At 36.3% G+C, this 72,089-nt stretch overlaps 1 non-coding gene across 1 annotated transcript; it reads left to right on the top strand.

Moving 5' to 3' along the window:
- The first annotated feature begins 51,615 nt into the window (after window positions 1-51,615).
- On the top strand, window positions 51,616-51,677 carry LOC117071711. Its single transcript, XR_004432461.1, has one exon. It is a non-coding gene; the product is annotated as a U7 small nuclear RNA (small nuclear RNA).
- The last annotated feature ends 20,412 nt before the right edge of the window (window positions 51,678-72,089 follow it).

Below are 72,089 nucleotides of genomic sequence, written 5' to 3'. Positions count from 1 at the left end.
TATTGCCTTTTTCTCTTTTCTTTTTAAACTTAAGTTCTTCCCTTTCTATATTCATACTTTCTTTCTTTTCTTCTTCCTACCTTCTCTTTCTTCTGATTTTTGTAATTGTAACATAATTCCATAATTGCTGAAAGGCTAGAATAATTAAATAAGTATTTATAGTCTCATTTCTCAGAGACAATAACAGATAATATTCTAATATAGTTACTTTCAAAATGTTCTTTTTATTGTAAATGTTTGTTGAGTACAGAAATACAAAGAAATAAATTAGTTAAGATCACAGTATATACAGATTTCATAACTTATTTTTACTTTATATGTATTTTAGATTATGTACTTAAAATTAGTTTTCAAAGTTTACTTTTTTCTTAGTTCTAAAAATAATGATATTGATTTACTGATGTTCCAAGTTGTGATAATAAGTTTTTTGCCTTGTTTTGAGTCAAACTAAAGTTTATAAAATATATTACTTACATGAATATACACATCAGTGCTGCACATTTTTTCATAAATGTGAATTTAACTCACTTGTGACAGTGATAATCTTGAGCTACTACTAAATTAAATATAAAATTTAAAATACTTCAGGTGGAGGATGTATACTGTACAGGCATACCTTGGAAATATTGCAGGTTCATTTCCAGACCACTGCAACAAAGCAAATATTACAATAAAGCAAGTCACACAATTTTTTGTTTTCCAGTGCATATAGACATTGTGTTTATACTGTAGTCTGTTAAGTGATCAGTAGCATTATGTCTAAAAAACAGTGTATGTACCTTAATTATAAAATACTGTATTGCTAAAAAATGCTAACAATCATGTGAGCCTTTAGTGGGTTGTAATCTTTTTACTGACAGCGGGTCTTGCCTCCATGTTAAAGGCTGGTGACTGATAAGGGTGGTGGTTGCCGAAGATTGGAGTGGCTGTGACAATTACTTAAAATAAGACAACAATAAAGTTTGCCGCATTTATTGACTCTTCTTTTCATGAAAGGTTTCTCCATAGCATGCAAAGCTGTTTGTTATTTGGCATTTTACTCACAGTAGAACTTCTCTCAAATTTAGAGTCAGTCCTCTCTAACCCTGTCACTGCTTTATCAATGAAGTTTATGTGATATTATAAATGCTTTGTTGTCATTTCACCAATGTTCACAGCATTGTCACCAGGAGTAGATTGTCCTCAAGAAATTACTTTCTTTGTTCATCCATAACAAACAACTCTTCATTCATTTAAGTTTTATCATGAGATAACATCAATTCAGTCACATCTTTAGGCTTCACTTCTAATTCTTGTTCTCTTGCGATTTCTATCACATCTGCAGTTACTTCCTCTATTGAAGTCTTGAGCTCTTCAAAGTCATCCATGAAGGTTAGGATCAACTTTTTCTAAAATCCTGTTAAGGTTGATATTCTGACCTCCCATGAATCATGATTATTCTTTCTTAAAATTGACAAGTTATAATTGTACATATTCATGGGGTAAATAGTGATATTTTAAAACATATATAGTGATCAGATTTGGGTAATTAACACATTCATAATGTAAGGCATTTATTATTTCTTTGTGTTGGGAACAAATAATCTTAATAGCAGCTAGAATGATGAAAGATCCAGGAGGTTTTCAATTGACTTTGCCCAGATCTATCAGAGGAATCAATATCTATGGTAGTTACGGCCTTACAAAATGTATTTTTTAAATAATAAGATATGAAAGTCAAATTTATTCTTTGATGCATGGGTCACAGGAGAGATGTTGTGTTAGCAAGCATGAATACATTAATCTCCTCATTCATTTCATCAGAGCTGTTGAGTGACTTGGTACATTGTCAATAAGCAGCACTATTTTAAAATAAACTTTTTTTCTAAGCAGTGGGTCTTGAAACTAGGCTTGAAATATTCAGTAAACCATGCTGTAAACAGGAGTGCTGTCATCTAGGCCTTGTGTTTTCCTTTATATTGTACAGGTACAGTAGATTTAGTATAATTCTTAAGGACTTAGAATTTTTTAAATGGTAAATGAGCATTGGCTTCCACTAAATGTCACCGACTACAGTTAGTCCCTAATGAGAATATCAGCCTGTCCTTTGATGCTTTGAAGATAGACATTGAATTCTCTCTAGCTATGAAAATTCTGGATGGCACTTTCTTTCAATATAAGGTTGTTTTGTCTACTTTGAAAATGTGTTGTGGAGTGTAGCTACCTTTCCGCAATTGTCTTAGTTAGATCTTGTGGATAACTCGCTGCAGCTTCCACATCAGAACTTGATGCTTCACCTTGCACTTTTATGTTATAAAAATGTCTTAGACAGGGCACAGTGGCTAACACCTGTAGTCCCAGCATTTTGGGAGGCAAAGGTGGGCAGATCACTTGAGGTCAGTAGTTCAACACCAGCCTGGCCAACATAGTGAAACCATCTCTACTAAAAATACAAAAACTAGCTGGACATGGTAGTGCTTTCCTATAGTCACAGCTACTTGGGAAGCTGAGGCAAGAGAATCACTTGAACCTCGGAGGTGGAGGTTGTAGTGAGTCGAGATCATGCCACTGCACTCTAGCATGGGTAACAGAGCAAGACTCAGTCTGAAGGCAAAAAAAAAAAAAAAAAAAAGACTTATTTTCTCAACCTCATGAACCAAACTGCTGGCTTCCAAGTTTTCTTTTGCAGCTTCATCATTTCTCTTCATTTTCATAGACTTGAAGAGAGTTAGGGCCTTGCTCTAAATTAGGCTTTGGCTTAAGGGAATGTTGTGGCTGGTTTGATCTTCTATCCAGATCACTTAAAACATTTTTCACATCAACAATAAGGCTTTTTTTGCTTTATCATTCATGTGTTCATTGAAGTGGCACTTTTAATTTCCTTCAAGAACTTTTTCCTTTGTCCTCACAACTTGGCTAACTGTTTGGCACAAGAGTCCTAGCTTTCAGTCTATTTGGGCTTTTGACATACTTTCCTCACTAAGTTTAATTATTTCTAGCTTTTGATTTAACATCAGAGATGGGGTGACTCTTCCTTTCACTTGAACACTTGGAAACCATTGTAGGGTTATTAATTGGCTTAATTTCAATGGCATCTTAGGGAATAGAGAGGCCCAAGGAAGAGAGAGATAGGAGTGTGGCCAGTAGGTGGAGCAATCAGAGCACACACAGCATTTACTGATTAAGTTCACCATCTTATATAGGTGCAGTTCTTGGTGCCCCAAAGTAATTATATTATTAACACCAAAGGTCCCTGATCACAGATCTCCGTAATATATATAATATTGATTAAAAGCTTAAAATATTGTAAGAACTACCAAAATGTGACAGAGAGACACAAAATTAGCACATTCTGTTGGAATAATGCTGCTGATAACTTTCTTGATGCAGGATTGCCACAAACTTTCAATTTGTGAAAAACAAAATATCGCCAAAGCACAATACAGCAAAGTGTGATACAAGGAGATATGCTTGTATTTACTGAGACTAGTTTTTTTCTAATTACTTTTTCTCTTCTTCTATACAGTAACCATATATATTACATATAATATATTATATACATATTACATATATTATATAATATATAGTACATATGTTATATATCTATTACATATATTATATATATACAGCATATATATTCTGAAACACAGACCTGATGTAATACACTTCTCTATATGCCTCATGTTCTTTGTAAATTAGAGCATTCATATATTATATTGTCTAATAAATGGTTTCGCTGTTTAAATGTTCCGTGGTGGTTCCTTCTTGCCTGTTGGATGTTTCTCAGAGAGAGAGTACAATGCCCTTTAACTTTCAGTAGTATGAAACTACTTAAGATTCTCTAAACATGCAATGTATTTTCATATTGCTACAGATTCCTCAAAATCAAAGTGTTTCATCACAAAAATCTTTGACCTTGTGCTCTTCCCAAACTTTCCTTTTCCAGTGCACGTACACATAGACGCACTCATATGCAAGATTGTTTTTCTATTTAGTGAAATGTGCTAAATCATTCATTGGAGTTCAAACTCTGTATTATCTTCTCAGGGATAGCTATCCTGCCCAATTACCCCAGGCAAGAGGGGCAGTTTTTCTTTAGAGATATGTTTATATGATATTAGTCACCACAAGGTTTAGGCACTTCATAATTTGTGCTTTTGGGGGGTAAGAACTTTGCCTCACTTACTGCGCATCAGACTTTGCAACAGGACAGAGGATTTTTACTGGATGAGTAAATAAGTTAATGTGATCAATGTATGTATTTAAGACACAGAACAAAAGCCTTTCACCTCCAGATGGAGAAAATGATTTAAAAAAACCCACACTAGATTGAGTTAAAGAGAAATAAAGGACAATTATTTGAACAATGTGAATGTGATTTAATATATGCATTTGGGTTTATAAGAGAGCTATAATATAGTGACTGTCTTGTATAAGGGGCAGAAACAAGGCAATGGTGAATGTGCTAGTTTTCAAGAGGTTAATGAGAAATCGTGACCTACAGTTAAGTGGTCATAGTTCAACTACTACTTGAATGTATCTAAGCCCCCAATTCTCCAGGCTCTAGCGAATTGCATTTTCAACCAGAAACAATGCTCATTAGCGACAAAAGAGCTTATGAAAATACCAGAATTTTTACCCAAATAAAAATTCAATTTAAAAAGTAAGGCACTCAATTTAAAAAATACATGTATCCTCAGTACTTGTATTTTTCCATTTTCAAAATGCTTGTGGTCACTTTTTAGGGGAAAAGCAAGAACATTTAGGCAGAAATGTATAAAACTGGAAAGAAGAAAAATGGTCACAAGGTTAAAAAGTTAGAAAAAAGCTGAAGGGAAACCAACACAGCTGCCTAGAAGCATGGAGAAAAGCCTTTTGGGAATCTATAATAAATGAACATAGGTGATTAAATTTAATTCAGTAGTTGATGGTTCCTAGGGGCCAAGCCTGCCTCTCAGTACATAAAATATATAACACTATGTTGGCTTAAACATCCGCTGCCAGGCTATAAGAAACACACGTAATTCCACCTCTAACCATCTTTCACATGAGAAGTAATTTATTAAAGTCCTTGCCCTTTCCTTTGCTATACAGCTTGGGTTGCCTGTTTCTCCTCTATCATAATGATATCATTTTCCCCTAGAAATGGTGGTTTTGTCAGAGAGATTTCCATGGGCAAAGAATGAGGCAGAATGCTTTATCATTCTTTTATTACTGTGGCCTTCTGCATATTCGTTAAAATTACATAAAAACAAGAACTATCATTATTTCACTCAGTCAACAGTTTTTGAGTCCCTACTATGTGCCAGGCCATAAGGACATAGAAATGGAGAATTGAATAAGGCGATAACTGGACCCTGGGCGAGTTTATGTTTTAGAGGGAAGAGTGATATGAAAAAAGAAGAAAAAAATAGTATAACTATAATGAAAGGAGAAATTCTGTCTTTGTGTGCTGGATTCTGAGTGATCAACCACAAAAATATCTAGATAATTTTTTGGCTGGTTTCATGTTGTAGCTGTTTGTCTGTTTGTTTTTCTTCAGAAAAGTGGAGATAAATGGGTGAGGATTTTACACTGCCTAGATAATTAGAAAACCTAAATCCAAAGGACATAACCTAGCTAAGGTTATTGCAAGACAAAGATGCTTCTGGAACAACTGATTTGCATGTTATGAGGAGGACTGTGCTTCCTCATGACATGGCATATAGAATCACAATGGATTTCTTAGATTTTAAACAGTTATTATCAATAGTAGGGCACAACTAGCTAGACCCTGGTGAATGGCTGACTGATTGATAACTGCCCCAAACCTATCCATATACCTCAACCTTGGATCACCTCTTTATTTTAAAGAACTGGGTTTAGAATTTCCAAAATGAATTGTCGGTCTATAAGTAACGTTTTTAACATAGTCAAGAAAACTGCAATACATAATTGCAAATATCTGGATATAAAACAAGTTTAGTTTATCTGAATGTATCAAAAGGGCTACATGTTTAGAATTATACAGTTTATATTCCCTTCCCCTTTGCCTTGTGGCCATTTATTGGAGAGATTGCTTAAATTTTCTTTGAATCTTATGTATTTTGGCAATATTATAGGCTCACCTCAAAAGAGCAGTTTGTGTCTCTGAGTACACACGTTGTTAGCAGTGTCTACAGCACCTGCATTTATATATTAAATAGAAAATATTATTTTTTTTTTTTTTTTTTTTTTGAGACAGAGTCTCGCTCTGTCGCCCAGGCTGGAGTGCAGTGGCCAGATCTCAGCTCACTGCAAGCTCCGCCTCCCGGGTTCACGCCATTCTCCTGCCTCAGCCTCCCGAGTAGCTGGGACTACAGGCGCCCGCCATGTCGCCCGGCTAGTTTTTTGTATTTTTAGTAGAGACGGGGTTTCACCGTGTTAGCCAGGATGGTCTCGATCTCCTGACCTCGTGATCCGCCCGTCTCGGCCTCCCAAAGTGCAAAGTGCTGGGATTACAGGCTTGAGCCACCGCGCCCGGCCAGAAAATATTATTTTTAAGATGCACTTTAACAGTGTAAATTCCCATAGATTTAAGATTTTTAAAAAGCAATTATTATCAAACTCTTAAAATCTCTTAAAACCTGGGGATGTTAATTTTAAGCATTGCTATCACAGCTTATTTAATTTCTCACCCAACTGTCTTTACAGAGCAATAGATCACATTTTTATATTTGTACGTGGAATTGTCATATCAGTATAAGATTTTAGCTCAATACTATCTCGTATTCCTGTTACTTAGCTTAGTGCTGTGTTTCATAAAATCTCTTCCCTTTATAAAAGGATAAAAGGTAAAACATAAATGTCCTTCAAACATGATTCAATATTTTATCCGAAAATCTTTCCTGTCAACTCTTTCTATCCTTGACACTGCAATTAATTCCATTGTCCATTTTTGGATTTGCAAATATAGTGATACACTTTTATTATTAAAAAGATCCTCAAGAGGCTCAACGCTGAATGATGAATGGCAGATCTTACTGCTGTGCAAGCTGCCCAATGCAAAACAGAGTTGAGACTATGGAAAATAAGGTTCATGTGTCTGTTGGCTGTATGAATGTCTTCTTTTGAGAAATGTCTGTTCATATCCTTTGCCCACTTTTTGATGGGGTTGTTTGTTTTTTCTTGTAAATTTGTTTGAGTTCTTTGTAGATTCTGGATATTAGCCCTTTGTCAGATGAGTAGATTGCAAACATTTTCTCCCATTCTGTAAGTTGCCTGTTCACTCTGATGGTAGTTTCTTTTGCTGTGCAGAAGCTCTTTAGTTTAATGAGATCCCATTTGTCAATTTTGGCTTCTGCTGCCATTGCTTTTGGTGTTTTAGACATGAAGTCCTTGCCCATGCCTAGGTCCTGAATGGTACTACCTAGGTTTTCTTCTAGGGTTTTTATGGTATTAGGTCTAACATTTAAGTCTCTAATCCATCTTGAATTAATTTTCGTATAAGGAGTAAGGAAAGGATCCAGTTTCAGCTTTCTACTTATGGCTAGCCAATTTTCCCAGCACCATTTATTAAATAGGGAGTCCTTTCCCCATTTCTTGTTTCTCTCAGGTTTGTCAAAGATCAGATGGCTGTAGATGTGTGGTATTATTTCTGAGGACTCTGTTCTGTTCCATTGGTCTATATCTCTGTTTTGGTACCAGTACCATGCTGTTTTGGTTACTGTAGCCTTGTAGTATAGTTTGAAGTCAGGTAGCGTGATGCCTCCAGCTTTGTTCTTATGACTTAGGATTGTCTTGGCAATGCGGGCTCTTTTTTGGTTCCATATGAACTTTAAAGCCGTTTTTTCCAATTCTGTGAAGAAACTCATTGGTAGCTTGATGGGGATGGCATTGAATCTATAAATAACCTTGGGCAGTATGGCCATTTTCACGATATTGATTCTTCCTATCCATGAGCATGTGGCCATCAGAGAAATGCAAATCAAAACCACGATGAGATACCATCTCACACCAGTTACAATGGCAATCATTAAAAAGTCAGGAAACAACAGGTCCTGGAGAGGATGTGGAGAAATAGGAACACTTTTACACTGTTGGTGGGATGTTAAACTAGTTCAACCATTATGGAAAACAGTATGGCAATTCCTCAAGGATCTAGAACTAGATGTACCATATGACCCAGCCATCCCACTACTGGGTATATACCCAAAGGATTATAAATCATGCTGCTATAAAGACACATGCACACATATGTTTATTGCGGCACTATTCACAATAGCAAAGACTTGGAATCAACCCAAATGTCCATCTGTGACAGACTGGATTAAGAAAATGTGGCACATATACACCATGGAATATTATGCAGCCATCAAAAAGGATGAGTTTGCGTCCTTTGTGGGGACATGGATGCAGCTGGAAACCATCATTCTTAGCAAACTGTCACAAGAAGAGAAAACCAAACACCGCATGTTCTCACTCATAGGTGGGAACTGAACAATGAGATCACTTGGACTCGGGAAGGGGAACATCACACATCGGGGCCTATCATGGGGAGGGGGGAGGGGGGAGGGATTGCATTGGGAGTTATACCTGATATAAATGATGAATTGATGGGTGCTGATGAGTTGATGGGTACAGCATACCAACATGGCACAAGCATACATATGTAACAAACCTGCACGTTATGCACATGTACCCTAGAATTTAAAGTATAATAATAATAAAAAAAAAGACCTACCAACCTTAAAAAAAAAAAAAAAGAAAAGAAAATGAGGTTGAAGAGAAGAGACTTTGAATTGTCCCATTTTAGAAAAGGAACAATTTCTCAACCTTTATCTTTATGAACGATTGATAATTTTGTTAAAAAGTCTCTGAGTATTAGCTAGTGATATCTGGACTTGTGCACAGGTAATCACCGAGCTGTCTGGAGGTGGTCTGGAACACACGTGGGGTACCCACCTGTGATTATGGCATCCAGCTACCTAAATTGACACATTAACATAGGTCTCTTTCTTTGATATAAAATGAATAAAATAAATAAATAAATTTAAAATAAATAAAATAAAATGCTTAATTGACTATAAATATTCTTTGTTGTTCATAACTATTTTTGCATTTATTCTATGAAAAAAATAAGAGGTGTATTACCATAATTAGAAGAATTTAAGAAAAATGATTTATTTTAGTTCCTAACTCTCTTAGTTCAAAGGTAAAACAATTCAATGTGAGTGTCTATAAGCCATCTTAACAGGAATCTCCTTACAGCCACAATCTTGAGTATGGAAGAAATCAGATGTTTCTATTACTTTTTATCCCCCCTTAAATTAAATTAAATGTAGAATGCTTTGTTGTTAGATCACCAGTTGTATTAGTCTGTTCTCACACTGCTACAAAGCTACTACCCCAAACTTGGTAATTTATGAAGAATAAAGGAGGTTTAATTGACTCACAATTCCACATGGCTAGGGAGGCCTCAGGAGACTTACAATCATGGTGGAAGGGGAAGCAGGCATATCTTTTATGGCAGCAGGTTAGATAGAAGTGATAGCAGGTGAGAGAGAAGAGAAGTGACTACCATGTATCAAATCATCAGATTTCATGAGAATTCACTCATTATCATGAGAACAGCATGGGGGAAACCACTCACATAATCCAATCACTTCCCTCCCTTGACACATGGGGATTGCAATTCCAGATGAGAGTTGTGTAGGAACACAGAGCCAAATCATATCACCAGGATTTCGCAACCTCAATCTTTATGAATTATTGATATATTGTTGACATATCTCAACACTACTGACATGTGGCCAGTATTTTTTGTGTGTAGTGGTGGCTTTCTTGTGCACTGTATGATATTTCACAGCATGCTTGGTCTCTACAACTCAACGCCTGTAACAACACCCCACCCCCATTTGCCACAACAAAAAATGTTTTCAGAGAATGCCAAATGTCTGCTGGCAACAAAAGCATTTTGAATTGAGGAAAACTGTGCTAGGCTGATAGAAATGTCAGGTCTCTATCATGATCTTATTTCCCTTGCATCTCCTGTAGTGTTATGGAAAGGCCACCAAAATGTACAAGAGTAAGCCATTTGGAAAGATATCCATAGTCTTGGGTGGTTATCTCTAAGACATTGGCATGACCCCCCAAAAGTTAAATGACTCCTTTTAGGCTATGCTGGGGACACAGTAAGCCCTGCCAAAGCTGGAATACCCCATGCCTAGGGCCATTCTCCCCAGTCTTACTCCACAACTATTACCCTCTGATCACTGCACCTTCCCAGGACTCTGCCACAAAGCAGACAAGGAACCTATTAGTTGAGTAAACTGCTAACCTCCTCATTCACAAAAATCTCTTTCTTCTCATCCATCTCTCAAAGACCTGACCTTCTTCTCCTACCTCTTCCTAAACACTTTGCTTGCCTAATCTTGGCAATAAATACAGACTTAGGAATTAGGGATAAGGGCAACTGAAAGCAAACATCTTCATTTTACATAGTGCTGATGATCTTGGAGCAATTAATTACGAGGGACATGATCATTGTTTTAGAGTGGAAATGAGGAAAAAATACAAAGAACATAATATGTATAACTGGTAACTTTGAAGGAGGAGCAGATACCTGTGATTCCAGAGGCCATATGTGGTCCTGAGGAAACTGTTGATATCATATTTCTGAATGTTCCATCTCTGTCCTTAGAGACAAGCAAGCTACCTCCCTCCTGCCCAACAATGAATTTTAAGAAAGACAAGCTTCCTGTAACATCTCGGTGAGCAATATGAAGAGAGTAGACTCCTGAGCCCAGTTAGAAATTGCCATTTAAAAAAAATGTGAAGTAGGTATTGAAAATCCTGATGCGAATAAAGTGAGAAAGCAAGGTGTTTGGGTACGCTTTTTGGAGATTTCAACACCCAGTTGTTTCTCATACAATTTAGTTAATTCTCTGGGACTCAGTTTCCTCCAATATACTAATAAAATGTCCTACTTTATAAGGTGGTTTGGCACTTAAATAAGCACAGAAAGTTTAGCATGGTGTTTTCCCTAAAGTCAGCACTCCATAAATTACGTCATTACTCTATTGTTTCCCTGATAAAAAGGATTAAATCCTCTTAAAATACATCAAGCCATCAGATAGGACTAGAGAAAAGGAAGAGACGAGTAAACCCAGAGTGATGTGGAATAATGATCTTAGTGAGAATTTTGAATCTATTCAGGCCTCTGCCCAAACCTTTGCCTGACCTATTAAGTCAAAGCCTGGCTTATGTCTGTGTCTAATCCACTACTCCTGACCGCTCAAGGCCTAATCTATCAGAAGCAAAATGCACCTGATAACACAGCATCTAGTTTAGCTTCAATGTGAGCTGACCTCAGATAATCCCAATACCTGCTTTCTAATACCTACTTCTACCTGATCCCAGCCCAAGCTTATGTTGACACCGGCTATTCCCTGAGCCTTTGGGCCAGTAGCCAAGAAGCCAGGGACAGCTAATGCTTAGCACCTGGTTATAGATGCCTTGGAAGAAAGAAAGCTTTTAAGGAAGCTTTTTTAAGAAAGAAAGCTTCATTTTTCTCAGATTTTTCAAATCTTATCTCACCAATGAATCCTTTTTGCATTTTCCATCAATATTCCTAGGAACTGTGGTTCTAAGGAATATAGTTAGAAATATGCCGTCCTATGGTACCCTTTCATTTTGATTAAAATTGCTCTGTTCTCTAGTCACTCTTGTGAATCTTAACTTTGCAAAGTCTATAGGTTACTTTTTTATTTGTCTTTTGCCAACCTGTGCTAATTATGACTTGATTTCACTACATGTCTTAAGTCTGTTTTCTGTTTATAATAGCATACCTGTAACTGGTAATTTATAAATGAAAGTAATTTATTTCTCATAGTTATGGAGGCTCAGAAGTCCAAGGTCTAGTGATCGCATTTGGTGAGGGACTTCTTGACGGTGGGGACTCTTTGCAGAGTCCCAAGGCAACACAGGGCATCACACAGCAAGGAGGCTTAGCTTATTAGCTCAGGCCTGTCTTCCTCCTCTTAGAAGGCCACCAGTTCCACTCCATGAAAACGCATTAATTCATTAACTCATTAGACGATTCATTCATTAATCCATTAATACAATAATCCCTAGGACCAGAGCCCTCATGATCCAGTCACCTTTCTTATTTTGTTATTATTATTTTTATTTTTTTGAGACAGAGTGCCGTTCTATCGCCCGGGGTGGAGTGCAGTGGCACAATCTTGGCTCACTGCAAGCTCCGCCTCCCAAGTTCACGCCATTCTCCCACCTCAGCCTCCCGAGTAGCTGGGCCTACAGGCGCCCGCCACCACACCCATTTAATTTTTTGTATTTTTAGTAGAGACGGAGTTTCACCGCGTCAGCCAGGATGATCTTGATCTCCTGACCTTGTGATCCACCCTCCTCAGCCTCCCAAAGCGCTGAGCCACTGCACGCAGCCAATCCAGTCACCTTTTAAAGGCCCCCACCTTACAGTACTGCCAAACTGGGGACTGAGTTTCACATGAGATTTGAAGGGGGCAAACATTCAAACCATAGCACCACATACTCATTAAGTTGTCTGCATTGGTTCCATGGATTACAGTAATATTCAGTCTCATCATTGTTTTTCCAGATGAGCACCCTAACTCAGAACAAGTGTTGGTTTACCTGCCGCACACTTACACCATCTCTCTTTAGCTAATTTTTTTTGCCTATTCGTATCTCACTTGTATCTAACTCTGAGATGAAGGAGAGTTGGAGGCAATTAGTGCTTCACTACTTAATCACTTTGGCTTTAGTAATGGTTAACCAGGAAAGGTTCACATTAAAACACAGTTAAATACTAAGTGCTTTTCTGAGATGAATGAGCTACTTGTGCCTCAAGAGAAGAAAAAGTAAATACTGTTGGTTTTGTGAAAGAATTTTCAGCAGTTTCAGAATTTCTTATTTATGAATCAGATAGAAATAGCTAAAATGTACTCATTTATTAGATATTTCAGGATGCAATATTTTTCTCTCTCCTAATCTAAGTTCATTTGGTTTAGATGGGATAGCTACTTGGGCATGTAACACAGACGTCCAAACAGAACATTATACCCTCCCAACTTCAAAGTTACACTATTGTGTACTGGAGGTTTTTTTTTTTTGGTTTGTTTTGTTTTTGAGACATAGTCTTGCTCTGTCACCCAGGCTTGAGTACAGTGGTGTGACCTCAGCTAGCTGCAACCTCCACCTCCCAGGTTCAAGTAATCTCCTGTCTCAGCCTCCTAAGTAGCTGGGATTATAGGCACCCACCATCATGCCCTGCTATTTGTGTGTGTGTGTATGTGTGTTTTTAGTAGAGATGGGGTTTCACCATATTGGCCAGGCTTTTAAACCCATGACCTCAAGTGAGCTGCCTGTCTTGGCCTCCCAAATTGCTAGGGTTATTGGCATGAGTCACCACACCCAGCCTGGAATGGTTAAATACGGTGTGAGCTGATATGGTTATCTGTGTCCCCACCCAAATCTTAGCTTGAATCTCCATGTGTTGTTGGGGGGACCTCGTGGGAGGTAATTGAATCATGGGGCAGGTCTTTCCAATGTTGTTCCCTGATAGTGAACAAGTCTTATGAGATCAGATGATTTTATAAGGAGTCTCCCTGCACAAGCTCTCTCTTTGCCTACTGCCATCCATGTCAAATGTGACTTGCTCTTCCTTGCTTTCCACCATGATTGTGAGGCCTTCCCAGCCACATGGACTGTAAGTCTATTAAACCTCTCTTTATTTTGTAAATCTCCCAGTTTCAGGTCTATCTTTATCAGCAGTGTGAAACAGACTAATATAGTAAATTGGTACCAGTAGAGTGAGGCGCTACTGTAAAGATACCTGCAAATGTGGAAGCGACTTTGGAACTGGGTAACAGGCAGAGGTAGGAACAGTTTGAAGGACTGAGAAGTTTGGAGGACTTAGGGAACTGGAACTCCCTAGAGACTTGTTGAATGGCTTTGACCAAAATGATCATTATATGTACAGTGAAATCCAGGCTGAGATGTTCTCAGATGGAAATGAAGAACTTGTTGGGAACTGGAGCAAAGGTGATTCTTATTATGTTTTAACACAGAGACTGGTAGCATTTTGCCCCTTTACTAGGGATTTGTGGAACTTTGAACTTGAGAGAGATAATTCAGGATATATGGAGGAAGAAATCACTAAGCAGCAAAGCATTCAAGAGGTGACTTGGGTGCTGTTAAAGGCATTCAGTTTTATAAGGGAAGCAGTGCATAAAAGTTCAGAAAATTTGCAGCCTGACAGTGTGATAGAAAAGAAAATCCCATTTTCTGAGGAGAAATTCAAGCAGGCTGTAGAAATTTGCATAAGTAATGATGTTAATTTCCAAGAGAACAGGAAAAATGTCTCCGGGGCATGTTAGAGGTCTTCATGGCAGCCCCTCCCATCACAAGCCCAGAGGCCCAGGAGGAAGCAATGGTTTTGTAGGCTGGACCTAGCGTCCCTGTGCTGTGTGCAGCCTAGGAACTTGATGTCTTGTCTCCCAGCAACTTCACCTGTGACTAAAGGGGCCAAATCACAGCTTGGGTTCTTGCTTCAGAGGGTGCAAGCACCAAGTCTTGGAAGCTTCCACATGGTATCGAGCTTGCAGGTGCATGGAAGTCAAGAATTGAAATCCTCTGCCTGGATTTCAAAGGATGTATGGATATGCCTGGATGCAGAGGCAGAAGTTTGCTGCGGTGGCAGGGCCCTCATGGAGAACCTCTGCTAGGGCAGTGCAGAAGGGAAATGTGAGGTCAGAGTCCCCACACAGAGTCCCTACTTGGGTACCACTTAGTGGAGCTGTGAGAAGAGGGTCACTATCCTCCAGACCCCGGAATGGTAGATCCACCCATAGCTTGCACTGTCTGCCTGGAAAGCCACAGACACTCAACACCAGCCCATGAAAGCAGCTGGGAGGGAGGCTGTACCCCGAACAGCCACAGGGCTGGAGCTGCCCAAGACCCTGGGAACTCACCTCTTACATCAGCATGACCTGGGTATGATACATGGAGTCAAAGGAGATCATTTTGGTGCTTTAAGATTTGACTGTCCTGCTGGATTTAGGACTTACAAGGGGCCAGTAGTACCTTTATTTTGGCCAATTTCTCCCATTTGGAATGATTGTATTTTCCCAATGCCTGGATCCCCATTGTATCCACTAAGTAAATAACTTGCTTTTGATTTTACAGATTCATTAATGGAAGGGATTTGCCTTGTCTCACATGAGATGTTGGACTGTGGACTTTTGGGTGAATGCTGAAATGAGTTAAGACTTTGGGGGACTGTTGGGAAGGCATAATTGGTTTTGAAATGTGAGAACATAAAATTTGTGAGGCCAGGGTGGAATCATATAGTTTGACTGTGTCCCCACCCCTGAATCTCATCTTGAATTCCCGAATGTTGTGGGAGGGACCTGTTGGGAGGTAATAGAATCATGGGGGCAGGTCTTTCACATGCTGTTCTCATGAGAGTGAGTAAGTCTCACAAGATCTGATGGTTTTATAAGGGAAAATTTCTCTGCACAATCTCTCTGTTTGCCTGCTGCCATCCATGTGACTTGCTCCCATCCATGTGACTTGCTCCTCCTTGCCTTCCACCATGATTGTGAGGCCTCTCCATCCACATGGACTGTAAGTCCATTAAACCTCTTTCTTCTGTAAATTGCCCAGCCTCAGGTATGTCTTTAGCAGCATCATGAAAATGAACTAATACAGAAGCTATACCAATGAGTGCCAGCCCAACCCTGGGATTTTGCTAGAAACTGTTTCAAAATAAATGTTCTCTCTTGTTGGAGTTGCTCAAATGAGAGACATATGTAAAGACAGTGCTTGAATTGACACCATGAGAGAGCCTGCACCAACACAAAGACAATCTTGGGCAAAGGGTATAGCCAGATCGAGTTTCAAAGATGTTGTTTGAACCTCTGTATCATGCCATACCTCACAAGAGCTACCTTCCTTTGGCCTTCAACTAATTGCTTTTGTCACTCATGAATAAAAGTGCCTAGCTGTACAACTGCTAATGTGTACATTTAGAATAAGCCACTTGAAATACAAAGTACAGGATAATGAGGCAAAACATTTTAAAACAGGAAAACTAGCAATACTTACATGTAAAGTAACTTCAAAATAGTCCTTTTAGAGTTCTAACCTTTTATATCAGAGTTCTTGGATTATGTTACCCATCATCATACACATGCCATTAGCAAATGTGTATGTTTTGATAAGCAAGGACTCTTGCATATCTTTGAGACCCTCCTTTAGGCATCAAAATGATTGTGCTGGATATTATAGCCAGAGGATAACTTTTTTGAATGGTCAATAGAATGCTATGAATTAAGCGATGGGAGTTAGCCAATTAAATTTGTAATTTTGGATACATTTTAGAGAGGACAATATTCATATAATGAGCAGTGGCATTTCAAAAATGAAAACACTAAAATTGGACATTTGTAAGCATTTTGTTCAAATTTAGGTTGATATATCCTATTTATCATTGTATTATTTTATTATCACTTAACTTGTTAAATTATTGTATTTCTTTAGAAAAATGATAAATTATCATCAAACTTGCTGTAAAACCCTCTTTGCTACCTATCACATGAATCTACAGTTACTAAAAATATTCTGCTTTGGAGAAAGTTAATTTACTATACTTCATATTGTTGTCTTTTGAAGGAAAATACTTATTGTCCCTCAAATGTGCAAAACAATCTCCTTCAATTGTGAGCCAAATATGGGACCCAAACTTCCCTGTACTCTTTGTATGCATGAGCCAACAGTACTATAAATATGTGTTAAGTCTGTTTTCCATGGGAATTTCTTATTATAAAGATGTGGACCAAATAGCAGATCTAGATGGATAACTCATAAAATGCCAGAGAAGTGTTTAGGTTGGAGACAGGAAGTTATATGATAATTGTGGGAGGAAGTTATAATTTAAAAGATGTATTGCTTATACTACACCAATAATTTAAAGATAGTCTTAAAGAAGCAGAACGTAAATTAGATAGAATATCATAGAACTATACAAAGCTAGGCAGAGCTGCAGGTAATAGCAAAGAGATAGCCTACACCCACACATCTACAAGTGAGTAAAAATCACAATTCATTCTGTTTCCTATTTTAACTTCCTTTATTCCTGCTCATTTTGCACAATGATAAAAAGTGAAATACAAATGATATTCCAATTCCTGAGTGCAATTGTGTTAAAAAGAAATCTGAAAAATATTAAAAGGAAAATACCTAACTCTTGAGAAACTACATCAAGGCATGAGTTCCATTGTCAGTGTCATCCTCACTATCACCATCGTTATCATCATTGCTGTCATCATCATAATCAATCATCATCAGTCATCTTGCTCAATGAATATGTATTTGGCTACATGACAAATGTCAGATGCTTAAGGTTGCTAAATGGGAATAAAAATGCAGCAAGGTAAAGGGATTACAGAAGCATTTTTTTCTTGAATTAATTTTAGCTAATATTAATCTAAAATAATATATGCTAATGGACATCATTGCCTTAGGCTTTGTCAGACATTAAAAAGGCATAATTTACAGACTTTTCTTTGTCATTGTCTTTTGTAAGAGTCACACCCCTAAACATAACAACTTCACAACTGTTATATGCAAGATGTTTCTCCCTCTCTACTAGTCAGATATACACATAGAACTAAACAACACTGGAATTTATTTTAGGTGGACAGGCATCAAGTTGAGAGCAGTGCTGGAAAGACTTGATGGAACACACATTTTCATTTACTATTTGTATGAGTATAAATGTCTACCTTTTCTGAATAGTAATCTGAAATTATTTATCAATGTTACAATGGACATACTCATTGATCTAGCAATTCCACTTATAGAAAAAGATAAAAGCATAATGGTGCATGCAAGAAATTTATTGCATAATTTTTTGTGACTGAAAAGCAAAAGAAATAAAAAACAATCTCCATGTTACTAAATCCAATGAATATCATTATGTGCTCATCACATTGATTCCTCAGTGGTGTTTGACACTGTTGTCATCAGAATGATCACTCTAATTGTGTGTTATCCCACCATCCTCTTTGGCTACTCTTTCTGTCTCCTTTGTTGGTAATCTTTATCCAGTTTAGAGGCTCTGGAGGCAGACTATCTGCTCTTCCACTTTCTAGACACATGGCCTTCTGAGGCATAATTTCTACATTGCCAAAAGTGTACAGAAGTGCCTGTCTTTATAAATATAAGTTATATTGTCAGTATTTTAAATATTAAGGTGTCCAAACTTTCTAAGAAAACTTTAGGCCTTTTTCTCTTTGTATACTTTACCTCCTATAAAATCTCATAATATTTATGGATTCAGCTTTTGTATACTTGAACTATTTCTATCTCTTGGCTTCACCTGTCTGTAAAAGTTTAAACTCATTGACATAATTTGGCTGGCACGTGTCCCCACCCAAATCTCATCTTGAATTCCCACAAGTTATAGAAGGGACTCGAAGGGAGGTAATTTAGTCATGGAGGTAGATCTTTCCTGTGCTGTTTCCATGATAGTGAATAAGTCTCAGGAGACTTGATAGTTTTATAAGGAGGAGTTTCCCTGCACAAGCTCTCTCTTTGCCTGCTGCTATCCATGTAAAATGTAACTTGCTCCTCTTTGCCTTCCACCATGATTGTGAGGCCTCCCCAGCCACAGGTATGTCTTTATCAGCAGAATGAAAAGAGACTAATGTACTCACGTATCCAGCCTCCTACTTAATGTTTCCACTTGCTAGTTGGTATGATACTTCAAGGGCTACCTATCCAATCTGAACAAAATCTACTCTCTGCCCTGAGCCAGCCCTTCCCATATATGATTCTCTTCTAGGTTGATCTATCACAGTGCATAGGATCACCATTTGGGTGATACTTGAATTCACAACATGCAATAGTGAAAAAGGGGCTAAGCACTTGGATTAGATTTGAAATCCATACATGGAATTGATGGCATCCTCAGAGAGAGTAAATTGAAGATAATTCAAGGTGAAACTATTTACAATGAATTGGTCATAGACTGGGATAATGCAATTCCCAGACCTAGTATATCACCCCTAGGCCTAAAGAGGGTAATAGAAAAGACCATGTGCCAGATCCAGAAGAAGGGAAGGGGAGAGGGCCACCAATAGGCATTATGACGTTTGGTTAAGTGATGCAGTCAGTTCACAATGACTCATGGGGAGAAAACTGAGTAAAATGCAAGCAAGAATAGTGAATATGAAGGAAAAATGTAATGAATGTAATGAAAATATAGCGAATATAATAGAAAAAAAGAATGCTCTGGCCTCACTCTCTTCCCTCCCTCCAGTCCCTTACCAGTGCTTCTCATTGGTTAAATTCAAATCACAACAATAGGACAGGAGAATTCACTTCTGTAGTCTCTACAGAACAACCTCCAGGGGAGGAAGGGAGAGAGAGGGTAGAAATTGATATAGAAAATGTACATTTTTTAGCACAATCCTCATTGTCGCTATTACCCAGCACACTTCCTAAAACATCTTCAGTTGAATGAGTAAAAAAAGTAGCACATTCTTTATGGACATTGATTTTCTTTTTTAAAATCTTCGTTACTGCATCTTTTACTCTTTGTTCAAGATACTGTCTTCTTTGTCCTAGATTATTTCAAATGCTTCCTAACAGATCTTTCTGCTGTTTCTGCATGTGCTCGAGAACTCTTTCTTTCTTCACTCTATTTCTGTCTTTCTCTGTCTCTCTCTCTCTCCGTTTCCCCAGAGTGACATTTTCAAAATGCAAATCAAATGTTGATACTGTTTTGTCTAATATTTTCCATTACCTTTGGTTTTCTATTACTGCAGGCAATTACCAAAAACTTTATGACTTAAAATGACACCAATTTATTATCTTAGAGTTTTGTAGGTCAGTAGTCCAAGTAGACTCAACTGAGTTTTCTGCTCAATATCTCATGAGGCTAAAACAAAGGAGTCTTCCGGCTAGAATCTTATCTGGAGACTCTGGGAAAGAATTCATTTCCAGGCTCATTTCTGTTTTGGGCAGAATTTCATTTCATCAGGTTTAGGACTAAAGTCCATGCTGCTTTGCTGGCTGCCAGCCAGGGGTTGCTTTTTCTTCCAGAGACCACCTAGATTCTAGGATGAGGACCCGTTCACCTTCGAAAGAAGGAATGATGCATTGAGTCGCTCGCATGCTGCAAATCTCTCTGGCTTTTATTTCTTTTACCAGCTAGAAAAAACTCTAAAAGCCCTAATGTGATTAAATTTGGTTCACATTTTTGCCAAGTTAAGTAACATAATTCTGGGGAAATGATATCTCATCATGTTTAGAGGGTCTTCAGACACTCAAGTGAGAGAAAATTAACAACAGAGAGTGTCATTTAATGTCATTCCTAGGATTCATTTACAACATTGTTCTCATGATAAAGACCAAAGTTCTTACCTCCTTTGTGATCTTCCCTTGTTCATCTCTCCAGCCTCATTTCACGTCATATTTCTCATTTTTTTATGTGTATTTGACACACATGCCAGCTTTCCCAGGGTATCTGCTGGCTCTTAGCCTCTCAAACATTAATTCCATGGGACAGCAATTGCTAATACCTCCGCATTGTTCAAACTTCCTCACCTCCAAACTTCACAGAATACAGTCAATAATGCTGAAATATGTACTTGCTGTTTGTACATAGAAAGTGGTTTAGAATAATATGTTAAAAAATTAGAGATTATCTGTGTAGTGGGTTTGTTCACAATTTATAATTGGAGTTCCAAGCTTCCCACATGTCTGATATGTGTTATAAGTTACCTTTATCATCAAAGTTAATTTTATTTTAAAGTTTATGACAATAATGGAACACCCATCAAATATTTCAAAGATATTGTCTATGTCTGAATCAGCAGTAATTAGATATATACTATGACATTATTATTGTTTATATTTCTCAACTATTATAAAGTTCAATGACATGCACAGAGTAAAAGTAAGTTAATGTTGATAAGCCATACAAATTCCAGTCACTCTAAGTAAATGGTAGAAATGTTTTTCCTTCATAATATTAACTACAAAATAATCCCTTTATAATTTCTGACCTAAATTTTAAACTTAAATATTAACTTAAATCAGTTAAGTTCACACTATCTTAAAACTCATTATAAATGTAAACAGATATTTGAAATTTCAGTTAGGTCTATTTCATGGTCTTATATACTTATGTGGAACTTACTATAGATGATGACATAAATATTAACTGACATAGAACACTTAAAATTAAGTAAAACCTGTAGATATTCAGTCATATCACATTAGATTCAACAAAGTTTTCTGGTTGCAGTGAAAAGTGAACACTTTTACACTGCTGGTTAGAATGTAAACTAGTACAATCACTATGGAAAACAGTGTGGAGATTCCTTAAAGAACGAAAAGTTAGAACTATCATTTGATCCAGCGATCCTACTATTGTGTGCCTACCCAGAGGAAAAGAATTCATTATACAAAGAAAGACACTTATGCACATGATTACAGCAGCATAATTCACAGTTGCAAAAACATGCAACTAGCCCAAATGCCCATCAATCAATGAGTGGATAAAGAAATTGTAAAATATATATCTATATTTCATATATATATGAAATTATGGCATTCACCGCAACCTGGATGGAATTGGAGACCGTTATTCTAAGTGAAGTAACTCAGTCATGGAAAACCAAATATTGTATGTTCTCACTCATAAGCGGGAGCTAAGCAATTAGGATGCAAAAGCATAAAAATGACACAATGGACCTTGGGAACTTGGGGGAAAGTTTGGGAGGGGGGTGAGGGGTAAAAGACTACAAATTAGGTATAGTGAATACTGCTCGTGTGATTTTGGTGCACCAAAATCTCACAAATCACCACTAAAGAACTTACTCATGTGACCAAACACCACCTGTTCCCCAAAAACCTAAGGAAATTTTTAAAAACAATAAAAAATTCCTCTTATGTTACTGTATAATTAATACATAGATAGCTTTTTCCTTTGAAGGATTGTATTATACACAGAAGACCTTCCTCAGAGCATGAGAAAAAGAAATGAGGGGCAGGAGGCAAAAGCAACAATTTTAGTTTCTCATTTCTTTGTTAGACACATTACATATCCATAATAGGAAACTGCAGTATGAGCAAAATGTATCTCAACTGCTGGATCTAATGTGAAAGAACTCAGAGTGAAAACAAATGAAATTTTAAATATTCAGTAAAATGTGATGGATTCCTGACATGTGTGACATGTGAAGCTTGAATAATGTTTGATTTAAAAGGACAACGAATTGTTACTACTCTGTATTTTTACCCTAAATAATACCCTACTCCCACCTTTCTCTCTCTCTCACTCTTTCTCAAACACACATACACACACACACTCACTCTAGAGGTGAAGGCGGGAGAAAAGAAAGAAAACGGGATAACTCACCTTAATGTCCTCTTCTCAGATTTCAAATTAAGGAAACATTTATCAAGTGCCTCTAATGTACTAGAAATTGAGCTAGTCCCTGGATATGCCATGGTGATCGCAATGCTCATAGAGGTAATAGACTAGTGCTCAGCATTTGCATGTACATAAGTCATATTTAATCATCATGACAACACGATCAGGTAAGTTTTCTTCCCATTCCAAAGATGAATAACCAGTCAAAGGTCACTTTAGCAATTGTCAGTGGTTTTCCAATTCAAATACTCCTAAATATACACGTTTTGAAGTTCACTTTTTTCTTGTTGATTTATTTATCATCTCAGACATGATTAACTTAAACAGAATTGATTTAAAGTTTGAAAACATTCTGCTGGTTCATTCTTTTAATATGTTGTAGAGCAAATCTTTTTATTCAAAAGTCTATAGCATGACATTTGCTTTTATTCATTCATTTGTTTATTCTTCTTTTATGAGGCGCTTATCTGGGGCAGGCTTCATAGCAAGCCTAAAGGAATTATAAGGTAAGTTTCTAAAGTTTAGAAGATTACCATGCAGAAAGTGGGAAGTGAAATATACATAACCCAGATGTCAATCAGTTTCTAAAGTCTGAACCAAAGTGAGATCTGTTTAAACTTTATAGTGGAACATTGCTAGTTTTGTTTGTTTGTTTGTTTTCTTACTTTTTTTTCTTTTGTTTTTGTTTTGGCCATAAAGTATTTATAACCCCTCTTTTGTACGTAATATCCCAATATCTTCTCAAGATTCCTCTTTTCTCAGTTGTTTTAATGTCAAATGACTGTGTCTCTAGCTTTTATTGTGAGCATACAGCTCAGGTCAGGCCTATCAAAACATCCTCTTCATGTACACATCTTTTTGTCCAGAGATAATAAGCACGCAATTCAATAAAAACCAAAGCACTTCAGTGAAACATCTCTGGACCTGCTGCAACGGAATGGATAAGCTTCTCTGCTCATATTGTAGGTGAGAAATGCAACACAGCTTGTATCCATTTTGCAACGTTGAGAGTAGAACAAGTTTGGAAGAAATGGAAAAAGAGAAATAAGGTTCTGATTTTAGTCGTGTTAAAGTCAGAACTACACATGATTTATTAATTATCACTTTATGCCAGACTTTGCCACTCTCCCTCCTATAATATAATTTTATGTTAACCCTTTTCCTCATCAAACCACTTATCCAAGCTTTACGTAGTGGCCTTTAAAGGAATGTGAGTCTAAAATTGAGAAGGTATATATTATGGCACCGTATACCATTTGATTTAAAACTGTACAGTAAACCTCATTATTTTGTGTGTTTGTGTGTTTTTTAATTTTTATGTCCTGCATGGCCTACTACCATGTATTTTCTTCTTCACTAACTCATCTTTCTCCTACCTACATTTTAATGCAGATGAAGTTGTCAGATAATTAAAGGGTGTTGGGTAAAATGTGAATTTAAATAAATAACAGATAAGTTTGCAGTTAAAGCATGTCCAAGTTATTACATGGAACATACTTGTGTGAATAGCATTTATTTACTTAAAATTCTAATGAATTAAGAACCCTCTATTTTTATCTTTTAAGTACCACAACCCTAACAGTGGAGTTATTTGCTGTCTCCACCCAACACTTGCCCTGAGGATCTCACTTACCAAGTGTTTGTTTCAACTTTTTCTCTTCTTATATTATTAAAGAAATATGGATTCAAATCTCTCATTTAATTATAGAAGTAGTTATTATAATTTATGCATAGTAATTTAAGGTTTTATTTTTCTCTGTATCCTGGCACAAAAGAGCACATTATAAATCAGTGAAGTAGATGAACTCTACATGTAAGTTCTCTTTTCTATTTCTCCATCCTTTGAGGCTCCTTATATGCTGCATTCCCTTTGGTTCACCACACTCTCTCTAACCCTCCTAAATACAGCACACACATTCATTCTTCATTCAGCCAACTTGTCCAGTGTTTTTCCAACTGCTCCCTTTTTGATTATTAAAAACAAAACAAACAAACAAACAAAAAACACAAAACCTAGCAAAGTCACAACGAAAAAAGAAACTACAGGCCAACATCCCTGAAGAACATAGATGCAAAAATTTTTAACCAAATGCTATTAAACCAAATCAAGCAGCACATCAACAAGTTAATTTACCATGATCAAGTAGGCTTCATTCCTGGAAAGCAAGGTTGATTCAACATACACAAATCAATAAATATGATTCACCATATAAACAGATTTAAAGACAAAAATGATATGATCATCTTAATATACAAAGAAAAAGCTTTCAATCACATTTATTCATGATAAAAACCCTCAATAAACTAGGCATCAAAGGGACATACCTAAAAATAATTACAGTCGTCTATACAAACCCACAGCCAACTTTATACTGAATGACAGAAGCTAGAAGCATTCCCCCTGAGAACTGGAACAAAACAAGGATATCCACTCTTACTTCTCCTATTCAGTATAGCACTGGAAGTCCCAGCCACAGCAATCTGGCAAGAGAAATAAATAAAAGGCATTCAAATAGGAAAAATTAAAATAAAAAAAAAATCACTCTCTTCATTATCCAAGTCTAGACCTAGAAAATCCTATAGACTACAGCAAAAGGCTCCTGGAACTGATAAACAACTTCAGTAAAGTGTCAGGACACAAAATCAAGGTACAAAAATCAGTATCATTTCTATACACCAATAACATTCAAGCTGAGAGTGAAATCAAGAATGCAATCCCATTTACAATAGACACACACACACACACACACACACATACACACACACCTAGGAATACAGTTAACGAAGGAGGTGAAAGATCTCTAAAAGAAGAACTACAGAACCCTGCTGAAAGAAATAATAGAAAACACAGATGAAAAAGTATTACATACTCATGGACTGGAAGAATCAATATCATTAACATGACCATGCTACACAAAGCTATCTATAGATTCAGTACAATTTCTATCAAACTACCAATGTCCTTTTTTTCCACAGAATTAGAAAAACTATTTTAAAATTCACAACCAATGAAGAGCCTGAATAGCCAAAACAATCCTAAGCAAAAACAAAACCAGAGGCATCATGTTGCCTGACTTCAAACTATACCATATGGCTACAATAACCAAAACAGGATGGTACTGATGAAAAACAAATAGAGCAATGAAACAGGTTAGAGAACATAGAAATAAAGCTGTGCACCTATAGCCATTTGATCTTTGACAAAGTCAACAAAAATAAACAGTAAGAAAAGGATTCTCTATTCAATAAATTGTGCTGGGAGACTTGACTGACCATATACAAAAAAATTAAATTGTACCCCAACTTTTCACCACATACAAAAATTAACTAAAGAGGCATTAGAGATTTAATCAAATCATAAATATCCTTGAAAGAACCATAGGAAACACCATTCTAGATATCTGCCTTGGGAAAATTTATGACTAAGTCTTCAAAAGCAATTGCAGCAAAAACAAAAATTGACAACTGGGACTCAAATTAAAGAGCTTCTGCACAGCAAAAGAAACTCAACAGAGTAAACGTACAGGCTACAGAATAACAGAAAATATATTCAAACTATGCATCCAACAAAGGTCTAATATCCAGAATCTGTAAGAAACTTTAGTTCAACAAGCAAAGACATTTCTCTAAAGAAGACATACAAGCAGCCAACAAACATATGAAAAACAACGCTCAACATCATTAACCATTAGATAAATGCAAGTTAAAGTCTCAACGTGATATCATCACACACGAGTCAGAATGGCTAGTAGGAAACAAAAGATGCTGGTAAGGCTGTGGAGAGGAGGGAATGCTTATACACTGTTGGTGGAAATGTAAATTACTTCAGCCACTGTAGAGAGCATTTTGGAGATTTCTCAAAGAACATAAAACAGATCTACCATTCACCCCAGCAATCCCATTCCTGGAGGTATATCAAAAGATAATATATCATGCTACGAAATAGACACATGCATTCATATGTTCAACCCTGCTCCATTCATAATAATAAAGCCGTAGAATCAATCTAGGCGCCCATCAATGGTGGATTGGAGAAGAAATACATGAAATACAATGCAGCCATAAAAAAAGAATGAAATCACATCCTTTATAGCAATATGGATGTAGCTGGGGGCCATTATCCTAAGCAAATAAATGCAGGGTCAGAAAACCACATACCATAGGTTGTCACTTATAAGTGGGAGCTAAACATTGGGTCTTTATGAAAGCATGGCAACAATAGATACTGAGGACATCTAGAGGGGGATAGGAGGGAAGAAAGGGTTAAAAAATGTATGATACTATGCTCACTAGCTCAGTAGCAGGATCAGTCATACCTCAAACCTCAGTATTTTGCAATGCACTCATGTAACAAACCTGCACACGTATCCCCTGCTGAATATAAAACAAAAATTGAAATTATTAAGAAAAAAAACACCTCTTCTTAGGAACAAGATTTTTTTACTAATTTCAATCAAAATAGGATTCTACTGTTTTGATACTTGGATCTGAAATTTCTCCAGAAATTATTTTTATCTTGTTATTTGAATAGTGTTTTCTTAAACCTGTGGAATTCATCTGCCATTTTTAATGGGTCCATAAGTTTGAGATTTTTCTTTCTGTCTAGCTTAGATTGAAAAGGTTTTAATTATCTTTGCCTATTCTGGGAAAGGAATTTGCCAGTCTCCTTATTTCAACATCTCACACATAGAAAATCTACTTACTTATACACCTTTTATCACCACTTGTAAATCTAATCTTCCCAGCAGTTAAAAAAACAAACAATAAGCAAACAAAAATTTTTGATCCATCATATCTCACGTATTTCAATTTTTTTAATTCTGCAAGTTAAGTTGTTAGTCCAGAGGTAGATATTTTGCATATTTCATCTTTATACTGATGAGTGTGCTCTGTAAGATATTAATGAAGGTTTTCAGAAAATTATTATCACAATCTCATACACCATGCAATTTAGGGGATGAATTTCACTTAGATATCATGGCTTTTATGACTCACACTTCTCTAATGCCATTCTTTTGATGTGCTTGTAGCAACACACAAGTTTCTTTCTTAAGAGCTAAACATTACTAGGAGCTAGGCAGGAAAAAGGTATTAAAGATCAATATCTGTGTTAAAGAAAGAGTTTAGAATCTTCAAATGAGACACTCATTCACAAGTCTGTATATGATTATACATTTTAGGTGAATAGATGTGCCTAGAGAATGTTTGACAGTTGGAAAATTTTAAGTAACCCATCATTTCCTGTAGACCATTTCCCATACATATTTCTTTAATATTTCTCCCCTTAAATCTCAAGGCTGTTTTGTTAAGTTTGTTCTAAGGTTTTTATATTTTGTTCATTTCTGGTGACTCAGTAATAAATGTTCACTGAGTGTGCAGAAAGTAGTAATCCTCTCCCTGAGACTTTGTGGAGGAAGAGTCTTCCTGTCAAAAATAAAGGCAGTTTGTTCTGAAAATAAATTAGTATTTTGTCTGCCAACTTTGGGTGGTCTGCTGTTATTAAAGACCAGATTATCAGGATTCATTTTAGATGCTTCGAGAGCTCACAAGTGGATTTCTCTGGGGCTTGTGAATACAAGGAGGAGTTTGTTATGTCTAGGAGACCAGAGCCCTGAATCTGGGAGGTAGCTTTGATGGACAGGTTTATGTTTTATAATTCTGTGGGAAAAAACAAAATCCTAGTTTCAGCATGGTTTCTGTTGTTACATTTGTTTCTTTTATAAAGTATTTTGACACCAGGTAAAACTGACACATTAAATATCGATACAATCATTTGATATTTACTTCTATAAAAGCCTTCTAGATGATTCTGATGTAGGCAAGACTATCAAATTATCTACCATTTAGAACCTTCTTTCTTTCCCACCTGTGCCAGTTCACCATTATTCCCTGCGGTGGACTGAAAGTTTGTGTTTCCCCAAATTCATATGTTGAAGTGCTAATCCCCAATGTGACAGTATTTTGAGGTGGGTCTTTAAGAAAGTAATTAGATCATGATGGTAGACCCTTATGAATGGGATTAGTACCCTTTAAAAAAAATATGTCAGAGAGATAATTTTGCCACCATGTGAGGATACAACAAGGTTTTCCTCTGCAAACCAGAAAGAGGGCCCTGCCCAGAAACTGAATTATCTGGCACCTTGATTTTGTACTTCCCAGTCTTCAGAACTGTAGTGAATAAATGTTTGTTGTTTACTTCTATAGTACTTTTTGTTATAACAGCCGAAACTAAGACATCTCCCAATTTTAGAAGCCCATAGATTATTTTAGATTCTCCTTTGACCAAAAACTCCTCTTTGAACAGCATGCTAGGAACATTTAGCTTAATAATGCCATAGACATTTATTGAACACCTACTATGTGAGAGTGGTGCCGGGAAATATCTCTTGTATTTGAAAACAACATGGCTTAAAGTACAACATTTTTTGTAACAATTTGCACTTAAATTGCTGCATTTTAGGAACTCACACACCGTTTAAAAAAAAATGCTTTATGTGACAAGGACTACTACGGTTATTGATTCAGAAATCATATAAATTGTGAGGCAGGGGAGTTTGAAAACCAATCTACGAATGCACCTATGCAGCATTAAGATAAATCCTGCAAGATCAACCCAGGCAAGTCTCAACACTCATATTGAAACCCAAATGAAGAGGTATGAGTTTTTTCTACATTCTCTTTTGCTCATCCATTTTCAGAGAAATGTCTGTTCTTTGATCATATTATTGTACTATTCTTCTCTGCACGATTTAAGTTCTAACCAGATCATCTTTGTATCATTGAGAGATATTGGATAAAGAATAACACACCTTAAATTTCATATGAACCCTTAATAAATAAAAATTTTACAGAATTTTTTTTATTTTCCAATTTTTTAACATTTTCAACAAATATAAATTGACTTTATAGCATTTGCCATGTATCAGGCACTGTTCTATGCCCTCAGTACATAAAGTAAAGAAGACAAAGCTCATGCTTTTTGGCACAAACTTTCTAGAGAAGTCAGAAAATGAAGTTTTCAAACATATATGAATTTTGCAATATAAAAGATACTTTAAGAAAAAGAGATCATGCTGCTGATGTTATTTACTAGACACGTATTTATTTAGTGTATATTACCCCAGACATGGTTCCATACTAAAAAGGTAAGAATTGCATCTTAGAATCTTTCATGTCTAGTATACATACTTTTACTTACTGGGCATTTAATGAATATCTTAGGAAATAAATTTTATTCAATTTGAAATAAAAGAAAAAAACTTATTTTGCTTTGTTGGTTGAGAGATTACTTCTTTCAACAAATACTGAGTAATTTCCATTCATTTATTAAGTCATTCATTTAGTAAATATTAATCACTTAATATTCAGAGAAAAAGAAGTGGTAAACTATTTCAAGTGCTACTGAGACAGTTGAAGACTGAAATATGTCTACTTTATGTTGCACTTTAGAAGCTAATGGTAATCATTACAGAAAGGAAATAACTTGTCTTGTGGAGATTGGAACCACATTGGAATAACATGTTTTGAGGACCAATGAGATATCATTACACATCTATCAGATTGGAAAAATTTTTCACGGAAGAAATGAAGCAAGTGAGCACATTCCCAAGATGGCGTAGCTGTTGTGACTCAGAGCAGGAATTAGAACCTATGTCTTTCTGATGCTCAGCTCAAACTTGCTATTGTGCTATTGTATATCCTGTTTTAGTCTATGATGCAAGAGTAGCAAAGACAAGCTACCCTATGTTCTATTTAATTAGGTGACACTTAGGAAGTATTTTCACTGATCATTGGGGCAATTAGAGGTGAAATTATAGACACTGCTAGAAAACTGCTGATAGAAATGTGTGATGTCTCAGTGAGAAAAAAATGGCAACATAACATAACCTTAAATGGAAATTATCTTCCTGTCTCAGCTTTCTTCTTCTTTTTTTTTTTTTTTTTTTTTTTTTTGAGACAGAGTCTCGCTCTGTCGCCCAGGCTGGAGTGCAGTGGCCGGATCTCAGCTCACTGCAAGCTCCGCCTCCCGGGTTCACGCCATTCTCCTGCCTCAGCCTCCCGAGTAGCTGGGACTACAGGCGCCCGCCACCTGGCCCGGCTAGTTTTTGTATTTTTAGTAGAGACGGGGTTTCACTGTGTTAGCCAGGATGGTCTCGATCTCCTGACCTCGTGATCCGCCCGTCTCGGCCTCCCAAAGTGCTGGGATTACAGGCTTGAGCCACCGCGCCCGGCCAGCTTTCTTCTTTACAATTGATTTTGATATTGTTTTATAGGGAGACTTTCTCTGCAAATCTCACAGCAATCATTGGTCAAAAGTAACACAATTCTGAGTGAATCCCAGTAAAAGAATGATACTAGTCCCAATACTATGGGCATTTGTCAGGAGCATCATCCATAAAGACAATCCTCAAATGAACATAGTTAAGGCTTAGTTTTCTCGGACAATTAAAAACAGTAATAACAAAAACTTGGGGACAATGGATTTTCTTTCCCATTGTCTCTCTGAATATTAATCACCATTAAAGGTGCCGCTTCTTTTCAAAATATATACTTCGATAATGGATGCATAATCATATCACTAAAAGAAATCTGACTGCACACATACTTAGCTTCCCCTCAAAACGAGTACAAGGTTTTCCTCAGGTCTTGATTTCTTCATTAAAATTGTTTATTATATAATTTAAGCTATGCTGTTTATTGAGATCCTGGAAAGTAAAGTTGGTGTGGAGAAGGTCTACAAGGTAAATAAGGAAACAGCAGAAAGTCTTGAAAACTCTGTACAGATCCATAACTTATACACAAACTACTCAGAATGCTCAAATAATAAAAATCGTAACTCATTCAGCAGTCAAAAAAATTATAGGTATACCCGGATATTTTACTAATTGAAGCCTGGAAAAAGAAGGCAATTTTGTTCAAAGTTAACAATGGCTGCAAAAATAAGATCAAGAGTTTGTGCTACTAATAATAAATCTCTCCTAAGTGGATTCCAGATGTTAGTCATTGTAACTAAGTCATGGCCAAAGGCAATCAATCTCGTAAAATGAGTGAGTAGTGAACAGTTCTTTAGACCTGAAAATAGACACACGATCTACCCTTTGTAACAGCAGCAGCCGTCCACGTAGTCATAGTGCTAGTAGTAATAATGATAATACTGGCATTCACCCACAAAGCGATGCTTTTAAGCAGAAAGCAAATGTGTCAGGTCCAAAAATATTATCTTTAATAACTATAATCTTCTGGGATTAGATAGGAATACTCAAAATATGTGACTCTACAACCTGGGGATTTACTACTGATTATGTTTTTCAATCTTCTGTGGCCCATTTTCTTTGGAGTACTCTATCTGTGCCTACACTTTAGGCCCCAGTGTGTTGTAAATGGTGTAAAGGGAAAGCTGTGTTTGATTAGGAAAAAACAGAAACCATTTCTCTTATGATTTGTTAGCATTAATTTTCATTGCTTACTTGTAAGAATGTCTCAGGTTTTAGTTTAATTATGTCTATTTTATGAGATACTATAATAAGAGGACATGTTTTCTACCTCTATATATCTATATGAGCTAACTTTCTTACAAAATGTATTCTGAGATAATATTCTGATCTTGAACTAATATCTTGGTCCATAAATGGGCTCAATGACATGAAAATAAAAGGAAAAAGAGTGAGAAAAGTATTACAAAAATTGTGTTTAAATAAATCTAGTGTTTTGTGATGAACTTTGTAATTGTTTAGCTATTATACAGTTCTATTTTTGTCCAATGATTAATTTTCAAAACATTAATTTCCTTAAATTGTAAAAGAGTTAACTAATAAACTGTATGTTTAATCTTGTTGCTAGTGTGTCATCTCGACCAAGTTCACTTGCTGGTGGTGGGTGCTCAGAGTGTATCTGATGTCATTAACATCTTCAACCCCTGTCACCATGACTACCACTGAAGCCTCTGCTTTCTGAATTACTTATTTTGAGATCTCAGATGTTTTTGCCTATAATAAACTCATGAATTTAGTTAGTTTTTGTTTTAATATGTAGGTAATTTAGGTTATCTTTTTTTAGCTTCAACATTAAATAATACTGTAATCACAGGAAATATTTATATTGAAGCTACCATATGACTACATTGCATAGGAAAATTATACACTACATTCTATATTATGCAGTATATACACAATATACATATTCAGTATATACAGTATACATACACAGTATATAGAAATTATACAGTATATATATTTTCTGTTTCCTGCCTTGCGTAGGAAAATTATACAGTATGTTTGAGGGTTATTGAAAATCTGACCTACAGATACGTGCCAATGACTTTGAGTGTATACCACTCAGTCTCTGTTAATGGATGGTGAAAAAAAAAATGTTGGCTGGGCGAGGTGGTTCATGCCTGTAATCTCAGCACTTTGGGGGCCGAAGTGGGTGGATCACGAGGTCAGGAGTTCAAGACCAGCTTAGCCAAGCTTGTGAATCCCTGTCTCTACTGAAATTACAAAAAATTAGCTGGGCGTGGTAGCAGGTGCCTGTAATACTTGGGAGGCAGAGGCAGAGAATTGCTTGAAGCCAGGAGGAGGCGGTTGCAGTGAGCTGAGATCTCGCCACTGCACTCCAGTCTGGGTGACAGAGCTAGACTCCATCTCAAAAAAAAAAAAAGTCAATGAAATAAAGATTAATGTCACAACTCCACAACTCAGATTTAGTGAGAAATCTTACCTACCTGATGAATTTGAAGACTTGTGCTTAAGATGGAAAAACAGTATTTTCCAGCCAAAGAAACAATGGACATTCAAATAGTAGAATTTGTGCAGAAAAATTTGTAGGAATAAGAATTGGAGGTTGGGATGATTTATTTAAACTATAAAGAAAGAGTGTCTTCTGGATACATGTGCTTGATGAAAATGTATCCTTACCATTTCAAAGAGGAGTCATTGAGTTTCTTTGCCTGAGCCACAGTCACTTCCTAATTTTAGAATTCATAGGCATTTTAAGAATTCATCACTGATATAAAAATGTATTTGGACTGGAGATCCTAAGAACCAAAAAGATGTTTCTACTAGCAAAGTAAACCATTGTTTCTACAAAGAACCACAGAATAACTAAATGGTAACATTATGATTATTGAAAAACATGTTTATTTTAATGAGGTGAAATGGTACATGTGCTAGAGTCAAATTGGCTTGAAACTTAATTTTACCCTAGCCTTCTCAAAGGTAAGGGAATAGGTAGCATACTTTTATTTAAGCAGAGTTAAACTGATCAATAATGCTGAAATTGTGACTCATAATAGAACACATTGAAAAGTAACACTTATAACACTATTACAGAGTAATACTTTTACAGAAACACATTAATTCAACTTAACTATCAATAACAATTTATGTAACTGTTGAATATCACAATTTATTAAATTTCATTTTATAAAGAGCAGAAGAAGCTATTTCTTATTGAAGTTTTTATTTAAATGGCATTTATTTCTTATGACATTACAGGAAACTGAATTGCTTTTTGAAACAATATTAACAAAAAATGCATAAATCATTTAATAATCATCTATTGTTCATTAATATTAAATAATCAACTGACTTTTAGATGACTCAACAAGTAAGTGTAAACATAAAATTCATAAGTGGTTGCCAAGGGAAATGTTTACCTTATTTGCGTAATGTTATAAATGCTAAGGAGGACATGATGCGTATGTTTGGCGTTATTATGTTAGTTATGCAGTAAAACCTGACACTATGTCAAAAGAATAGTCTGATGTATTAGTGGTTCAGTATAAGACACAGCCAAAACCCTAGGATTTTCCCTAGAGATATGTGATGTATGTATAGCAGATGTAAATGGACAATAATTGTTATTAGATGCACAAATGCTCATTAGGAGATAATCAATTACCACAGTCAGGGTTTTACAGTCATCTGCATATTAGACCAGCAGTGGCATAAAGATTACAAATGAAAGACACATACTACATTAAAGTCTGTGTATCTCCCTAAACTTGATTGTTCCTAACTGGATGTTCTCTAGGATTGTATTCAAGCATATTTTATATAACTCACACAATATGTTGTGCTACTTCTTAGTCATAGGAACACTGATGTTGTAGATTTCAAGGACAGTAATACTTTCCTCTAGTAATCAATCTAAAGAGTTTTAATATATTTAATCAATGTATTCTGCAGTTAGAACCTGACATGTTAGGATTACAATAAAGTTCACCCTTTAATTGTTGTGTTTTATAATCATATCTGCTTCTGTATATATTTTATTAGCAACACATAATTTATTTTTGCTGTTCTGGAACAAGAGGAAACAGTTATTTCACAGCCTTTGACTATATGTTTCACTTATCACATATAGAATTCTCCCTCTGTGATTCCAGTGAAAAAGTTTTCACAGATGACATAGACAGCATAATTAAATAGGTACAAATATAAAAGAAAAAAATGATAGCATGTTAACCTTTATCTTGTAGTTTATTTTAATCTAAAGCTGTTCAACTTGAAGAAAGAAAGTGAGCATTTTTGAGGATAAAAGCGATTTTACTGGGGTCAGAATAACGTGCTGTAAGCCACTTTTAAAAGGAAGTCATGCAGTCTCATAGTTTAACAAATTGGAATGTTTAGCTTATTCGTTACTATTTATTTTTTAAAATAGTTTGTCAACTTTAAAAATTGTGGAAAATATAAGCCACATCAATTAACAGAAACATCACTTTTAGAGACGTAAAAAATAATAGACGTACAGCCTGCACTAACAATGGCACAAAATGCTTAAGCCTTAAGAATCTAGTGTTATAGCCAGGCAGAATACTTTTTTACAAAATTTTGCAGACAGATGTTCATGTTGATAAAATAGAAAATCGCTTTTAGTTCACACCCACTGTGGAAATCATCACAATGCTTACTCAAACAAAAGCAAATCTTCTTTTATTACTTTTACATCTTCTTCATATAGAATACATTTCTTAAATATGTTTAAAAATCAGAAGTTTGACCATCAACTTCAAGACAATAGGCTGAACATGCATAATTAACTTTCCTTGCTCCCAACAGAAATCACAGTAAATATATGTTAAAGAGTGTATATCTAGTGTAATGTTCAGAAGGAAAGCAGAAACCACTAGCGGAAAAATGACAGAGTTTCAGCAATGATTAACTGAGCAGTGGAAATAACAGCCCAGAAAATTCTTAGAAAATTTCTTCGCTGTCCAAAACAATCCTGTTTGTTAGGCTCCAAACTCATGTTAGCAAGTGTGGAATGTGTGTGTGTGTGTCTGTGTGTGTGTGTGTGTGTCTGTGTGTTTGCATGTGTGTGTTTGGGTCTGTGTGAAAGACCATAATAAACAAATAGAATAATTAGCCGCAGAAACCAAAGGTAATTGAACAACTGGAGGATATTTTTTAAAAATCTAATGAATATCCTATGAGAGACTGAAGATGATAGTTTTCTTCTACTAAAATCAGTACCATGCTGTGATGAAAGAGAATAAAATAAAATGAGAGTAGGTTCTTAGGAATTAAAATATATATTTGTCTAAAAAAGAAACAAAATCCATTTTATGTAAAGATTAAAGAAGATAAGCTTTAGAAAATAGCTCAAATTATATTTTACCAATAAAAAGAATTTCCTCTTTCAAGCATGATAGAATAAGAGAGGCAGATTTACATTTATGCTGTAAACAAATGAAACGTTGAACAAAATATATGAAGTAATTCTTTTCAGACATTGGATTACAGGTGTTACAGGACTGTGACTCCTGAAATAAGGATGTAAAATCAGGTGAGTCACAGGATCACTCCAACTATCAATGTGCAGATACATTTCAGACGGGGGTCTTGCTGAGTTTTAAAGACAATGATCAGACCTCAGGAAGCCACGCAGAAATCTGTATAGGGTTCATCTTGAGTTTTGCTGAATACTAAAAGCTTCCTATATAAAGCAAAAAGCCAGGATGTTGACCAAAGAAGTGCCAGAATGCTGAGACTTCAATGATTCTCAGTTTATGCAGGTAATAAGGCATTTAAGCTCTGACCACGTGGAGGGTCTTCATTGGTCATTCAGATAATTTGGTAGAGACCCTAGAAGAGCCAAACCCTACTATGGCTTGCCTATCCCTAGGGTGAATATACAAGACCTGGCTATCAACACTTAAACTCATGTCTCAGAAGAACAAATCGAACCACAAGTTACTTCACATATTACCAGAAAAATAACAGCACTATTTTATTTAAAAGAAGACAGAAAAATTTAACATACAATAGCATAAAATCCACAATGTCCAAATTCAATAAAACAAGGTAAAAATCAATCAATCAAAATAGCTTTGGAAATGATAAAGTAATGGAATAAGGATGCAAAGTGTTAAAACAACTGTTATTATAATCACATATTTAAAAGAAATATGAACATATAAGAGAAATGAAATACTTAACAAAAAAACTTCTAGAGATGTAAAATGCATTATCATTTAAAACTTAACTGGATGGAATTAGCAGATGATCAAGAAGTGCAGAAGATCAGAAAGCTGGAAGACGTAGCAGCAAAAAGTAGCGAAAGGAAAGCATAAGGGAAATAAAAAGATTAAAAAACAAACAAAAAACCCAAACACTCAACAGGTAGTTGTGAGCCAATATAAAGCAGGTTAACATATACCCACTATAATTTGTGTATATTTGTATATACACACACATATATATACTTGATGTATTTTGTGTATATATACACATATGTATCTGTATATGCACATATATAGTACATATATTTATATATAGTACCTATATTTGTATATATATTTTGTACAATATATATTCATACATTTATATATTTTGAAGTTTGTGTATTTTACATATATAGTGAAATTTATTTATCTTGAAATTTGATGGAAACACTAGACCCACACACCTAAGAAACTCAAAGTAGCCCAAGTAGACAAAAACAAATGAGCAAACAACTAAAAAAACAAAAAACAAGGCAGTTTCTAATTAATTTCTTAAGAGCAAATAAAATTTAGTAAAAATAAAATGAAATCTTCAAAAGTCTCAACCCAAAAGAAGGCAGGAAAAAAGAACAAAATAATAAGTTAATAGATAGTAATAGCAAAATTATAGATTTAAAAGCAAATGTATTCATAATTGCATTAGATTCAAATAACCTAACCATTTTACTTAAGTGGCAAATATTTTTACACTGAATAAAAACCCAAACCCAAATTATATGCTATCCCTACAGAACTCGATTAAATATGAAACATTAAGACTAAAAGAAGACAAAGACTATGCAATGTGTACACTGATAAGAAGAAGGCTGAAGTTACTAAATTATCATTAGAAAAAGTAGAATTTAAAAGAATGAATATTACCAGGAGTTATAAGGGACAATTCATAAAAATAAAACGGTAAATTCATCAAGCAGACAGACATAACCCTAAAAGTATATGTCTCTAGTAACAGGGTTTCATAAAACCTGTAGCAAAAACTGAAAAACTGCAACTAGAAATAGATGCATCCACTAATTATATTTGAGGACTTTCACACTTCTCTTTATTATTTAATAGAACAAGTTGGCCTGAAAAAAAAATTAACAACTAGCTAAACAATTTACAATTATTGACACATTCATACACAAGTAAAGTTCACATCCTTTTGAAGGGCACATGGAATATTCACCAAAACAGAACATACGCTGGGTTTTTGTATTAGAGTTCTTCAGAGAAATAGAAGTAAGAGGTTCTCTCTGTGTGTGTATGTATCTCTGTGTGTGTGTGTATGTGTGTATTTGTGTGTAGAGAGAGAAAGAGAGGGAGACAGACATTTGTTTTAAGAAATTGTCTCATACAATACTGTGGAGGCTAGCAAGTCCAAAACCTGCAGAATAGGTTGACAGGCTGGGTACTCAGGGAAGAGCTACTGTTGCAGCTCCAGTAGTATAAAAGTAGGCATCTGGCGGAATTTCTTTTTCTTCAGGAGAGGCCAGTTTTTTTTTTTTTTTGCTCGAAGGCCTTCAGCTAATTGGATGGGCCTCATTCACTTTATGGACGGTAATCTGCTTTAATGAAAGTCTACTGATTTAAATGTTAATCACATCTAGAAAAAAAAAATGCCTTCACAGAAACATAAAGAATAATGTTTGACCAACTATCTGGGTATTATGGTCTAGCCATGTTGACAGATAAAATTAAGCATCACAGCCATAAAACAAGTTAAATACATCAAAAATCATGGGTATCTTACAGAGTACATTGGTGTATTCTTTAAGCAGAATAGACTTAAATTATAAATAAAGATAAATAATCTGAAAAGCACAAAATATTTAGAAATCAAATAACACATTTCTTAATAACTCATGGCTCAATAAAAGCAAAAAGAAAATTAGAAATTGTTTTGAAGTGAATAAATTGTACATATAAAATGTAAAAATTTCTGTGGCACAGTTAAAACACTGATTAGAAGAAAATGTATAGCACTAAATGTTTTTAAAATTTCTTAAAAATTGTCTAATTGTACCTCTAAAGAAAATAGACAAATCTGAGTAAATAAATGTAATACAAGTAGAAAGAAAATAATCATAAATATCATAGTGTAAATCAATGGAATAGGAAATGAACTACAGAAAAAAGTCAGTGAAGTTAAAGATTTTTTAAAATAAGTAAATAACAGTATACCTCTAGCCATATGGGTTAAAAAAGAATACAAATTACCAATATTAGGCATGAAAAGAAGACACCATGATGGATCTCTAAGATATTAAAGGGCTATAGAGGACTATTATGAGCAACTATATGCTAATAAAGTTAGATGAAATTTTCATATTTTATGACAGCCATAAATTACCAAAAGTAACTCAAAAAGAAATGAAGAATTTGAATAGAGTTATATCAAATGAAAAATGTGAATGTTTAATTTCAACATTCCCACAAAGATTTTAGGCCCAGCTGACTTCACTCATTAATTCTTTCTGATTTATGGAAAAAATAATACTAATCCTACACAGTATCTTTTTAGATATAGAAGAGGAGAGGTTTATCAACTTATTAATGAGTTTGAAATTACCCTGATGCTAAAGCATGCTGCCTATCTCAGGAGTATATTTACAGGAAGCCAAATATTGTTGCTCTTTTAGAGCTTGGAAAGTAATTATATCAAAATAACCTCAATAAATAGTATACTTAAAAACCTATGAAAAGATATGTGATTCTCTAATTAAATAAATTTTAAAAAACTGGAACATAAAAATCTAAAAAATAATTTTTAAAAGGTAGTATTAGAAAGTAACGTTAAAAAAAAAAAAAAAAAAAAAAAAAGACTTGCATCCTCTGAAGCCACAGCCTGAGCTCTAGGTTGGTCCCTTTTAGCCATGACTGGAGTAGCTGGGATGCAGGGCAACAAGTCCCTAGGCTGCACACAGCATAGGGACCCTGGGCCTGTCCCACAAAACCATTTTTTCCTAGGCCCCCAGGCCTGTGATGGGAGGGGCTGCCGTGAAGACCTCTGATATTTTCCCCAGTGTTTTGGGGATTAACATTCAACTCCTTGTTACTTATGCAAATTTCTGCAGCTGGTGGCTTGAATTTCTCCTTAGAAAATGTTTTTCTTCTTTTGTATGACATTATCAGGCTGCAAATTTCCCAAACTTTTATGCTCTGTTTCCCTTATAAAACTGAATACCTTTAACAGCACCCAAGTCACATCTTGAAAGCTTTGCTGCTTAGAAATTCCTTTCACCAGATACTCTAAATCATCTTTCTCAAGTTCAAAATTCCACACATCTCTAGGACAGGGCAACATGCAGCCGGTCTGTTTGCTAAAACATAACAAGAGTCACTTTTGCTTCAGTTCCCAACAATTTCCTCATCTCCAGCTGAGACCACCGCAGCCTGGACTTACTGTCCATATTGCTATCAGGTTTGTGGTCAAAGCCACAACAAGTCTCTAGGAACTTCCAAACTTTCCCACATTTTCCTGTCTTCTTCTGAGCCCTCCAAACTGTTCCGCCCTCTGGCTGTTACCCAGTTCTAACGTCACTTCCACATTTTCAGGTATTTTTCCAGCAACACCCCACTGTACTGGTAGCAATTTACTGCATTAGCCTGCTTTTATGCTGCTGATAAATACACATCAGAGACTGGGAAGAAAAAGAGGTTTTATTGGACTTACAGTTCCACATGACTGGGAGGCCTCAGAATTATAGTGGGAAGTGAAAGGCACTTCTTACATGGTGGCAGCAAGAGAAATATGAGAGAGATACAAAAGCAGAAACCCCTGATAAAACCATCAGATCTAGTGAGACTGATTCACTATGAGGACAGTATGAGGGAAACCACCATACTGTTCCCTCCAGGTTTCTCCTCCTGCAACATGTGGGAATTATGAGAGTACAATTCAAGATGACAGTTGGGTGGTGACACAGCCAAACCATATCATGCCAGATACCCTAAATCATCTCTCTCAAGGTCAAAGTTCTACAGATCTCTAGGACAGAATAAAAAGGCCACCAATCTTTTTACTAAATTATGGCAAGGATCACCTTTGCTCCAGTTGCAAGTAAGTTTCTCATCTCCATCTGAGACTTCCTCAGCCTGTAGTTCATTGTCCATATCACTATTAGAATTTCGTTCAGAAATATTCAACAAGTGTCTAGAAAGTTCCAAACTTTGCCACATCTTGTCTTCTTTAAGCCCTCCAAACTCTTGCAACCCCTGCCCATTACTCAGTTCCAAAGTCTCTTCCACTTATTCAGGTTACCTATAGATCAGCACCCCATTCCTGGTACCAATTTTCTGTGTTAGTTCACTTTCACACTACTATAAAGATACTACCTGAGACTGGGTAATTTATAAATAAGAGTTTAATTGACTCACAGTTTTATGTGGTTGGGGAGGCCACAGAAAACTTATAACATGGCAGAAGGCAAAGGAGAAGCAAGGCACGTTGTACATGGTGGCAGGAGAGTGAGTGAGAAAGTAGTGTCACACTTTAAAACCATCAGCTCTAGTTTTATAGTGACAACACACTCACTATCACAAGAACAGCAAGGAAGAAACAGCTCCCATGATCCAATCACCTCCCACCAGGTCCCTCCCTTGACATGTGCAGATTTCAATTTGAGATGAGATTTGAGTGGGGACACAGAGCCAAATCATATAATATGTGTGTATATACACACACACATATATATAAATATATATTTATATGCAGTTTATAAAAATAGTGAGGTAATTTTAATTCTCATAAACCAATTTTTGTCCCCTTGGGGGAAATATTATCTCTATTGAAAGGCATGATTTACAATATGAGATGATTTTGAGTAATTTTAGGCTTTCCAAAACCATAATACATTCCAGTTAAAACTAGTCATTAAATAGTTTTTATATAACTTTCCTTTGTTTTTTGGTGAGGCCCACTGAGTCTTAAATATGAAATGCGTATGAAAACAAAAACATAAACATGACTATAGCATTGTAGTGCTAACTTTTTCTTCTTACTGAGATAAGAGTCAAGAGAGACTTTTGTACAACTTGCCTTTTGAAATTCAGTGTCTGATAATCTTGTAATAATAGAAAAAAAATTAATGAACTTAAAATGACTGAAATTGAGAAATTTTGGCAACCGATAACAAGGTCTTCAGCATAAGTAATAGCCATCAAAATCAGTTGGGACCAAGGGCCATGGCCCCCTACATCAGAGTCATCTGGACTGACTATTAAAAGTAAAGATGCTTGGAACTCTTTGCAGACCTAGTATATCAGCCTTCTTTCAAAGCTGAATCTAGAAGTCTAAATTAAAGCAACAACAATACAGTTTCTCCAGGAAACTATATTTACTCTAATCTTATGTACAAATGCTGAAATTAGTGTAAAAAATTGCCAGCCATGTCTGACTTAGAATTTACTAATTATCTAAGGAGGAATAAAAGGAAATTTCTATAAAACACTAAGATGTAGTATCTATAATCTGTGTAGAGTATTTTGCTGAAATTCATGTTGAGGGGAAGCTGCTTGACATGCCATGGTGTGTTAGGTTCTACTTGCGTTGTTGGAGGCCAAGGCAGGGGGATTGCTTGGCACAGGAGTTTGAGAACAACCTGAGCAACATAGTGAGAACTCATCTCTACAAAAGAGAAATTAAAAATTAGCCTGGTATGGTGGTGCATGCCTGTAGTCTCAGTTACTCGGGAGGTTAAGGTAAGAGGATTGCTTGAGCCCAGAAGGTGGAGGTTGCAATGAGCTTAGATCATGCCAATGTACTTCAGTCTGGGCAACAGAGCACGACCCTGTTTAAAAAAAAAAAAAAAGAAAGAAAGAAATACATGAGATTGTGTAATATAAAATGCAGAGAAGTTTTAATTGGCTCGTGGTTCTGTAGGCTCTACTAAAGCATGATGCTAGCATCTGTGCACCTTCTGGGGAGGCCTCAGAAAACTTACAATCATGGTGGAAGGCAAAAGGGTAGAAGGCACAGTCACCTGGCCAGAGCAGGATCAAGAGAGCAAAAAGGGAGATGCCACCAACTTTTAAATGACCATATCCCATGAGAATTCACTCACTATTGTGAGAACAGCACCAAAAGGATGGTACTAAGCCATTCATGAGAAGCCACCCAAAGGACCCAATCACCTCCCACCAGCTCCCAACTCCCACATTGGAGATTACAATTCGACACGAGATTTGGCAGGGGATACATATGCAAACAATACTACACTGCATGTGTTCACCGGGCTACACCATCCACACTGAAGCCCAGCAGGTAGACCAAGCCTTAAAGATTAGTCAGGCTTACTTACTCATGCCTATATACACTACATATAGCATAAGTTTAATTATTCACTCAACCATCATGCATTGAAAATCTATTATAGTATATAATATATGATATTATATTAGTATATTATATATACTAATAGTTATCTTGATGTTCTATTACAAAATTATATTACAACAGTATAACAAATAGTAAAGAGATAAGATCACTCTTGAAATATATGGCACACTGTTATTCGTGAAATAGCTAAAGGAATTCGTTTTTTTCTTCTCAAGAAGCAATACCTAAAGATTAATTTAAAAACAGTAGTTAAGTAGTTGGTTCAAGGTTGATTAAGAACAAAATAAGGCATGGCTATCTTTGGTTTCCTCTTTAACCTCGATGAAGTAGAATAACTAAAATCATAGATAGCTATTAAATGGCATGTAAAAATATTCCTGAGAAGAACAGAAGCCAAAGATAGGGAACATTCTCTGGAAAAAGAAAGAAACAGAACAAAATACATTAGTAGAATGGTCCTTCCCTGCAATTGAGAAATTAGACTAAATGCTTCCTCTTTATAAGCACTGTTGGCATGACTCCACCTATCAGTAGTTATTTTCCTATATTTTAACAAAAAGTAAATGCCTTAGGAAGGAAAGAATTGAGAATATTTAGGAATAGTTAAAATTTTGCTGGTGTACAAGTCTAATGGTTCAATGGAACTATTAAATATTTGGGTTCATATATTTCTTATGATCATGTGATTCCAATATAAATTATGTAGCTGAAAAGGCTGACAGCTCTGGCACACAAACATTTGCCCCCAGTGCTATGACTTTACAGGTGTTATGATGTGATGCTATAACTCTATATCATTTTTATACTTTTTAAATTTTGTATGTTTATAAAAAACACTTTAATCCAACATCTTTTGACAATTTTGTTTGTTATTCACTAACGTGAATGAAATTTCAGGCATTTTGAACTTTTACCTTCCCCAGGGGTTATCTGGGGCTTGGAAAGCTGAGCCTCTTTTTTTGAGGCACCAGGAATATATTAAATCATGTATTTGATTTAAAGCTCTGAGATTTAAAATAAAGTGTGAGACTCTTAGTGCTAGGGAGCTTCTCAGCATGAGCAACATTTAGTAATAATAGAATGGATGAACCACAACGGGTCCAAAACTTAGTATAAGTAAGTATGCACGATCTTGTATGCTTATTCTAACTTCTTTTTTTTTGGAAATGAACCAAGAACACCCTCCGCTGGGAGATTACCAGTATTCAGTAACTCAGTAGTGGTGAGAAAAATTATAAGAATCTGATTGCCATGTAACCTTCTTAAATGTCAGCCCCAGTTGCCATCACCATGCAGTTTCAAGAGTGTTTTCTGTTCACAGCAACTCCGGTTTCCCGTTTGTTCATGATTCTCAAAATGATTCAAGAGACTTCTTTGTAAGTGTACTTTCCATTAATATGATGTATCTTAAACTACTTTTCTTTTTACTGTGCCTGCCTTCTCAGTAGGAACTATTCTGTCAGACATCCAACAAAAATCATATTTTAATCACATTTATAATGTCTTCCTGTAGTTGGGGAATAGCAGACATTGAACTGACTGACTTAAAGGTGAAAGAGAAAATTAGGCTTTGCCTCCCTTAAAGCAGGAGTACATTCCTACCATAATGACATTTTCAGATTGCTCTGCACTTATAAATAATACCAGTTCACATCAGGTATATGCACTAAACAGTCCTTCTCCAAGTGATGAAACGAATTCTTCTCCACACAACATTCAATAATCCAGTATCCAATTCTTTTATTTCTATTTGTGATCTATAACTCAAACATGCCAGAGTCTGTAAGTAAAATAATTAAAATGAAATAAAATTGATGTTAAATTAGTCCCTTTGCAAAGGATCCATTTTGGCAGTATAAATAACGTGTAACAGATTTGTGTTAGATGCACAAAATAGGCAGAAATTTAAGAAAAGATAACTTATTTCGTATGTTAGCTTAAGTTAAACTAAGAAATAGAAGGCAGAATGACAGTAAGAAAGTGTGTGTGTGAGTGTTAAAAGTATGTGTGTGAAAGTGAAAGAGAGAGAGAAGGAAGAGATAAGAGAGAATAAGTTACCTAAGAGCATTGGCTCTGTGAAGTTTAGTGGATAAAAGATTTGAACTAAGTAAAAGCAAAATTTTTAAAAATTAGCACTTTTTTTGAAGAAAACCCATAATCCTAGACACTGAGCCATCACTGAAATTGCTCCATTTTGATATTCTGTGAAAGAGAACTAGTGATTTCAAAAGACTAAGGTTTCCCTGTGTATTACAAAAAGAAAAAAGGTGGAGAAGGAAAATCAGATCAAAGGAAAAGGATGAGAAGTTCAGTAATCAAAGAACCTTAGGAAATCAGGAACCCCAGAAAAAATTCAAACTCGAATGTACATGGCACAGAGAACAAACAACAGTTACAGTTTCATTTGTTAATGCTATGTAACTCATGTATCTACTATTGGATACATGAAGAGATATATCTTATTTCAGAAAAAAAATGAGATTAAGCATTAATTATCATCAGAACTTCAGTTTAACAAAGAAATTTTCTTCTTTTTCTTTTCTAGACTGTTCTAATAAGCTCTTAGTTTCCAGTTGGAAGTCAAAAACAGCCTTTACAATTATACAACCATATATATTATTCTGGGCTGCTATGACAGAATACCATCGATTAACAATAGAACAGTGACTTAAACAATATAAAATTGTTTCTCACAATTCTAGAGGCTGGGAAGTCCAAAATCAAGGCCAGGAAGATTCAGTGTCTGGTGAGGGCCCACATCAGAGTTTGCAGATGGCTATCTTCACCTTATATTCCCATTTTGTCTAGAAAGTTATCATTTCACTCATGTTTCTTTTCATAAGGGCACTAAACTCATTCTTGAGGGCTCTGTCCCTATGACCTAATTACCTGTCAAAGTCCCCATTTCCTAATACATCACAATGGGAGTTATTATTTCAACACAGGAATTTTGTGGGGACACAAATATTCAGTCCTTAGCACACGATTTTTAATAGCCATAGTTCTTATAATTCAGGCAATACTTTATAACAGATTTTTAGCTTTAGAGGCAGAAATGGTATCGTGTTTTACTGCTGACCCATAGATGGGTTAGAATTTTTAGATTAATGACTAATTTGTGAAGACTTTATAGTAACTAATTATTCCCCGTGTATCTATATAAAATCTGCAAGCAGCTTGGGACTAGTAATCATATTTTACAATTTTTCATTGTTGTTTCCATGACAACCCACATAGTGCAAGATAAAATGTGGAGATTTATGAAATATGTTGTATTCTATATTAGAATAAAGATCTAGTATTATAACAAATAAAGGATAAAACTTTAATATGCATTTCTTATTGAATTATTTCCCAAAAATATGCTTCAGATCTTAAAAAATAATTAAACTTACACATCCAACCAAAATGGAGTAACAGGGAACAAATTTACCTCTTTGCTTGAAATAAAAAACTAAAAAACGATACAGAAGAAATTATGAAACAATGATTTTTATACATGTGAAAATAGCTGGTGCAAGATAATAATTCCCCAGAGAAGGGAAATTAAGTTATGTGGAACATTTTTCCTAGGCTAATGGCTAGAAAGTGTTTTCAATTCACAGTACAGAGAGGGGAAACACACCACACACACACACAAACACACACACACACACACAGGTTCTAGTAGTTACCCAAAATTAGTAAGATAGAGGTTTAAGTCTGGGGAGCATAAAGCAGCTAGAATTCATAAGATAGAGTATTGCAGAAAACATTCTGCAAAGAGAATGTTACAGAACTCTTCAGAGTGAGCCTCATTAGTCTTTGGCTGAATACAGGTTAACAGATGGATGTATGGCAACTGAGTTTAGAAAAATAAACAAGTAAAAGGATGAGAGGGACAATTCCACAGAGAGAAAACTGGACAGAAAGTAGTCTGTGTTCTCACCTGTCATAGGTGTAAAAATACCTGTAAATTCCTGAGATGTCAGTAAGGATACTCAGATGAGTATAGCCTCATTAGTGCAGAAAAATAGCCTTAGAGTAAGGGCTACTCTGAGTCTACCTAAGAAAGTTTAAGGCAAGCATTAAAAGGATCAAAGTGTTCCCAAATAACTTAACTCTATCCCAGAACAGAGTTCAAGAATATTTATAGAAATGCAAAAATATCTAACAGCCAACGATGTAAGATTCTAATGTCTGTCATCAAATACAAAAATTGCCAGGAGTGCAAAGAAGCAGGAACTACAGATCACTATGAGAAAAAATATAGCAATTAATAGAAATGGACATGAATTGTATAGGCAATATAATTAATAGGCAAGGGCACTAAAATATTTGTCAGAAGTATGTAAGATATGTTGAAGAATATAAAGAAAAGTTTAAGCAGAGGAATGGAAGACATAAAACATAAAAATTAAGCTTCTAGGATGAAACCTAAAATACATGAGATTGTAAAATATATTGAATAGGATCATACCTGATGAGGCACAGGAAAATAAACGGTTATTGAAATTGAAAACATGCTAAATATTGTGCAAAATAAAATAGAAAAATAAATTGAATATTAGTAAATTCTAGGAAAACTTTAATTAAGCTAATATATTAATTGAAATCCCTGAAGGAGGTAAGAGAGAAAAGGAACAGAAAAAAATGTGAAGATACAATCATCGAAAATTTCCCAAACTTGATGAAAACCATAAACCCACAGATTCAACCTCAATGATCTCCAAGTCTCTAAAACAAGAAGAAAACCACAAAGCAACACTAATGAAGCTGCTTAAAACCAGTAATGAAGAAAAAAACTTAAAAACAAACAGGTAAAAATACATTATGTAGAGTATCAAATATAAGAATGATAGCATACTTCTTGGCAGAAACAATATAAGCTAGAATACAATGGAGAAACATGTTTAAAGTAATAAAAGAGCAAAACTGACAATGTAGAATCCTATACCCAGGAAAAATAGCTTTCAAAAGTAAAGGTAAAAAGAAAAAACATATTTAAAAAACTGAAATCCTGTAGTACTATCAAAGCTGAAATAATTTATTATTATTAAATATTAATATTTAATAGTATCGAATTATAAGCAATATTAAGAAAGTCTATTTAGAAGAAAAAAATCAAATGGAAATCTGAATCTACACAAAAGAATAAAGAACACCAGAAATGATACAGATAAATATAGACATAAAATTTTAATTTCTACATAATAACTAACTGTTGAAAGAGAAAATAGTAATGTATCATAATGTTTGTAAGATATGTAGAAATAAAATTGTGAGAAAAATAGCACAGATGTCATAAAGGAGACTACAACTTGTCCTGTTGTAAGTTTTTTACACTCTCTGTAAAAAGATACAAAATTCTATCAAAGGATATTGTGATAAATTCAAGAGGTATACTATAAACCATGAAGCAACACTAAAACACCATGACAAAAATTTACAACTACTAACTAGTAGAAGAAAATACTGAATCAGAAATTTATTTCATTAATCCCAAAGATGACAGGAGTAGAGAAAAGCAAAGAAACAAAAATCATATAGGGTTACAAAGTCTAGAGATCTAATGCATAACATGGGGACAATAGTTAATAAAATTGTACTGCACTAGGGATTTCTGCTAAATAAGTAGATTTTAACTGCTCTTCCCGCAGAAAAGAACAGCTATGTGAGATGATGGATATATTAATCTGCTTCATTATAGTAATCATTTTACTATCTGTATCTCATAACATCATGTTGTACACCTTAATATACACAATAAAATTTACGTTTAAAAAATTTAAAACTTTTTTTTTTCTTTTTTTGACCGAGTCTCGCTCTGTCGCCCAGGCTGGAATGCAATGGTGTGATCTTGGCTCATTGCAACCTCTGCCTCCGGGTTCAAGTGATTCTCCTGGCTCAGCCTCCCAAGTAGCTGGAACTACAGATGCTCACCACCACGCCCAGCTAATGTTTGTATTTTTAGTAGAGACGGGGTTTCACCATGTTGAGCAGGATGGCCTTCATCTCTTGATCTCATGATCCGCACTCCTTGGCCTCCCAAAGTGCTGAGATTACAGGCGTGAGCCACTGTGCACTGCCAAAAAATTTTAAACATTTTAAAAAGATTATGTAGAACAAATAAAAACCAAATAGTAAGACAGCAGTTTTATGCTTAACCATATTAATCTTGACAGATTAAGTGAAAATAATGTGTCATGATTAAAAGGAAGATAATTTTAGATTGAATACAAAAGCGAAACCTAACTATATGCTGCCTAAAAGAAATCCATTTTAAATATAAAGATAAAATAAGTAAATGGTAAAAGAATTTAAACATAAATACCATAGCTAACACTAATTAAAATAAATTAAAATCAAGCTAGAGTGACTACATTAATATCAAACTCTGTAACTGTGAAATGTTATGTATGTGTGTGTGTCTGTGTATATACATATGAATGTATATATATGTATATATTCTTTAGATAGAGAGGGGGAGAGAACAGATGATAGACAGATAAATAGGCAGGTAGATAGATCTTTGCCTTTGCTTCCTGAAACATAGCTTTTAAAACTCTTCCAGATAGTGGTGTGGGAAGAATCCATTGGTAAAATTTTTCATCTTTGATCCTAGGTTTCTGTTACAGAGTTACAGAATTTTTTTTTGGATTTCGGGATTGGTAGGAGTGTCTTCTGTTCTAATGACTCTTGATGACTCTTGGTGGGCTCTCAGATGGGAGCTCATGACCAGAAAGGCCAAGCCACAATTAGAAGTTGGGAATTTTCAGCCCCACTTTTCATCTGCTTTTGGAAGAAGAGAGAGGCTGGAGATTTAGTTAACAATAGATTATGCCTATGTGATGAAGTCTCCATAAAAATCCGTAAGTTGAAGGGAATGTGGAGAACTTACGGGTTGCGGAACATGTGGAGGTGCTAGGAGGGTTGGGGATGGAGAGTTGAGGTAGGGATTTTAAAGACAGGTATGAGGGAACTTACGCCCACACAGAGATGGGCTCTGATGTACACACACTGTAAGGGCTCAAATAAGTCCTTGCACCCATGTGATGACCATTGGAGCTGCTCCCTCTCCCAGGCAACAGCTAGTCTCCATCTGTTCTTGCCTTGTGCCTTTTAAAGAAGTCCCTGAATAGAAAAGTCTTATGCTTAAGCTCAAACAGGGTGTTCTTTATTAGCTGAACTTTGGAATAAGAGACAGAAAAAGAGCTGAAGTCGTGTACTTCAAGCCAACTCCTTAAATCATATGGGCACAAAATATTCCAGAGATCACAGCAGTTCAAGCTACACATAGCAGTAACTCACCAAGTCAGGTTTTTTAATTATCTCAAAAACTTGAATCAACACTGAGTACTATCAAAAGCAAAATGAATATACATTAATCACAGAATATTTTAGTCATGGCATCTTTCATCCTAGAAAAGGTCACAACCCATGGGTCTGTTTCTCATCACACTTAACCTGAGGAAACAGGAGAGCAAGTAGCTTTGAAGAGATTGAATGGGAAAATGTTGAGTTTTTAATCTAGACAGAGCTACACAATTGTTGCAAAAAGCAAGTGCTTTCTCTCACTGGGTCTTGTTTCTAGAGTTGCCTTATTTGCTTCCCCCCAGTGATAAAGAAATGGACAACAGCTTTTATGCATGTTCATTAAGATCATGGGCGAAAATTAAATCTTGAGAGAAACTTGAAACTAGTATATTTTATAGTACATATACTATAGTATATACCAGAATATATCCTATAAAATATACCACCTAATAGAATATTATTAAAAAATATTATTTTCTCTGCCAAAAATGAGTATGTTTAGTATACTGAGTAATTGATTGATTATTTCTGGCAATACATTCATGGGAAATCAAGCCCACTATGCATCACTCACGGTACTGATGAATTGATGATTTAGACTAAACAGATCGTTACATTTTCTTGCTCTTCAAACTGGGGTATAGGTAAAATATTATCTATTTCTTTCTACTCTCATGGTAAAGTGAGCCAAAGGAGAGACTGAGGCATAACAGAAAAATCTTGTTCTCCTGAGGCATTACATTTTCTGATAATATTTATTATCAGATTGTTTTCTCAGGTAAAAGCATTGATTTTCAAACAATGCTCACTAAAACTTTTGTACTTTTAAATATTTATTCCAAGCCTTCTGCAAATAAAGAAGTATTGTCCCTCAGTGAATCAAAATCTCTCTTGAGTTTCTCAATTGCTTTCATTACCTATAAATATTAGAATTTAATTCCAGGATTTCATTGTGAAAAAAATTATTGAAAATTATTTGAAAATTATTCTATTAAAACAAAGATGCATGTGATTGTAGAAGAAAGTATATATTCACTTGCTTTTACCGGTCAATCAAAATTTGAAGAAAATTTTGAGTGTTATAGCTCTTTTAGAATTTGTCTAGTGGGCTTTCTGGTTTTTACGAGAAAGTCCTTCCAAAAAATTATTGAACAAAAGAAATCGTGTGCTTATCCCCAAATAAATAACTCACTCTTCTCAGCTTTTTATTATTCTGAGTGAGACTTCATTTGATTTTTTTAAATAAAAGCAGAAAACTATGATTCTTTAATAAATGTGCGGATAAAACAGTAGGCTGGCTACAAATTTTTTCTAAAATATTTAATGGACCGTTACCCTGATGTAGGCCAAATAGTAACTGCTGGGATCGGTTCAGTGTCTGTTTTAGAGTAGATCTCTGTCTCTAGAATGGGATAGAGATGTAAGCAAATGCAGTTATGACATTCTCTGGCCAGTCATGCACCATAAAATATATTTTTCTGATTTTAAGTAAAACGTAATTTCACCTTTATTCCCTCTGTGGTGATGGTGATGTCATAGTGAGGTAGGGGACAAGTAGGACTCATTTCCCGGACCAGATTGAAAACTGGCTAAAACTGACAAGTGGCTCTGAAAGCTCCCCATCAGCGTAAGACATTCCCACCAGCACTGCGACAGTTGACAAATTCCATGGCAACACCCAGAAGCTACCGGTCATTTTCTAGAGATTTCTGAATAACCCATTTCTTAATTTGCATGTAAATAAAAGTGGGCATAAATACAGCTACCTAAAACCCATAGAAGTACCCCAGGCTCCTTTTCTCAGTGCAGTGTCTATGGGATAGCCCTGTTCTGCAATGAGTAGTCACAGAACTGTTAACACTGCCACTTCAATAAAGCTACTTACTTCTACCACGAGTTTGCTCTTGAATTCACTCCTAAGTGAAGCCAAGAAGCTGCCCTACATCACTAGTAAGTCAACCAGTAGCTTGAGAAGAGGTGGCAAGAGGCAGTAAGGTAGGGACAGTGGACAAATGATGAGATGTCAGCAATAGGTGGTGGTCAGCGAGACAGCAAGGCAAATGGCAACCCAAGCTCCAAGGGTTGTAGTAGTGAGTATGTAACATCAAAGAGCTTCTAATACTGAAGAGCTGGAACACTAACCAAAGGCTCTTTTCAGGGCCATCATCTTTCCTGACAAGTAATGGAGTCAAGCGAATGGGCAAGTGGCCACAGTACTGCTGCCTTGTGGAGTACTCACTGTTCTGGCTGGTGGGTGATAGGTCTGCACGGTGGTCTACCTGTGGCAGCTGAGCCTATCCAAGCTGGGGGGTACCTGAGGAGACCATCACCCAGTTCTCATGTTGGAGACTGGTTGGCACCATTTTGGCTCTTGCAGATGAGTGTCCTCTCTGCCACCCCCTTCAATATCAGGTGAACCAGGAAACAGAACCTCTGTCTAGGTGGTCAATGTAAAGTCCCCCATCATTTGGGTGCCCTGGACAGAGGCACATCCTTTTGCCCCATCCCTCAATCCTTTATTCTCTAATGCCATTTTATTATTCCACGAGCCATTTTATTTTCTGTCCTGGATGTGTGTTTCATTTGCAATAATTTTGTTTTCACCCCCTGCAAGCTATATTTTGACAAATGTTTAAAGTAGGACCTTTATTTTTGAGAGATGCCCCAGTGTATCGACTCTAGGTCACTGGAGTTATTTTGTATTGTGACCCCACTTTGGCATTTGGGGCTCACTGTCAGCCACCACTGGATGTTCTGGAGTTTTCAGCCTTTGGTGAGGAGACCATCATTCGCTCTTACTTGGTTGCCTTGCATTTTTTGGCAATGGTACTGTTGTCCACCTGGCTGGATACTCCAGGATTTTCAGCACTGACATTCCTTCTAGAATTGAGGGGAATTCCCCCATTTCCCTGGGGGAATCTTGGTCTCACTTTTTTTGGCCTGAAGTTAGAAGTTGTGATTTTCTCTAACAGCTAGTTATGGGCGCCTCCCTTGTGCTGTCTTCCTTTCTGTCCAATAAACTGCCTTATTCAAGCCCATCTTGGTTAAAGGGGCCAGGGTTTTTGGTTTTCTTTTCAGTTTCTCTGCTACTAGGAGAATTCCGTGGCAAGTCAGGGTCTTCAACGTCTCCCCTTGAACAATGCTGTTCACCCCTTCCCATTTTCCCTTCCACAATCACCTTCTGTTTCTTTTGGTCCCTCTTTGTGAAAACTAAGATGTTTGCTTTGCTCTCTGTAGCATTTAGACTCATCATTCTACTGCCCACTCATAGTGCATAATCCATTTTTGTAAAGCTGTATTTACTTATACTTACACTTTCTTTGCAGAAGGTGGGAATTAAACATGGAAAATAATTAGGCTTTCATTAGACTTATGCAAACTAAAAAAGAAATTTCTGTAGAGAATCTTATTTCATATGGATACAACAGCGAGTGTCTTAGAGGACTTGCCACTAGTGTGTCTTTTAGGCAACTGGAGCAAATTCAAATTAGATGATCTAAAGAGGAAAACAAAATCATTTTCTGTTGCAACACTGTTTGGGTCCAATACAAATTGGAGCACCAAGAGATTTGGCCTAAACAAGGTTTTTAAAGTTATAATGCTATTTTACAATTAGACTTATTCTCTAAAAGGAGAAGGAAAATTGGAAAAGTTCCTTATGTGCAGGCTTTAATGACTTTCTACCAGGATTCTGACTTACAGGATAGCTGTATGATGGGTCTGGCTCATGATACTCCCAGGCACCAAGCAGTTGTCTCAGATATCTTAGATAACTGTCTCCTAGCTGCTCCCCCTAGAAGGACTACACTCCCTTCAAAGATTCCCCAGTCCCCTCGTTCTGAGAGAGGACCCACCAGTTATCTTGCACAGGATTCTACCCCAAGGTGATCAGGCACCCATCTCCCTCATATCTAGCTCTAGCCCATAGCTCCCACTGCCTGAGGAAATCAGCCCAACCAGTACCACCATGAGTGGGTCCCATATCAACCCTTAAAATTGAAGCTGTGTTCATTGTGGGAGGTAGTCGATGGAGATGGAGGAACACAGAGTATATGCATCTTTTTCCATGTCCAATTTGACTTTATCCAAGGAGAAATTTGGCTGGTTTTCAAAGGATCCAGGGAAATTTACAGAGGAGTTTATTAAATTGACCATGTCCTTTGATTTACCTTGGCATGGGTTGCAAATATTATTATTCACTTACTGTACCAAGAAGAGAAACAAAAAAATTCTAGGCACTGGCCATAAAAATGCAGATGAAGAGGCCGCTCACAACCAAGGCCATGACATTTATCATACTGGGGAGATGTAGTTGCAGATCTGCGTACCAGTGGGATTCCCAGAGGGATTCCCTATATCTCAAACGCCGAAATCACATGCTAACTTGTTTAGTAGAATGCATGAAAAATTGTGTGGAAAAGCAATTAATTATGACAAAGTTAGAGAAGTCAGGGGAGAGATGAAAATCCTGCCCTGTTTCTGGGCCGCTTGGTTAAGGCACTCAGGAAGTATTCTAATGTAGACCTTGAGTCCCCAGAGAGATGAACTCTCCTGGGCACACATTTTAATACTCAATCTGCCCCTGACATTAGGAGGAAATTACAAAAGGCAGCAGTGGATCCCCAAACTCCCATGGGCCAACTCTTAAGCACGGCCTTTGGAGTTTACAACAATAGGGGTAGGGCGGAGGAAGAGATAAAAACCAAAATAAATAACCCCACAGTGCAATTTTTAGCAGTTGCTTTATGCGCTCTGCTACCTCAGATTTATCCATCCTGAGGATATGTTTCAAGATAGGCATCTGGAACGCCCAGACGAGAGCCCACGACTCACTGGGCCCTCGACCAAAATCAGCATGCCTTCTGTGAGGAAGAAGGCCACTGGAGGAAGGACTACCTCTGGCTTAAAAGGGAGTCTGAGCCACCCAGACCCATAATAACCAAGAAAACAGAGGACTGTCAGAGCCTGAGTTCCCCTACATCTCTCACTGTATACATTACCATCTCCACATAGGAGCCTCAGGCAATACTTGACAGACAAGGTAAAAAATACTGAGTTATTGAATACGGGAGCAGCTTTCACAGTTCGAACCCATTACTTAGGGCCACTGCCTTCCCACTCCTTTACCATAACAGGGATTGATGGCCAGCCAAAATTTAGGAAATTCACTTATCCCCTTCATTCCACCATGTGGGACCATACATTTTCTCATAGTTTTCTGCTTATGCCTGAGTGCCCTGTCTCCTTACTGAAAACAGAATTATTTTCCCAATTACAGATCATAGTTCAATTTGGAGAGCCTCAGAAGAAAACAGGGCAGGAAGGGACACTTCTCCTAGCTCTAAGTGCTTGCCTTAACACAGAAAAAAAAAAAAAAAAAAGACTCTTCCATGGCATATTGCTTCTCCAGTAAACAGCTCTGCTTGGAATATGAAGTTCCTGGTAGAGCTGTTAATGTACCCCCAGTCCAGATTATTTTAAAACTCAATGTTAATTATTCATGGAAAAAATGTCCTTTGAGACCTGAGGCAAAGAGGGCATCCAGTCCCTGATACCAAATTTTCTAAAGTACAGATTACTATAATCCTGTCAGTCCCCATGTAACACTCCCATTTTGTTTGTAAAGAAACCAAATGAGGATTATAGATTAGTTCAGGATCTGAGGGAAGCTAAGGAGGCAGCAGTGCTAGTCCACCCAATAGTTCCTAATCCTTACACAATATTGACCCAAGTCCTTGAAGATGCTAACTGGTTCTCAGTATTAGACTTGAAGGATACCTTCTTTTGCATACCTTTACTTCCAGAATCCCAGTATATTTTTGTTTTTGAATGGATTGATCCAGACATTCATGCTGCATCTCAGCATACCTTGACAGTCCTTCCCCAGAGTTTTAGGGACAGTTTCCATCTCTTTGGCAATGCATTGGCAAAAGGGTTGAGGGAACTACTGTTAACTAATGGATCCCTGTTGCAACATGTGGATGACATATTAATTTCCAGCACTATTAGGGAAGACTGTGACACGAATGCAGTGCAGGTCCTTAATGTTCTTGGAAAATAAGGGTATTAATTATCCCCACACAAGGCTCAAATTTCTATACCCAAAGTTAAATATTGGGGTTTATGTTCATTCCTGGGACAAAGACCTTGGCCTCAAAATGAAAAGATACTATCCTGGCACTCTAGCCCCTTCAGATGAAGAAACAGTTAAGAGTCTTTTTGGAAATGACTGTATTCATTGGATTTGAATTCCTGGGGTTGGGCTCATGCCAAAACCACTCTATGAAGCTCTATAAAGCAGTGATCATGAGTCTTTGAATTGGGATAATACCTGTCAACAGGCATTTTTAACTCCAAAAGAAAAGTTGGGAACAGCCCATCCTTTGGGACTTCCAAATTTAGAAAAGCCTTTCACCCTCTATGTGGCTGAAAAACAAGGGAGAGCTTTAGGTATCATAGCTCAAAGACTCAGGTATAATCCCAGACAAGTAGCTTACTTTTCTAAATAGCTAAACCAGGTGGTGGCTGAATGGCCAGAAGGGTTGTGAGTTGTGGTCACCACTGCTTTATTAGTAGAAGTAGCAAGTAAGTTTATCTTGGGACAACAATTTAAATTATGCAGTAGCCTGGAAAATCAAGTACATGGTGTCCTAGAGGCGAAAGGACATCGGTGTCCAACGGGGCCAGTTACTCAAATATCAAGCCATTCTGCTTGACACCCCAGATGTTATTCTTAAATTATGTCTACTCTGCTACCCTGCTGCCTGATTTCACATCCCAAGAAACAGATCCGCAATTCATTCACTCTTGTGTGGAAACCATAGAATGGACCTCCTCCTCTAGCAGGCCTGACCTCAAAGATTAACCCCTGCCCAACCCTGGTGTTGAGTGGTTAACAGACAGAAGTAGCTTTATTCATGTGGTAGTTAGAAAGGCAGGTTATGCTGTGGTTAGCCAGCAAGAACTCACAGAGGCCAACGCTTTACCTCCCCAGACTTCTGCCCAAAAAGTAGAAAAATTGCTCTAATTAAGGCCCTCCAACTGGGAAAAGATTTAAGAGTCAACATGTTTACTGACTCCAAATATGGATTCCTGGTGCTCCATGTTCAAGCAGTGATATGGAAGAAAAGGGGATTATTAACAGCTAATAGATCTCTCAGATAACACCACTCTGAGATGTTGGAACTTTTAGACATTTCCAATTCCAAAAGGAGGTAGCAGTTATTCACTGCAGGGAACACCAAAAGGGAGACTCTCCTGTTGTTAGAGGAATTGTCCTGGCAGAGCAGCCAAGGCCACAGCTAAGGAAACACTGGCATTCCAGGTTACTACACTAACACCAGGAACTCCGACCATGCCAGTGGCACCATGCTATACACTTGAGGAAATTAAATGGGCAGGACAGAAAAGCTTATAAAATGATCTCTCAGAGTGGTTGCTAGAAACAACAAACTCTCCCCAAAGCTGAGCAGTGGGAACTAATTAGGCATTTTCACGGTTCCTCATATTTGGGGTGGGATTCTCGAATATTCTTCCAGACTATGAGAAGTTTCACCAAGGCCTGTGAACCCTGTGCCTGTAACAAGCCAGGAAGCCACCCCATGCCCCGCCCACTACTCAAACTTACACACCAAGGAATATATCCTGGAGAAGACTGGCAAATAGATTTCACTCAAATGCCCATTTACAGTGGACTAAAATATTTGCTAGTATTTATAGACACTGTCACTGGGTGTCTAAAAGCTTTCCCCATAGGAACGGAAAAAGCACTGGAAGTATCCAAATTATTGCTTTAAAAAAATTGTCCCCAGTTTGGGATTACTGAAAAGTTTGCAAAGTGATTAAGGACCCACCTTCACAGCTGAGGTGACCCAGCAGGTTTCTTCAGCCTTAGGCATTACCTACCGTCTTCACTTCTGGAGGTCTCAATCCTTAGGTGAGGTAGAAAAAGCCATTCATGTTCTAAAAACGACATTAAAAAACTCTGGCAAAAGATGTCAGAGGCCTGATGTTTCCTCCTGCCCATAGCACTTTCGAGGAAGAGGATGGCTTCAAAGGGCAACTTAAAGCTTCGTCCATTGAAATGGCTTATGGAAGACCCTTTTTAACTTTAGACCTGCTACTTGATGAAGACACTCATAGAATACTCACTCATATTATCAATTCAGGCCAGCTTCAAGAAGCCTTTCGGGCATATGGAAATGAAGTGTTACTTCCTCACTCAAAGGAAAGAATAGCTCCCTTGTTCAAGCAGGAGACTTAGTCTTACTAAAAACGTGGAAAAATGTATTCTCTGATGAACAATTACAACCAAAATGGAAGGGCCCTTATTGAATGTTGTTGAGCACCACCACTGCTATTAAACTCCAGGGAATTACTCACTGGATAGCCTTCTCCAGGATTCAACCTGTTCCTTCTGAGTACCTGCAGGCACAAAAGGAAGACCTACGACCTACAGCTGCAAACTTTTGGAGAGCCACGGCTACTCATTTAAAAGAATCAACACTCAGCCGGGTACAGTAGCTCACGCCTGTAATCCCAGCACTTTGGGAGGCCAAGGCGGGAGGATCACGAGGTCAGGAGATTGAGACCATCCTGGCTAACACGGTGACACCCCATTTCTACTAAAAATACAAAATAAATAAATAGATTAGCCAGGCGTGGTGGTGGGCACCTGTAGTCCCAGCTACTCAGGAGGCTGAGGCGGGAGAATCGCTTGAACCCAGGAAGTGGAGCTCTCAATGAGCCGAGATCGTGCCACTGCACTCCAACCTGGGCAAAAGAGTGAGACGCTATCTAACATGGTGCTGTGAAATGTGAATTTTCTCTTCCTGATACTTCTTTTCTATTGCTTTGGCCAACTGCTTTCTCCTTGGAAAAACCTCCTTTGTCTTTGTTGGGTGTAGAGGCGACTCTAAGGCCCAACCAGACACCATACTGTCCCTGTGACTAATGTTTGTTCTCCTGATTAACATAATCCAGTGTGAGTGAAAACAAAACTTCATAGTAAATATTTCAAAAATTATAGTGTCAGGGAATCATCTTAATGGTTACTGTATTTGTCATCCACATCCCCAGGATAGAGAGCTCCACCATCTAGCACATCCAGAAAAATTCTACAGTCATGTGCCCAGACTTCCTAACAAACCATAGTGATCTCAAAGTATTTAGACCCCGCTACTTGTTAGGTGGAGCTCTCTCCAACTTAATGGAGTCCACCTGAGAAGTTGGGTATGTATATCTCCAGTGTGCTAATGATACTAAGTTTTGCGCCCATGATTGTGCTGATAATATAAAAAGGAGGGTTTCCCTGTGATGCTCCGATCCAGCTCTAGTCACAGTTCCCAAACCACAGTGAGATAAATGGGATTCCATTTGTAAGAGAGGAAACTATATGTGATGCCTTCTGCTGGATCAGAAAGTGCAAGAACAAAACAACCACCTAATCTGGCAATGTGAGAATGTAGCCCTCTCTGGAAAACAAGGACTGTTTAACCAGCTCATTGGAGTAAGGAAAAAATATTTCTGTATACCCAACTTGGCAGCAAAGGATGGACATCACATTTCTGTAGGGCCTCAATTTGTGCCCTAATAGGGCTCGTTTTTGTTTGTGGCCACGAGTGGGAAGAAATTTCACTCTACAACTACTTCTGAATTACTGAGGAGCCACCTATCCTTTTAGGGATAGCTTTTCCTTATATATCAAAATCGGAATAGGAGTGAATGTATATTGGCCACTTTTGCACCATTGGAATTCACCCTCTATAACCCCGTGAGACGCAGGAGTATCAGAAAAAATTAAGCAACATAATTCATTCTGTCAGATCTATGGCCGTCCCACCCTGAGCACACCCAGTCTTGTCAGAATTAATTCTGATGGGAATCTGGGTGGCAATAGTACTAGCAACCTCCTTGGGGTGGATTTGCTATCCATGAGTCAACATTAAAGAACTTGACTCAAATCCTAGAATCATTGGCTACCAACACAAATCAGGTGTTAAAAAGAATTCAAGAGTCCCTACACCCTCTGGCAAATGTAATCCTTAATAACAGACTAGCATTGGATTACTTACTAGCTGAATAAGGTGGAGTCTGTGCAGTTATTAATAAAACTTGATGCATATTTATTAGTAATTCTAGGTAAGTTGAGATTAATATCCAAAAAATACACACACAAGCTACCTGTTTACATAGATATAACCAGGTCACTGATCCCAACTATATCTGATTGACTATTATAAATGCCTTCCTAAGTCTCACCTGGTTTTTTCCTTTCCTAGTACCTCTACTAGATATCTTATTATTATTAATTGTTGGCCCTTGCTTGTTTAGCCTCTTAGTAAAGTTTGTGTCTTCCATATAGTATAATTCCATGTAAAAACGATGCCGGTAGAAGCCTTCCAACCCATCCTACCTTCTGATCTGGAGAATAAAAAGCATCCTGCATTTGGGTCCCTTGGATCAGATGTGCAGAGATTTTTACTCATCTACTGCTAGGCATAGCCTACAGCCATAAAATCATTAGGAAGCAGTTACAGAAGATGGACCTGAACCTTTTTCCAATCCCTTTAAAATTAAGAAGGTATATCCAATTTCTGAGTGGGGAATGAGGTCTGAGACGGGGAGGACTCAGTTTCCTACCAGACTGGAAACCAGCCAGAACTGGCAAGTGGTGCTGAAAGCAATCTCTAGTTGCTCTCACTACCAATCAGCATAAGACATTCCCACCAGCATCAGTTTACAAATACCATGGCAACATGTGGAAGTTAATGCCCATTTTCTAGAGATTTCTGAATAACCTGTCCCTTAATTTAGATGTAATTGAAAGTGGATATAAATCTAGCTACCCAATAACCCATAGGCTGCTACCCTCAGTGCACCGACTATGGACTAACCCTACTCTGCAAGGAGTAGTCACAGAACTGTAATTCTGCCACTTTAATAAAACTGCTTTCGTCCACCACTGGCTTACTTTTGAATTCCTTCCTGAGTGAAGCCAAGAACCTGCTCTGTATCAATAGTGCCCATTTACCTAGCTCCACCAAATCACAGGTTTACCTGGAGTTGTGACTATCTTGCTGTGGAAAACTTAAACAGTGCTAATAGGTTGGGAAGAGGCAGATCAATCAATTACTCTGTTGTTCATCTAGCCCTACAGGTCATTGAGGAAACATTTATTCCTCTCCAGTATGAAAATTCATCTACACAGATTTTATTAAATTGCCCACCTTTCCTGCTTTCAATGGCCCAAATTTGATAAAGCAGCTTTCTCTGCTCATTATGTGTTCCTCTTGGGCATATTTAGGATTTGGTTTATGATACTCAAACTCCAGAAAGAAACTAGCTTTTAATTAAGGTTGAAGGATAAAGGGCAGGGCCAGGAAATTAAAGTAAATAGTAGGAGAAGTAAATAGCAATTGGCTAATAATTTAGTTACGTTATTACAACACAAGGAACTGCAATGGAGAGAGACAAGCGCGGAAAAAAAAATTAAAAAAGAAAAACAGATAATTGACAGACACAAAAGGGGGATCAGCTGTTCTTGGGGTAAGGGAGGAGACAGTGTTCAGAGAAAGCTTCATAGACCAAGAGTGAATGCCCAATAAGACCTGCTGATGTCATCACTCTCTGTTTGGCTTTGTTTAAACCCTCAACCTCCCAAGGGTCCCCTTGGTTTGATGTCTTTGAAATACACATATATTCCCAAACTTTTTCAACTGAGAAGTTCATTTTTATAGACTAGGCCTATTAACTGGTTTAATATAGAATGTCTAAAACATTATGATATACCCTTGAAAATTTTTTTCATGGATTATTCTAGCCATATGACAACGTATATCTAGGACGACATAGGTTTTCAAGTCAGACATGTAAATTAGATTGAAATCTTAACTAGCTGTTGTTCACTAAATGAAGAATTTTAGGTAGTTTCATTTCTCTGAGATTCACTTTTCTAATCCATAGAATGGGAGGATACATTTTTAAAACTTTGATAAGGATGTTACTAGAACTTGATATAATAACCTTAATACAATGCCTAGCAGAGAACCGAAAAAGAAATGGCAGTTTAGTATTACAGATGGTAATAATGATATTAAAAATAATGCCTTCCTCCTACATAGAAGATACTCTATGGATATCAATCACTTTGGATATTACAACTATTAAAGAAACCACAATCAATCAAATGATTTTACAATCTTATAAAATCATAAAACTGGAAAGAACTCAATTCCTTCACCTTCAAGTAATTCTAATAATTAACACACTTTTTTCATATTTCAGAAAAATCCAAAACTTTTCAATGCAGAATAAATTAGCTATTTTTGTCTTTTGGAAACCTGACACTTAGCTTTGAAGCTGAATGATGAGTAAAGATATAATTATGTTGAATTTAGAAGAAAACTAGCAATTTTTTCTTTTCTGTATGATGTACAGTTCATCAGCTCTACTCTGTATTTTAAACATATATAGAATAAGTATTTAATAACAGAATGCAAATATTAACCTGCCAATATTCCATTTTAAAATTACATTGCTTCCACCCTCTAATTAGTATAATTTGTAAAACAAGCTAAAATATAATAGTTGCTACTCTATGTATATAAATCTTGATAATACCTGGAAAACGTAAGCACCATGGCCTTGTCACAGGTAGCTAAAATTAATCTCCAATTAAATATTTATAGCAGATAGGTCCATAGACCACACCTAGGAAAATAATAATCTAGACATAAAATTATTCACAGTATAGCTTTAGATTAACAGGTCTATAAAAGAACCGTTGAATTCTTTTGATTTGACCCTATTTTTTTTTTTTTTCAGAAAAATATTCTAGCAATCAGAGATTAAAAGAAAAAAAAAAAAAAGGCCGGGCACGGTGGCTCACGCCTGTAATCCCAGCACTTTGGGAGACCGAGGCGGGCAGATCACGAGGTCAGGAGATCAAGACCATCCTGACTAACACAGTGAAACCTCGTCTCTACTAAAAATACAAAAAACTTAGCCGGGCATGGTGGTGGCAGGCGCCTGTAGTCCCAGCTACTGTGGAGGCTGAGACAGGAGAATGGCCTGAACCTGGGAGGAGGAGATTGCAGTGAGCCCAGTTCGCGCCATTGCACTCCAGCCTGGGCCACCGAGTGAGACTCCCTCTCGAAAAGAAAAGAAAGAAAAGAAAAAAGAAAAGAAAAGAAAAGAAAAGCGGTAAAATCTAGATGTATGGCACAAAATAGCAAATGCAAACAAATAAAATATAATAAAAAATTAAGCATAATAAATGAGATATAAATATATTCAATTCAGAATACTATACCCTGAAGAGAGTTATGTTCTTGAATTCATTCTCATCATAGTCTTCTTATATAGAGAAACATTGTTTTTGTTTTTTCTTCATTTGGGGAGTTTGTATTTCTCCAGCATCCTGACCAGTATTCTCACAGGAAAAGAAAGTAAAAGCCACCTAGGAAGGGGTGAATGAGTATAATGTATCGAAATTTTCTTCCAGATCAGGAAAAATATATAAAGCCTGCCCTCCAGCCACAGAGAACTGTGAGAAACAGATAGAATAGAGGTTGAAGAAGCAACCGTGAGGCACATTTGATTTCACTTCTTTGGTTTTAAATTTCTGAAGAAGAGTTGTGTTAGATATGTTGGTTGAAAAACATGGGAGATTTTGTCCTGAGTCCTATTTTGAACTCTGAAGATAATCCCGCTCTATGGGGAGCTGTGTGGCAACCTACTAGCACAAAGAGTGCAGGCGTGTTAGAGTGATGAGATGGACTGAGGTACCATTTCTTGCCCGACGGTGGTTCCTATGTGCATGGAAGGAAACCACAATATCCACATTCCCCGTGGGGGAAGTGTAAAGTAGCTGATTAATGGGTAGTTGAGGGGATGTGGGAGTCCGGAAGGGATATGTTTGCAGAGAGATGGGGAAAGTGTAAAGTAACTGATTAATGAGTAGTTGAGAGGTGTCCGTGTCCAGAAGGGATATGTTTGCAGAGAGACAAAGCAGGCTTTTGTCCTAAAGCTGTAGGGTGAGCCATCAAGGTTTAAGATTTAATGGGAACCACGGTCAGACCTTGAAGTGATGCAGTGCCAGCGAGAGTTGAAATGAATCAGTCAGCAAGGGGAAGTGGGCTGTGCACTGGGTTATTCTCTCACCATGGAGATCACGGGCTGCATGTCACCGAGAGTGAACGTTAGCACGTCAGTCATCAAGAAGGCCAGTGACATCTGGGGGTCATCTCACACACGTGTAGGAGGATCAAAAGAGTTTCACTGGAGAGCTGATTGACTCACATAAGGACTGGTATCAGAAAGAGTCCTCACCTTCACCCCTGAACTCTGCTTTTTAAATCCCGGGGCAACCATATTTCCTCTTTGGTCCAGAATCCATCTTTGAGAAGAAAAGAGAAAGCAGTGGACAACTTCAGCCACATCATGAGATTTGCCTTTGAAGAGACAGGATATTTACTCAAATGATGCTATGTAAATCAGGAAAAATTGAGATATCAGTAATTGATTCTTCAAATACTATTCTAGTTTACTGCCTCCTAGCAATTAGGAAGATTTCTGAAGATAAAAATGTTGTATTTGTTTATCTGATTTTTATGAGCAAATTTCTATCCAACTACAATATTTTAATTTTCCAACATAAATTTATGCTTCGTGAGGGCAGGCATACTTTTTTTTTGGAATTTCATTTGTACTAACCTATAGCATAGTAGTTCAATTGTGATTTCAGCTATTTCTTACATGATTCTTCATTTATCTGACAGATATTAAATTGGAAATAATCTGTTTTTAATCACTACTATTGCTATTGAATAAATAATATCTTAAACATTTTAATATCTATATGAGAAAATAAGAAAACTAAATGTGAAAATATAGATTAAGAAACAACAAATATTTAAATACTAAGAAAATCAGCAAAAGCAGAGACTCCACAATTTCTCCATTTAATGCACTTTATCAGTATTGTTCTGGGCTATATGGAAATACTCCAAAAAAATATAAATAGCAATTTAATAGTATTAAATTAAAAATAAACTACTAAATTTATTATGACCATTGGAACAAATAAATTATGAGTAGGCACATTACTTTTTCTGCCACTTGAGGAATTCACAAGACAAATAATTAAATACTTCTTACAACATTTTCAGGTACTTATGTGCTAAGTAGGCTATTGAGTCAGCTAGTAATATCAAGTTGCAAGGTTGAACAGAACATAGACTTATGTAGTGAAGGACTTGCACCCTGGTAGGAAGCAAGGCATGCTGGCATACAGAGTAATGTGGCAGGATAATATGAAGAACCGTACAGCGAAGCTCAATAGAACAGAAGCAAAAGCTCGTGACTATGAATATTATGGAAACTGTCAGGAAGAAGAAATCTGAATTTGAATTCTACGGACAGTCTATGTCCTCATGAATATTACGGTAGGAAAGACCTTCATACTAGCCCAGAAAGAAGGGCTAGTTTGATCAAGGAGTAGATACATTTTGAGAAAAATATTAAAATCTTTGTTGGGTTAGGCCATGAAAAAAGCCAATTCCAAGACTAAGTAATTTTAAATTTAAAAGTCTTTATATTTCAACCATAAGAAACATAAAGACTGAATTTTTGAAGACAGTGAAGACATTATTGCAAAAGGAAAGAGACTGTTCATATAGTTCATTCCCTAAAGGATCTGGTCATGTATGATGTATAAAAGTTATTCAAAATATTCTTAAATTAAACTTTCATCTCTGTGTTATCTTATTTCATGATTAAAGATTGAATTTGGCATTCCTAAAATCAATTACAATTTCATATGAGCTTATTTTTCTTGGTCAAAAGTCATCATAACATATTTAATATTATAATCATTTTCCTGGTTGATTATTGAAAACTTAAAAAAAGGAAACTGTTTTATGTTATATTAAAGGCTCATGTTTTTAATGATAACATGCTATTTGCAATTGCTGTGTTTCGGACGTACTTTGAACAGTCTAATGTTTCAAAATACAAATGTACTTTGAATGTTTCACTCTTCAGCTTTTTGGATGACTGCTTCAGTCTGATTTTTCTTCCCACTAAACTCCAAGAAAAATCACCTCATTAATGCCTCCATGCTGCCAAGCCCAGTGACCCAGTGACCAATTCACAGGACATGTTACTTGACATTTCTTCAGCAGTTATTCAGGGTATCCTTGTTTAAACACTAACTTTTTTAAACATGATTTTAGGTTCACCACATTCTCATGGCTTTCCTCCAATCTCACTGACTTTTCTATATCAATCCTTTGAAGAGCCCTCCTTCTCTTTGCAGTCTTTGAATGTTGCAGTGCTCCAGGGCTCCCAACTTAGACATCTTTCTGTCTCTTTTCATTCATTTTCCTGAAATGTGTGGCTTTAAAAATATTCAAGACTTCAAAATTTTAATTTATTGCATGGAATTCTCTTCTATACTTAAATATCTATCTATATAGTTTACGTTCTTACTCAAATGTCTAATAGGTATCTATCTTAACGATCATAACCTTAATATGGCTTTTGCCTAAAGTTTGACCTTTGCACTCATCGCTGTTATTTTCCAAGTGTTTTCAATTTTAGAAAATGACACCACATTGAAAATATATCCCAGATATATTTTCTTTGCTTCACTGCTACTACCTCTGATCAAGCCACCATCCCTCATCTTTTGCCTTGATTATGTAATCGTCTCCTAGTTTGTCCTACTTCTGCCATATTTGTTTCTACCCATAGCATATTCTTCCATACATTAGTCAGTGTGATTATTTTAATATAAGTCTTGTTTCTAAATCTCTTAAATTGCTCCAACTCCTTTCCATGAACTACTCTCTTCTATATGATCTGGTTTGTGCTGCCTTCAAACTTTATGCCTTATTTTTCTCTTTTCTCTTGACATGTTTTAACTATTTTGGCCTCTTTGCTTTTTCTCAAACATGTTAAGCATATTTTCAACTTATTTCTCCCTAGAAAAACATGTCTCACCTTCTTGCCACATATATGTCTCTGCTCACATAGCGACTACTTTCCTTATCCATTTGGTCACAGATAGTCACTTATGTTGAATCTCTATTCACTATTCTTATTCATTCTCTATTCTTCCTACTGTTTATTGCTACTTGGCATTATATATTTAAGAATTTGTTTCTTTGACTTTTTATTTTTTCTTTCTTCCTTACTAGAATGTAAGTGTCAAGAAGAAAAAGCGTCCACCCACTCTTAGAAGAACAACTGAAGGCCTTACTTATTGAATGAATGAATGAATAAGTACATAATGCTGAACTTTTTTGAATATTGTCTCCATCTAACCAGTTTCCTTTAAATAACTGTGTCTTTGGAAGCTAGCCTTAACAAGTCTCATCATACACCTTGAGAGTCAAGCCACGTAAAATAAGCTGTGCCCTATCATTTAGAACACATTTAATTTTTATTTAACTTGAAATAGTACTGTTACTGCTATAGAAACAACAATCTGCTTGCTATGTTTTTAGAAGGACTATTTAAACAGTATCCACTTTAGCAAAAAAATGAATTACTAGAAAATGCTTTCCCTTAGGATAGTATGGTCATCTTATTTTTTTAAAAAAATAATAAGATGGGCCACAAGAAGATTTTGGGGAAGTTTTTAGATTTTTAAAAATATTTAGTTATTATTTTCCCAGAGCACTGAGGAACATTTTTTAAGTGCCAAGTAACACGTGCTAAAAGTGATGACTTGTCCTGATCTACAAAATGCAAGTATTGGAAAAAAAAAAACAGTTTTAACATCTTGTAGCTTTTGAGAATTTTTGTGCCTTTGGCATAAAAGAACTGCCATAGAATATGTTCAGCAACTGATTAGTATAAGAACCTTCAATATTAACTTGGAAGAACTTCTGAAAATTAAATGTCTAGTGAATGTTTTCTCTCTCATAAAGTGAATTAACTGGAGAAATATGATAATATGTGGTTACCACTGTCTGCATAATTGACAGAAATATTAACAAAGGTTGTTTCTAGGTATTATTATCAAACAGAATGAGGAATTAGGCAAATTATAATGAAATCCTTGGTGTTTTCAGTTTCAGCAAGCAGAAACAAACACAAATATTTCTTACTCAACCTTACTTGAATATCCCATGATAATCAGCTTTCTTTTACTGTAATTTTTAAGGAAGAGTATCTGAAAGTTGTCACCTATTCTACAAAAGCTTGCACTATTGATTCTTCATCTGACATGATTTGAAACTCTGGACTTCACATTTTCATCTGCTGCCAGCCATAGGGTCCATAGATCACATAACTGAAAAAGTTATTTTGCAACTTGATACCTTGGCTACCTATATCAAAATGTAGAAAGAACATGTTTTAAAGCTTACACGTGCATCTGAGGCTATCTATATCACCATCTACCTTTTTCTTTTTGCCTAACTGCAAACTTATGATATTCAGAAAGACACAAATCTTAAGTAAATTAACTCATCAAGATGGTTTTGGCATGCCAGAAACCATGTGTGACCATAGCAATTTTCTTGAGTAAATCTCCTGAAAATTTGTTTTCCTTCAGATATGCTTCATTTTTCCCAAATATTTCAAAACTGAAGTCTACCTTTTATGTAATTTAATTATTACTAGGATATAAATTATGCATAATTTTTGAATGCTCAATTGATAAAAAGATGATTCATAAAATATACAACTGTCATAAATAAATATAAAGTTAATAATGAAGTGATCAGGCCATATTCATACAAACCAACAAAATCCCAGCATCTAGATGTTAATGTGGACCTCAGGAGTTGGCTAGGCTGAAGTCACAGAATATACAAGAGTATATTTGTGCTTTTTATACCATCTGCCATTTATCAGTAGTGGTTGATAAAGTATATGCCAATATTTAATTTTAAGTGCTTTTAAAAATAAAATATTTCTTCCAACTGTAATAGGCAATTATAAATGTGTTTGGATACAAAACATTTTTATTTAATGGAGAGTTTATTTTTCAGTGAGTGGACATGCCTTTCATTTGTAGAAGCTCCTTTCTTAGTATAATACAGAGTTTACATTGCACAATCAGGCAGCTTTTGCTGGCTGATTACACAAATTTGTTTTTTCTAGCTATCCTTGTAAATCTTTGATATTGTAGAACTGAATTGACTGGTGCCAAAGGGAAAACTTTTGGAAATCTCTGATATAAAATGTTTTTCTTTGAATAGAAGAAATGCTCCCAGACGTGGATTTTAAATCCATTTTGGATCTTTTCTGCAGGTTGTTAACTCTACATTCATCATTTTGTCCCTATTTTATATGTAATGCACTTCAATGGATGTTTTTATGGGTGGTTCTTAACATCTGTATCCTCATAGATTAGCAGGATCTGCTGATTAATAATATGTGCATTTCCCTTATTTACCTGAATAACATTTTAGATTGGTTTGTAGTAATGCAAAGCCTTGCACCAGTTTAATCTCTTTTTAAAAAATGATGTATTAAAACCTTCGATGTGAAACACAGCATGTTTGTTTCTGGGCACATAAAAATGAATAAAATACATGTGGCTTTGTACTTTCTATTTCTACTGTCAATGAGAAAGATGCTAAAAATAACTAACTTAATTACAGGCATACTTCAGAGATATTGGGGGTTCTGTTCCAGACCACCACAGTAAAGCAAATGTAACAGAAAGCAAACCACATGAATTTCTTGTTTCTTTCAGTGCATGTAAAACTTATGTTTACACTAGACATACTATAGTTTATTAGGTGAGCAATACTGTATGTCAAAAACATGTACATGCCTTAATTTAGAAAGTAGCTAAAAATGCTAACAATGGACTGAATCATCGGCATGTCATAATCCTTTAACTCCTGAAGGATCTTTCCTTAACAATTATGACTGCTGACTGATCAGGGTAGTGGTTGCTGAGACTGTGGTCACTGTGACAAGTTCTTAACATGACAATAAAATTTGCTACTTAATTGACTCTTCCATGAAAAATTTCTGGATAGCATGCAATACTGTTTCATAGCATTTTACCCACAGTAGACCTTTGAAATCTGGAGTCAATTCTCTTCAATCCTGCCATTGCGTTATCAACTAAGTTTATGTATATTTAAATCCTTGGTTGTAATTTTGTAATTTTAACAACGTTCACAACATTTTCACCAAGAGTAAATTCATGCATAGTAAGAAACTCATATCATTCAAGTTTTATCATAAGATTGCAGCAATCCAGTCACATCTTAAAGTTTCACTTCAAATTCCAGTTTTCTTGTGATTTTTATATCTGAAGTTACTTCCTCCACTCAAGTCTTGAACCTCCAAAGTCATCCATAAGGGCTAGAGTCAATTTCTTCTGAACTCCTGTAAAAGTTGCTATTTTGACCTCTTCCCATTAATCCCAAATGTTCTTAATGGCACCTAGAATAGTGAATCCTTTTCAGATGCTTTTCTGTTCCCTTTTCCAGATCCATCAGAAGAATCACTCTCTATGGCAGCTGCTTGTTTTGGCTGCTTTGATCATCTATCCACCTTGCAAAATATATTTATTAAATTATAAGACTTGAAAGTCAGAATTACTTCTTGATGTGTGTGCTACAGAATAGATATTGTGTTATAATGCATGGAAACAGCATTCATCTCCTTGTGCATCTGCATCAGAGCCCTTGAGTAATTACGTACATTGTCACTGAGCAGTCATATTTTGAAAGAGATCTACTTTGTTTTATTTTTGAGTATTAGGTTTTGCGAGTGGGCTTAAAATATAGGGTAAACCATGCTGTAAACTGATGTGCTGTCATCGAGGTTTTGTTGTCCCATTTATAGAGCACAGGCAGAATATATTTAATGTAATTCTTAATAGCCCTAGGCTTTTTGAAATGGTAAATAAACATTGGATTCAGCTTAAATTCACCAGCTGGCTGAGACCCTAACAAGAATGTCAGCCTGTCCTTTGAAGTTTTGAAGCCAGGCATTGGTTTCTCCTCTCTACCTATAGACCTAGATGGCATCTTCTGCCAACATAAGGCTATTTCATTTTCATTGAAAACCTGCTGTTTGGTGTAGTCAGCTTCATCAGTTATCTTACCTAGATCTTCTGGATAACTCGCTTCAGCTTCTACCCCAACACGTGCTGCTTTGCCTTGCACTTCTATGTTATGGATATGGTGGGCTGTTTATTTAAACCTCATGAACCAACATCGGCTTGCTTCAATTTTTTCTTCTACAGCTTTCTCACTTCTCTCAGCCTTCATAGAATTAAAGAGGGTTAGGGTTATCATCTAGATTAGACTTTGGTTTAACAGAAGGTTGTGACTGGTTTGATCTTCCATCCAAACCACTCAAACTTTCTCCATATCAGCAATAAGGGTGTTTCACTTTCTTATCATTTGGGTGTTCGCTAAATTAGCATTTTCTTCATGTAAATTTTCTTCGCATTCACAGCATGGCTGACTGTTTGATGCAAAAGGCCTAGCTGTCTGCCTATCTTGTTTTTTGACAATGTTTTCCTCACTAAACTTGTTCATTTTTAGCTTTCGATTTAAAGAAAT

This window comes from Trachypithecus francoisi, unplaced genomic scaffold (genome assembly GCF_009764315.1).
Source record: "Trachypithecus francoisi isolate TF-2019V2 unplaced genomic scaffold, Tfra_2.0 Lachesis_group3, whole genome shotgun sequence".
NCBI classification, from domain to species: domain Eukaryota; kingdom Metazoa; phylum Chordata; class Mammalia; order Primates; family Cercopithecidae; genus Trachypithecus; species Trachypithecus francoisi.
This window is presented reverse-complemented; position numbering and strand designations above follow the sequence as displayed.